Source organism: Saccopteryx bilineata, chromosome 1, assembly GCF_036850765.1.
Source record: "Saccopteryx bilineata isolate mSacBil1 chromosome 1, mSacBil1_pri_phased_curated, whole genome shotgun sequence".
Classification (NCBI taxonomy): domain Eukaryota; kingdom Metazoa; phylum Chordata; class Mammalia; order Chiroptera; family Emballonuridae; genus Saccopteryx; species Saccopteryx bilineata.
In genome coordinates, this window is record NC_089490.1 from 391636377 (window position 1) to 391708465 (window position 72089).

A 72089-nucleotide genomic window follows, 5' to 3' on the forward strand; every position below is an offset into this window, starting at 1 on the left:
TGTGAACTGAGTCTTACGATACATCTCTTACTTGATAAATACAATTGGATTGGGTGAAAGAAATAAGTCAAAGTATCTACTTGGGCCATTTGTCCCAACCCAGATTCCAAATGCACTACTAATCATTTTCAAATTAGCACTTTCACATGAACAATATAATTAAATTTTAGAATATTAAGGTATGGAAAACCATTATTAAGGTTTTAAGGTTAATTTAATTCATATGGATTCAATCTCCTCCTTCCACCCAGACACACAGAAGACACATGGCCCAGGTCAATTGCACTCAGGTGAAGGAGTTTGTTCTCGTGGGCCTCACAGATCGCCAGGACCTGAAGATGCCTCTCTTTGTGCTCTTCTTCTCTGTCTACCTCTTCACAGTTGTAGGCAACCTGGGCTTGATCTTAGTCATCAGAACAGACGCAAAACTCAACACACCAATGTACTTCTTCCTCAGCAACCTGGCTCTTGTCGATTTCTGTTATACCTCAACTGTTACCCCCAAAATGCTTGGAAATTTCTTGTACAAACAAAACGTTATCTCCTTCAATGCCTGTGCTGCTCAGTTAGGCTGTTTCCTGGCCTTCATGACCGCCGAATGCTTGCTTCTGGCTTCCATGGCCTATGACCGGTATGTGGCCATTTGTAACCCTCTGCTCTATATGGTTGTAATGTCCCCAGGCATCTGCATTCTACTTGTGGCTGTCCCCTATAGCTTTAGCTTCCTGCTTGCGCTGTTTCATACCATCCTCACCTTTAACCTCTCCTATTGCCACTCTAACGTCATCAATCACTTCTATTGTGATGACATGCCTCTCCTCAGGCTAACATGCTCAGACACACACACCAAACAGCTATGGATCTTTGCCTGTGCTGGCCTCACGTTCATTCCCTCTGTCCTGATTGTTTTTGTCTCTTACATGTTTATTATTTCTGCCATCCTGAGGATGCACTCAGCTGAAGGAAGACGCAAAGCCTTTTCTACATGTGGATCCCACATGCTGGCCGTCACCATATTCTATGGGACGCTGATCTTTATGTACTTACAGCCAAGTTCTAAACATTCTCTTGACACAGATAAGATGGCCTCTGTCTTCTACACAGTGATTATTCCTATGCTGAACCCCTTGATCTACAGTCTCAGGAACAAGGATGTGAAAGATGCCCTAAAGAAAGTTATCATCGGTAGACCTTCTGAAAATTAAAAGTGATATAAATACACAAAAGTGACCTGCCCTTTATGATTTGTTTTCTTCATTTATTAATAAAATTGAAAGTGTGTCTTGATCTTGAGCTGGTTCCCAGTAAAAATTTGTTCATTGTACAATGAAATCACTCTCTGAATTCTTTGGTAGCAGGTGTGACTTAAACTTATAATTTATGTGTAAAAAGGACCATAAGAATTTACACTGTGTTATTCCTCAAATGAAAGATAATAGCTTTTTAAATTTTCATTATCTCAGTGATTAGTTTCATAGACAAAAGTAAAGGCATTCTACAACCCTGTTTGGCATATAAGATTATTTTAATAATATAATTGTGAGTGTTTTAATCATATATTTCAAATTAAAGGTCAAGAAATCACTTCAACTAGAGTTGTCAACTGGAAGTGATTTCCTTTTCCCAAGGGATATTTTGTAATATCTGCAAATATTATTGATTTTTACCATGACAGGGTGGTGTAAAGGAATAAAATAGTGACCTAGAAGGTAGAGGCTGGGAGTGCTGCTGCATGACTGCATTGCACAGGACAGTCTCCTACACACACAAAAAAAAATTAAAAATTACCCAGCCCCAAATTGTAACACTGCCATGGTTGAGAATGTCTGCCATAAACAAGTTTTTCCTAAATAATTATTAAGTCCATAATGTCATCCCAAAGGGAGAGCTGTAGATGTGTGGTTACTCAAATCAGAGACAATGTTACTTGATCTCCAGCTGCCTTGGCATCATCCCTATGGGGTGTGACTGTAATTCTTCTGATGATCTTACCTGCACCATCCTCTCAAATAAGATCCCTTGGGGTAGAGTCACGGACAAAACCCAGCAGTGTGTTGCTGCTCAAGCACACTGGAGAAGAAATAGGAAAGCCATCTACTCAGGTAGATTCGCAGGCTGTATTTTAACATTGGGATCAAGAGAGGCATTTTTAAAATAAAGTAAAAGAGAATAGATGTTTTAAAATAAAATATTTCAAGGTAGCATTTTCTGAGATTAAGATGAAGAGTGTTCTAGTTTTACTTCTGTATACATGTCTATGATAGTATATAAAATATAGCTCTTATTAATTCATTTGAAAGGGAAATAAGATTTGAGATCTCCAAGATAGAATCTATTGTACCATTTGGATAAATCAGGCATTAAACTGACTAGACTGTAATTTGTGTCAAAATCTTATTATTTTTCGAAAGTTGATAATTTTGTCTATGATGTAAGGTGAATGTGTTGAAATCAAGTCGTCTATACATTTTTTAATACATTGAACATAAGTATAGAACATTAAGTATGATCAAGGGGAATGAATATTATTATATAAATAAATCTTTAATTTTTAGTATCAAACATCAGAAGGGATTATAGATGAAAATATATGAAAAAGTTGTGCCTATTACCTATGAGGTCTACAATATATCCATAAAAGAAATGTGGAAACAGATGGCTGCTAAAAATATGAAATGTTATAAAAATGAATTATGTATAAAATGTTTCTCAAACACAAAGAGGAGAAGTGCTAGGTATCAGAGCATGAGAGTTAGAAATCAAAGAGATCTTTATAGAAGAAGTGGGATTTTGGTAGGCCTTGAAGGATAGTTAAGAGTTTTCTCTTCAAATCTTCATTTTCCATGCACAGCCGATGTGAAAGTAGGGAAGCATGAAAGGATATGTAGTAATTAAAGACCACAAAACAATTGTTCCGATTACATTACTGTGTATAGGTTGAGGCAGAAGAAAAGAGATGAGTGTATAATTTGGATATAAAGTATTTTAGTCCATATTTTATAATTTTTAAAGTATAAAAATATTAGGGTTAAATAGTAAAAGGTCATGTATAATGTGCTTTGAAGTATAATTGCATATATACCCCTCAAGATAAGGTGAGATAACATATCAAAGGGCGTCCAGTTGCCAAACAGTGAAACCTTACCTGGCGATATTTTGGGATTTGGAAGCCAAATCTCCAATCAATAGTTGTTTATTTGGCCTGACCAGGAGGTGGCGCAGTGGATAGAGCATAGGTCTGGGATGCGGAAACCCAGGTTCGAGACCCCAAGGTTGCCAGCTTGAGCGTGGGCTCATCTGGTTTGAGCAAAAGCTCACCAGCTTGGACCCAAGGTCACTGGCTCGAGCAAGGGGATATTCAGTCTGCTGAAGGCCCATGGTCAAGGCACATATGAGAAAGCAATCAATGAACAACTACTAAGGTTTCGCAACGAAAAACTGATGATTGGTGCTTCTTGTCTCTTTCCATTCCTGTCTGTCTGTCCCTATCTATCCTTCTCTCTGACTCTCTCTCTGTCTCTGAAAAAAAAAAGTTGTTTATTTGTTTCAAAGTGGATTATATATATTGTGAGAACACAAATTAGGTTTTAAATCTTTAATATCCTACCCCTTTCATGTATCTAACGGCCATCTGTATGTCTTCTTTGTAAAAATGTCTGGTACTTACATCTTCTGCTTATTTGTTAATCAAATTGTTTTATTTTACTATGGCAAGGTAAGGTGAATTCTTTATATATTTTGGATATCAACCTCTTATGGTGTTTAATGGCTTGCAAATATTCTCTCTAATTCAGGAGGTTGCATTAAAACTTTTTGAGATTACCCGGGCAAGAGTTATAGCATAGAAAAGCCGTTAGTCATTGAAAAGAGAAGAAATATTATTTCTTTTATCAGTGCAATATGCCAAGTCATATTCACTCTGTACAAACCAATTCATTAGTTTCCTCAAAATTGTTTTTTATTTTTTCATATGCAGAAAGAAATATGGCATGCAACATTATAAATTTAGTAACATTATAAATTTAGAGTATTTCTTCTCTGTTACACTGACCTAAACTAAACCTGATACTGGTACTCAGATTCCAATTATGAAAAACAGTAAAGAAATATGTAAAGCATGTGAAGATATTTCATTTAAAACAATACAATGAAAAATAAAATTTAACAGAAGTAATTCAAATCTATATATTTTTAAAGAAATGTCAAAGTGATAGGAATCATGTATATTGATGTATATCTATTAAAAAACAGATAACACATTTATTATAATTAAGCAAGATGTCTTTAAAATTTGCTATTCTATATTGCTTTTGATGCTTTACAAGGAGTTCTGAAATACTATAACAAGAAAAAACTTGGACAATTTTAGACATGCAAGGTCAGCATAAATTGGGTATGTTAAGAAGATAATAGTGGGCGGGCTCCTGCATCAGGGAAACATAGGTTTGAATCCCAGTTCAACAGACTCACTGTCTGAGCTCCCTTCTTAGGCTTCTCCTGTCTGAGACGTGTCCCCCTTACCTGTAAAAGGGGCTAACACATGAAGTAAATAAACACTAGAAAACATGTTACTGTGTCCTTCATAATGTTACACATCTTCAGCATGTGCATTATTCACACAATTAAGAGGATTGTGTAGCAACCGGAAATAGTGCCCAGCTGCGGAAAAAGGGAGAAAACGAGTGTAGAACAGACAAGTATTCTGTCAACACTGTAGCAGTGTAAAGCTTGTAACCTGGGCGCAGCGACAGGCTTGTCAGAGTGATATCACTGCAGAAGATTCATTGTCCTTTTTGTTATTATTGTTAAGAATTTTTTCAATACCAAAATAGTCTTCCAGTGTTGAAATATTACTATTAAATTTTAAGTAATATAATGCACAAGAGCTTTGAAAAGAGCGACACTGTGGACTAAGTCTTACCATACATCCCTTAACTTGATAAATGCAAATGGATTGAGTGAAAGAAATAAGTCTTTCCTCCAAAGTATCTACTTTGGCCATTTGTCCCAACCCAGATTATAAGTGTACTACTAATCACTGTAAATTTAGCACTTTTGTGTCAACAATAAAATTGATTTTCATGATGCTAAGGTATGAAAAATCATTATTAAAGTTTTAAGGTTAATTTAATTCATATGGATTCAATTCTCCTCCCTCCACCCAGACACACTGAAAGCACATGGCCCAGGTCAATTGCACACAAGTGAAGGAGTTTGTTCTCGTGGGCCTCACAGATCGCCAGGACCTGAAGATGCCTCTCTTTGTGCTCTTCTTCTCTGTCTACCTCTTCACAGTTGTAGGCAACCTGGGCTTGATCTTAGTCATCAGAACAGATGCAAAACTCAACACACCAATGTACTTCTTCCTCAGCAACCTGGCTCTTGTCGATTTCTGTTATACCTCAACTGTTACCCCCAAAATGCTTGGAAATTTCTTGTACAAACAAAATGTCATCTCCTTCAATGCCTGTGCTGCTCAGTTAGGCTGTTTCCTGGCCTTCATGACCGCCGAATGCTTGCTTCTGGCTTCCATGGCCTATGACCGGTATGTGGCCATTTGTAACCCTTTGCTCTACATGGTTGTGATGTCCCCAGGCATCTGCATTCTACTTGTGGCTGTCCCCTATACCTATAGCTTCCTAGTTGCGCTGTTTCATACTATCCTCACCTTTAACCTCTCCTATTGCCACTCTAACGTCATCAATCATTTCTATTGTGATGACATGCCTCTCCTCAGGCTAACATGCTCAGACACACACACCAAACAGCTATGGATCTTTGCCTGTGCTGGCATCATGTTCATTTCTTCCCTTCTGGTTGTCTTTGTCTCCTACGTATACATTATTTCTGCCATCCTGAGGATGCGCTCAGCTGACGGAAGACGCAAGGCTTTCTCCACATGTGGCTCCCACATGCTGGCCGTCACCATATTCTATGGGACCCTGATCTTTATGTACTTACAGCCAAGCTCTAACCATTCTCTTGACACAGATAAGATGGCCTCTGTCTTCTACACAGTGATCATTCCTATGCTGAACCCCTTGATCTACAGCCTCAGGAACAAGGAGGTGAAAGATGCCTTAAAGAGAGTTGTCATCAATAGAAACTGGGCTTTTCTGTTCATGAAATTAAGAAAGTGACTTAAGCAAATAAAGAAGAACTTTTATTTATGGCCTAAATTTTTTCCCCTTAAAACACTATCAGAATACCTAGCCTTTTTAAAAAATTTACCAGGCTAACATTGGTTAATTAGACTATATAGGTTTTACATAAATTTTATGATACATGTTTTTGCATTGTGTGCCCACCCTCCAATCAAATCATCTGTGACCATATGTATGACCGACTTTACCCTTGACTGCCACCTCCTTTTCCTGTGTTAACTACCATACTGTGCTCTGTCTATAAAGTTTTGATTTGTTTGTTTTCTTGTTTGCTCATTTATTGCTTTTAGTTTTATATCCCACATATGAATAACATCATGTGATATTTTAAATATTATTTTACTGAAGTTTTTGTGGTGACATTGGTTAATAAAATTATATAGGTTTTAGGTGTACAGTGTTATAATACATCATATTTATATATGTATATCATTATGTTTTAATATATGTATATATACACACACACACACATACATATATTGTATTATATACAATACAGCATGTTGTCTTCAAGTTGTCTCCTTCCATCACCACTTATCCCCCTTTTACTCTCTTTTACCCCCAACCCTCTCTTTTCCTCTGGTAATCCCCATATATTATCTATGTCTATGGGAACTTTTTTGCTTTACCTTTTATACCCAGCCTCCTAAAACTTCTTTCGTTTAACAGCTGTCAGTCTGTTTCCTGTGTCTATGAATATGTTTTTATTTTCCTTGCTTATTTTGTTCATTAGATTTCACATATAAGTGAAATCATATGGAAAATTTGGGTAGTATTGAAATAGATCAACATTAGTATCTTGTATTTCAAGCTTGCCACAAAGATGATCTGCAAAACATGTCAAAGTTTAATAATAAGAATTTTTGGTGTTAACACCCTGGATAATTTTTGGTATTCAGCTGAAAAAGAGCACCGGTAGAATTACTTTGGCATTTAGCATTTTGTAACACTGAATCTGTATTAGTTTAGTTCATCGGATCCACTTAATGCTATTGAAATTCATTGTCTATTCTATATAAACTGTTTTTAAGAAAGTGGACTCTTCATTCACACAATTTTGCTAACAATTTTAGCTTTTCCAAGTAATGGCTGCTCTCAATGGTAAAGTTCTTTACATCTCTGTATTTTGGTTTTCTCATCTGCAAAAGGCAGTAAGTAATACATTCTATTCTCTCGAACTGTGAGATTTAGATAAGATTATAAACGTAAAAAACATTGCACTGTTCCTGGCACATAGTAAGCACTTCATAAATGTTGACAGTTATATTTAATTACTAGCATTGTTATTGTATTAATGATCCTGTTTTTGGTTTCAGGTAATGGTGTAATAGCTTTTTCTTTGTAATTTTAATAAACATTTTAATATTTCACTACCATTTTCATGAACTAATAGTTTTTAAGAAAGAGTAGGGGGATGTGATGGTGATCTGGCTGTGACATCTGTCACCCCATTGATCGCCAGGGTTGATTCGACTGATCTGGCTGCCTAGGCAGGAGTCCCCTTCTTCCCTCGCCACTCCATGTGCATCCCTCCCAAAGCTGTGCGCTTCGTCGAAGAGGATGACCTTCTCCGCTAGAGGAGAGGACCGTTCTTCGGTCAAGGGTATACGAGTAGCTGCGCTCCCCTGCTAGAACCTCCAAACAAGTCTCAAGTTCAAGAAAGAATGGGGCATCACATTGGTGTAATAGCTTTTTAAAAAATAGTTGCTGTTGGGCAGATAAAATATATTATGCTCACTTTGTTAAAGATGGTGCTGCCCACGTGGAAGCCATTGCCCAGGTGATATTAATGAGTGTTGCGGGTGGGCTGTGGGCAGGCAGGATCGTTGTAGCCTGGGGCTTGGTTTTAGGACTAAGCCTTTCCCACCCTTTTTGATGTGGGGTAGTGCAATCCCATCATGTCTCTGATAAGTGACTTTGTATTAGAGACTTCCCTATTTTGTATATTGGATTAAAGTTTTTGATTTCTACACTATAAAATGGGTGCAGAACGAGAACTTGCGCTCTTGGTTCCTGAGATTAGCATTAGAGGAGACAGCACAGAGCAGAGAGCAAAGAAAGGGCACGTGGAGGAGGCCAGGAGAAGCAGCCAAGATGGCGGAGTGTTGAGTGAGAAGCCAGTTTGTGCAGAGTTTGTGCAGGGAGAAGGAAGGAGATGGGGAACAGAGGTGAATAAACCTGGTGAGCTAGAAACCTTTGATTCTAGGAAGCTTGGATAAGTCAGTAGCTTTGTGAGCACTGAATGAGTGGGTTTTGGAGCCCAGTGTGTGTTTTTACTTGCTCAGCAGGTGCAAGCTAGGATTAAAGATGATGGCCCACCAGTTTTTTTTGGCTCTGTTGTTTCTTTACCGACTGTCCAAATCCAATGCGAACCTGCATGGGCCAGGCGGCTGTGTTAGTGGCCCTGGATACTGGCTTTATAGTTGGCAACATGATATGCTTCATTTTAAAATTAACAAAATAAAAATATAAAAGGAGTTATTTATTGAGATCTTTAAAAAATTTAATCATGTTAAATTTCTGTTTGTGCATATTTATGAACATATTTCAAACTGAATTTTGTAGGTTCCTCCATAAGCATGACATTTTCTTTTTTATATAAATTTTTATTGATTTTAATGAGGTGACATCAATAAATCAGGGTACATATGTTCAAAGAAAACATCTCCAGGTTATCTTGTCATTCAATTATGTTGCATATCCATCGCCCAAAGTCAGATTGTCCTCCATCACCTTCTATCTGGTTTTCTTTGTGCCCTTCCCCCTACCCCTACCCCTCTCCCTCCCTCTCCTCCCCCACCAACCACCACACTCTTGTCCATGTCTCTTGGTCTCGTTTTTATGTCCCACCTATGTATGGAATCATGCAGTTCTTAGTTTTATCTGATTTACTTATTTCACTCCGTATAATGTTATCAAGATCCAACCATTTTGTTATAAATTATCCGATGTCATCATTTCTTATGGCTGAGTAGTATTCCATAATGTATATGTGCCAGCATTGTTCACAGTGGCCAAGCATGATATTTTCTTAAAAAAAATAAAAATATTTTTGTTATTTGTAGTAAAGATTTTACTAATAAATTATAAATTTACTTATTTCTAAACTTTTCAAAGTAAAAAAGATCTATTAAATACTTTTCTGTATGTCAGTTGCTGGATGAAGTGCTTTAAATATACTATCTAAATTTTCATATCACCTTTCAAAGGTAGATATTGTATAGAATAAAGAAATACAACACAGTTATGCAATTCATTAACACATGCAGCTAATAACTGAAAAAAATGAGAGTTCAATTATGTCTAATTATAAAGCTTAATTGTTTTAGTGAGTATTTTCTATTTCCCACTGCAGTTATGCAAATTGGGATTTTTTTTTATTCATTATAGAGAGGAGAGGGAGAGACCGAAAGAGAGACAGGAGAGACAGAGAGAGAGAAGTAGGGGAGGAGTTGGAAACATCAACTCCCATTATGTGCCTTGATCAGGCAAGCCCAAGGTTTTGAACTGGCGACTTCAGCATTTCCAGGTCGACACTTTATCCACTGCACCACTACAGGTCAGGCCAATTGGGATTTAAAAAAAAAAAAAAGCTGAATGATGATTCAAAAATTGTCACCCAACCACTAGATTTAAATTAAATTTTTATAAGTTAAATATATAATTAGGAAAACACATGATTATGAGTCTGGCACAAAAAATAGATCCCCCACTTTGTTCAGATACTCAGAAAAAGAAAAAGGAAAAGACACCTTTATTATCTCTTTGCCTATCAGTGATGTTAATTTCAAATGTTTCTGAGAATCTCCTATCTCCTTTCAGAACCAGATTCTTAGCTGTTCCCATAGAGCCTCACCATATTTCACTCTGGCATTGTGATGTCAGCTGGTCCTATTTACTATTACATAACTGCTTTGGTTTAGAACCTAAAGAGAGGATCTTGACAACTCTGGGGCATAATTTTCTCATATAAATTGAGACTGTTAGAGAAATTATCTGGAATGAGCCTCAACCTGTGTGATTTCTTATATAACAAAATGCTTAACACCCTGTTTAATTTAATTACTTATAGGCCAAATTAAGTACCAAGAACGTCTGAGGAAAAGAAGAGATCTATAAATAAATAATCCCTAGTGGTTCTTCATAGACTGCACTCTAATTTACCTGATGAGGACAAAATATGTAAAAAAAAAATACAGGCTCCTCTGGACTAATACACATATAAAAACTATGATTGAGAGACTATGAGGGAGTGTTGGTCAAAAGAGTTTGTAAATATGATATATATGATTGCTCGCTTATAGTTTGCATTGGGTGTGGGGGACAGGCTGTAAGCAGGCAAGGTCATTATAGCCTAAGGCTTAGTTTTAAGATTAAGCTTTTCCCCACACCCTTGACTATTGCATGATGTGGGCTGGAGCACTCTCATGAGGGATCTATTATGCCTCAGATAAGTGACTTTGTATCAGAGACTTCCTTGTTTGTATATTGGATTAAAGGTTTTGATTTCTACACTATAAAAAGAGAGCAGAGAAAGGCCACATGGAGGAGAGGAGAAGCAACCAAGATGGCAGAGTGCTGAAGGAGAAGCCAGTTTGTGCAGAGTTTGTGCAGAGAGAAGGAGATGGGGAACAGAGGTGAATAAGGTTGGTGAGGTAAAAACTTTTGATTCTAGGAAACTCGGATAAGTCAGTGGCTTTGGGAGCCCTAAATAGAAAAGGAAGTGTTTTCCCACTGTGTGTATTTCTTGCCCGCTGGGTGCAAGCTAGGATTAAAGCTAATGGCCCACCAGTTATTGGCTCCGTTGTTTCATTGCCATCTGTTCGAATCAAACCTGAACCTGCACAGGTCAGGTGGCTGTGACGTAGCCTGTGGAAGAATTCGATACAGATTGGTATGGAGCCACCACCACTTTTGAGTAGTGGAGTTGAGGACTGGCTGCTGTTATGGTTCCCTATGGCTGTCCTTTGGGGGGCCGTAGGCTGGCTGACTTTTACAGCCATGCATGAGGAAACCGAGAGCTCTGTGGAAGAGGCTGCCCAGGACCTGCAAACTGAAGAGTGGAAGGAACTGGAGCAAATGTGGGAGAAAGAGATGCCAACCCTGGAGCTGGAGCAAGCACCAGAGGAGGCCGACCAGGTTTGCAAGATTCACCAGGAAATGGAGCAGCCGCTGGAGAAGGAATCACAGGTTCGTGAATTGGAGATTGCCCTGGACGTTGTGGAGAGCCAGCAGCGGCAGGAGGCTGGGGCTGAGGCTGGGGTTGCAAGGCTCATGGAGCAGAAGGTGGTGGCAGCCCAGGGCTCAAGCCTGGCAGTGGGAGCTGGTGTTTTCAGTTCCTCTTTGGAGGATGAGGAGAATCGGGCTGGAGTTGTGATCCGCAGCCTCCAGAAGATGAGAGCCCAGAAGCAAGGAGTTCTTACTACGCCCCTGGTAGGTCTGTGATTTTTGGGACATAGGGGTGAATGCCATCATGCTCTCCAGAGCAGAGATGGAAATGCTGACCGCCATTGCCACGTGCTACTCTTTGGGACAATGTAAGACCTGCCAGGCTGGCAGGGATGAGGGGGGTGGCTGAGGCCCCATGTGCGTGGACTGATTCCTGGACTAAAACCGGAGTGGGCACTGGCTCCTTTGTTGAATGGACTTACGCATTTTGGACAATGTGAAATAACCTGATGGGGGTAGGGGGTGGCTTTGCTGGAAGCACTCCCCTGCCCCAGGAAGCTTTTCCCGTGGCTAGAAAGAAGTCCGAGGACATTCTGTGCTTTTGGAAAAGTTCTCAGAGACTGGTGAAGTGTATCTTTGTAATTGTTGAAATTGTATGATTTGTCATGTTGTTGTAATTTGTGTAATGTGCCTAATTTCCCTGTGCAGGAATACCTGTGCTTTAGATTGTGAAGTGAGCTAAAGGGGTGGAATGTTGGTCAAATAAGTTTGTAAATATGATATTTTTGTTTGCTTGCTTATAGTTTGCATTGGGTGTGGGGGACAGACTGTAAGCAGGCAAAGTCATTATAGCCTAAGGCTTAGTTTTAAGACTAAGCTTTTCCCCACACCCTTAGCTGTTGCATGATGTGGGGTGGTGCAGTCTCATGAGGAATCCCATCATGCCTCAGATAAGTGACTTTGTATCAGAGACATCCTTGTTTGTATATTGGATTAAAGGTTTTGATTTCTATACTATAAAGTAGGGCAGACCGGGAGCTTGCTCTCTCTCGGTTCCTGCTATCACCATTGCAGGGACCTCCTTGATCCTTTTCCCTTCAAAAGCAGAAAACCTGCTTTTCCCTTGTCTTCTCTTGTGGCTTACCTGTCTTGGTGAGACACCAATAAACAGAATGGCCCACCATCCTCTGACTCTGCCATTTCTTTACTGTCTGCCCGAATCCAATGGGAACTTGCATGTGAATGGCCACGATGGTGGCTCCTGGCCTTACAGAGGTGAATAAGGCTGGTGAGCTAGAAACTTTTTTTTTTTTTTTTTTTTTTTTTTTTTTTTTTTTTTAGAAACTTTTGATTCTAGGAAACTTGGATAAGTCAGTGGCTTTGGGAGCTCTGAATGGAAAGGGAAGTGTTTTCCCACTGTGTGTATTTCTTGCCCGCCAGGTGCAAGCTAGGATTAAAGCTTATAGCCCACCAGTTCTTGGCTCTGTTGTTTCATTACTGTCTGTCCGAATCAAACCTGAACCTGCACAGGCCAGGTGGCTGTAATGGTGGCCACAGTTACTGACTTTATAGGGAGTTATAAGTAAGCATATAAAAATGTATAAATGAAACTTATTAAAACACTTACATTCTAGTTGTATTTTTTAAATCTTGTGCTTTTAAAACAATTTATTTTTTCCAATTAAATAAAAGCATATTTTCAGGATATTTTAATTTTATGCATTTTCAAATTATCTTTTTTCTAAGGTAAAATGGGTTAAATACCACTTTATTTTCCTACTTTGTAAATCTTGATCTTCACATATTATGCTTGATGTATGTGACTTATTTGTTAGTATTGATAACAGGGTTAAGTGAGTTAATAAATGCTAAACACGTACAATTAGTATTAATATACAGGAATAATTGTTTGGATTTTTATTCAAAACAGACCACACATTATTGTAGTTACAACAAAATAAGCCTTTTATTTACAGAAAAATGTCTTCAAGATGATCGATGTCGCTGACAATCATGATAATTGAGCTGATATTTACTAACTTCATATTAGATGCCATTGATTGTGCCTTGGTCCTTACAGTTAGGTTTAAGTTCAAGACCTTTTTAAATCCAGAGCCCCTTTATAACTCCCCTCACCCAACTTCCCACTAGGGCTCAAAACAGAACATTCTCTTGTAGTTAATTAGCTTGACATTTTCTCTCTTAATACCTTCCTGGCCTTTACTTTGAAATGTAAGGGCAAGTTAACCTTTGCAGGAATGTCAGGGAAAGCTTACATTGTGGAAGAACCCGACCATTAGAGGAGTTTAAGTCACAATGGGCGCCAGGACCTGACTGTTCCTGGGAGATTCCTGACCTTGGCTGTCTTCAACATTTACCAAGGACACCAGGTAAGATCACGCTGCTGGGGCCTGTGCTACATCAGAAGAACCTGCGTTTCTGCAGCTGAATCCCCTTCCTCCTGCTCATCGTCAAGTCAGTGACCAAGGCCACAAACCCCGATATGCTAACCTGAGTATGTCCACGTGTGCCGAAACCCATGCCAGGAAATGCCTGCGGCAGCCCCTCTATCTGACGCTCTCTCCCACAGCTTGGGGCTGACACCCTTGGCTGGTCTCAGCCTCTCGGCACCCAGGTGCTTTTAAAACAAGTTTTACTTTGGAACACACTAACCTCGTGGTTTTGGTTCAGCCTGTGGTTTCTGTCTTCCACTGACATATATTTCTACCTGAATGTCTGTCTATACACTGGTTTGTGAGGTGAGCATTTTCCTTGTTTAATAAGTAAGTGGAGCTTTAAACACCACAAAACTAGGACGAACAAACTTCTAGGCTTGTTTAATTTTCTTAAGTAAGACTACTTGCATAAGTGACTGGCGGATAATAGAAACCTAACCAGGTTGGTCCTTACTAAAAAACTAATGAGCTTTTGAGTGCTTAATGAATTAATCTTTAATTACATATAACACATTATATAACAAGCATTTACTTAACATTTATTATCATAAGATGTCTTTTCTAAATGTTATGTAACTATTCACTTGTTTAATCTTCAATAGAAGCCAATGCTCTGGGTCCTATTATTTTCTAAAATTGTGAAGAGAGTCACAGAGTTCAGACTCATTGTCCAAGGTTGCACAGCTAATAAAGGAAGGAGATGGAATTCAAACTCAGGCAGTCTTGTTTCCAGAATCCCGAGTTCTAACAAAAACACGCCGCTGCCTTTGCTTGAGGTACACATGTGTGTGTGCCATGTGTTTGTGTTCAAGCATAAGTTCACTGGTCTCTCAAGGCTGAATGGGGCTCTGCTTCGTACTGACTTTCCAAGATTGGCCCACGGCCTTGTAGAAAATGTCAAAGTCTGTTGAAGTCACAGTCACATTTACAGCTGATGGGGTACAGTTGATATTACATGAAATATCCACAAAAGAAAGCTTAATTTATTTCTCTTTTTGTATTTAATAATGTACTTATTATTTTTATTTTTTAAATTTTAATATCTTCAAGGCTTCACAACCTTTATCCAAGGCTTTAATGGAGGCATCTTTCACCTCTTTATTCCTTAGGCTATAGATGAGAGGATTCAACATAGGGATCACCACTGTGTAAAATACAGATGCCATTTTGTCCGTGTCCAGGGAGTGGTTTGATTTGGGCTGCAGGTACATAAAAATCAAGGTGCCATAGAAAATAGTAACAGCCATCATGTGGGAGCCACAGGTAGAAATGGCCTTGTGCTGCCCCTGCGTAGAGCGGATCCTTAGGATGGCGGTGATGATAAAGAGGTAGGAGGTGAGGACAATGGAAGAGGAACAGATCATATCAAAGCCAGCAAAGGCAAAGATCAAAATCTCCTTCATGCGTGTGTCCGAGCAGGACAGAGCCAAGAGGGGAATGTCATCACAGTAGAAATGGTTAATGACATTGGGGCCACAGTAAGTGAGCCGGAATGTGAGGATGGTATGGAACAGAGCAACCAGAAAGCTATATACGTATGGAACTGCCACCAGTTGAACACAGACTCTTTTGGACATCACGGTTGAATAATGCAGGGGACTGCAGATGGCTACGTAGCGATCATAGGCCATTGAAGCTAAAAGAAAACACTCGGTGATCATGAAGGTGAGAAAGCAACCCAGCTGTACCGCACAAGCATGGAAAGGAATGGTGTTATTTTTCACAACAAAATTCACCATCATCTTCGGCGTGACAGTAGAGGAGTAACAAAAGTCAACAAAGGCCAGGTGGCTGAGGAAATAATACATAGGTGTGTGGAGTCGAGCATCAATTCTGATTAAGGTTATCAGTCCAAGGTTACCCAGCACTGTGACCAGATAGATGACTAAAAACACCACAAAGCACAGGACCTGAAGCTCTGGACGATCTGTAATTCCCTTGAGAATAAATTCAGTAACATAAGAGGTATTAACTTCAGCCATGTACTCTGGCAGGTTTTGTTGCAAGTTGAAGAATAAAAATGACACGTTTCATGACCTCTGCCAGGGTTGGGGAAAGGTAATCGTTGATGTCCTCTCAGCCGGAATCATGTCATCTTGTGGGCACCTTAGCTTAGGTATACCTTAGCTCTCTAATGACATGCAATTCTTGCTCCAAGGAGAGCAGTTTTTTACTCTCAAAGTGATCTTCTTAACAGTTATTTTGCTTTGTAATTTTAGAAAGTAAGGGAGAATGTTGGTTAAAAGTTAAATATAACCAGAAAAAATAATTTTGAGGCAACTAATACTAATATTTCAGTGTTTTTGTTGCCATTGTATTTTATGCATATATAATTACAACAGCACAAAAAATGTGGAAAGCGATATTGTCTCCTTGTATATCAATTCCGTGCATGTTCCCACAGCTTTAAAATATATCAAAATAATCTGCTACGATTTACTCATTTTCCTATTCCCCATTTCCACTTACATAGATTAAGTACATTATGCTCTAAAAGCTACAACAATTAATCAGAAATATGTGAAAAAATACAATTTTATTTGCACAAGAATTAAAGAGATTTATGATTTTTTTCAATACAAAATCCACCACCTTTTGAAATTGGTTGTCCAGTGAGTTGATCAAGCAGTTTATCAGATTGCTAATTATTCTGGATTAGATGTAGATAAACACCTTTCCCCATAAATATGCGTCATCTATTTCAAGGCTCACAATATCCAAACTCCAGTAGGTTTCACTTTTTAGTAAGATATCCTAAGGAAATACCCAGTTGTGAGCAAAACTTTATGGAAACATAAGTATGTAGTGAAGTTCTTGATGAGTGCTTCAAAGTTATTGTAATTATTTGTATTTCTGCCAGCCCTGAAAAAAGAGGATTGGTCTCATTAAATCCATTTGAATTTTATTTTGGCTCCTGGCTTTATTTTCCACTAAGTGGAACCACAAAGTATTGCTAAACGAGGGGGCTTGAGAGATTATCATGTCTAACTCCTTCACATATCAAATTTTATTTTATTACTATTATTATATCTGTTGCAATTGAATGCAAGTATTATTCAATCATAGAGAAGAAAATATTCACTGGGAAACTCCCTCTCTCTTATTCTCTGCCCTATTAATTAGGCTGTTTCCTGATGTACTCACAATCTAGTGGTTCTCAGGGCCCTCCTTGTGCTCTATTAGGGTCTACGTGGCTTTTCCAAGCCATGCCTACTTCATTGTAGTGTTGTTCCAAGCTTGGTTTTTTCACCAGAGCCTACTGATCAGCCTTCAGAGGCACCAGTGTATTGCGGACATGGGGACATGGACTTCTTCTGCCGCCAGATGTTTCCTCTGTCTATCCCAAAACAAATACAAATGACATGGCATGATATGATAAAAAGGCCATGAAGAGCTCATTTGAACCTGATTGTCTTAAAGCCCTGTTTGAGGCCAAACATTTTTTTTTCTGAAAAGCAATACCAGAGAAAGGAAGTATCAAAAGATTTATATTTTACTTCAAGACTTAAACATTACAGTGAGTATCCATTCTGTAAAAGAAAAAAAATTATTTTATGCTTCATGTTTCCAAAACACTGTTTCTGATGCTTAAGTTTTGAACCATCACACACACACACACACACACACACACACACACACATACACACACACACACGTCTCCTTTTCTCCATCAACCTTTCCCCAAATGGTTTTACTGGCCATTTAGTGGCCATTAATGTTCTTTGTCTCAATCAGTTTATTTCAAGAGGCATTGAAAAGTAGTATTGTCATTTTTCTGATGTAGGACCAACTCATTTTCTTTGAGTGAAATAAAGAAAACTCAAAGGTAGAGCCATTCTTGGTGACCTACTCTCATAAGAAAATTGTAGACAGAAAATTTTACCTGCTCTCATATTTCTCCTTCATCAACATGCAGTAATAGCTCTCTTTTGTGAGTGCCACTGAAGAAGAAAGGGTAATTCTAGATTCTCTGATTAACTCAATATGACGTCATCTGAAGTGTATGTGTGTGTGTTATATATATAGAGAGAGATAACTAGAAATTGATGAAGTAGTATTATAAGCATAAATAGGAAATCTTTATAAAGTACTCAAAAGCAGAGATTATGAAAGTAAAAACTGCAATTACGATGTTAGAGGTATTATCTCTAAAAGCAGCATGATTCCATGTAATTCCACAGCTCACCAAGGAGACAGGTTTTAATGGGAAGCTTGGTTAGGGTAGAGGGTTGGCAATTTACTCAGTATACAAACTCTGCATACAGATTTTATGTGACTCACCTTCTTATCCATGATCCTGGCTCCCTGTGAGCTCCTTCTATAATTGTGGGGGGGATTTATTACTACCTGGCTTCCTTTGGGTCTAAATTTGAACCTCTGGGGATATCTCAAAGCTGTATTATTTATCTTTTCTATTTTTCTCAAAGTATGATGAGCCAGACAATTATATTGGAGATTAAGAAAGGACAACTTTTAATTATATGTTTTTTCTGAAGGAACCATATTTCAAAATTACCAATCAGAATATTTCCATGAATGCAAAGACAGGCTATATAACTGAAAACAATATAAAAATGCCACAAGTCTTGGTTCACTTAAATAAGTACTCAAGTTTTGTGAAAGGATAATATTAGCACTCAAATCCTGAGTAACTTATTTATGATATCTTGGGCAATAGCCACACTCTTTTTGAGCCTCAATCTCCTCAACTATAAAATCAAGTAAAAAATGATGCATCTTCTGTGCTTTTGCGAATATTGAATGAATTAATTTACATGAAGGAGTCTGTGAACTGTATGGTAGGTAGGAAGTATGCAAAAGATATTTGCTTAAAAATGTAAGATGAATCAGAAATATAAATAAAACCAAGGTACTCCAAAAACATACCTGAAAAGCAGACCTGTTTCTACCATAGTTTCAGACTCTACCTTGGTGAATGTATACAAATACACAACTGTGTTTTCATTAATGGTAAAATCCAGTTTCTCATTAAATTTCAAACTAGAAAACCATTTTAAAATCAAATAGATGTCGTATGTGCTAGATATATGTGTGTTAAGCAAAATTCATAGCAGTAGCCAAAATTCATTAAAAGGTTATTCACTGCTTCTTATTTTTCACAATCTATTGCTCTATCCAAGTCAGCTTTTCCCTCTATCACTGAAGCCAGGTTCTTTATATAATAGCTCGTCTGATTATTATGCCGTTGATACATACAATGAACATTATAATTTTTTAGATTTCCTCTGAAATTTTAAAATGCACATTGTCTCATTTCTTATCATTTTTGATACCACACATTCCTTTTTTAATGGAATTAATTGGGGTGACATTGCTTAATAAAGTTACATAGGATTCAGGTGCTTCATCTGTAACGCATCACACACACACTGCTCTGCGTGTTCACCCCCCAGGCCGAGTCTCCTTCCATCATCATTTCTCCTCACTTTACCTTTGTCTACCTCCCCCACCCTTTTTCCTTCCCATAGTCCCTACACGGTTGTCTGTGTCTCTGAGCATTGTGTTTATGATGGTAAGAATATTGAACATGAGACTTGCTTCCTAGCAAATTTTTAAGTACACAACAAAGTGTTATTAATTAAAGACAACATGTCTAGCAGATCTCTGGAACACATTCATCTTGTATAACTGACCCTTTTCATCCACTGAACAACTTCCACTTTCCTCTACCAGTTCCTGGCAACCACCATTTTATTCTGTGTCTATGAGTTTGACAATCTTAGATACTTCATATAAATGGGATAGTACAGTATTTATCCTGCTGTGACTGCTAATTTTACTTAGCATGATGTCCTCCAGGTTTATGCATGTTGTCACATGTGGCATAATTTTCTTCTTTTTTTTTAAGCCAAGTGATATTCTGTTGTAGGTATATACCACATTTTCTTTATCTATCACCTATGGATGGACATTTAAGTAACTTCCATATGATGGCTACTATGAATAATAATGCAGTGAACATGGGAGTGCAGATATGCCTTCTAGACCCAGATTTCAATTCTTTTGCATGTATAATCAAAAGTGTGAATAGTGGAAAGATGAATGACATGGTAGCTCTATTTTAGTATTTTGAGGAACCTCCATAATGTTTGCCAGAGTGGCTGTGCCAATTTTTAGCCCCACCAAACTATACAAGGATTTTAATTTCTCAACATCTTCACCATCACTTAGAAATTTTTTTTTATAATAGTCATACTAACTGCTGAGAGGTGATATATCATTGTGGTTTTGATTTGCCTTTTACCATGATTAGTGTTGTTGACCACATTTTTATATACCTGTTGGTCATTTCTAGTCTTTTTTGGGGAAATGTCTATTTAAGTCCTTAACTGGATTACATGGCTTCTTTTGCTGCTGAGTTACAGGAGTCCCTTATATATTTTGGACATTAAGCATTCATTAGATATATATTTAAAAAATATATTCTTCCATTCTTATGCTACCTTTCACTCTGTTGATTATTTCTTTTACAAGCAGGAGCTTATGGGTGTAATTGTAGTTCCATGTATCTAATTTTGCTTTTGTTCCTTGTGCTTTTGGTGTCATTTCCAAGAAATCGCTGCCAAGCCCAAAGCCATGACTTTCCTCTGTATTTTTTCGAGGAGTTTCACAGTCTAGGTCTTACGTTTAAGTCTTTAATTCACTTTGAATTGATTTCTGTGTGTGGTGTTGGACAAGAATACAATTTTATTCTTTTACATGTGGATATCCAGTTTCCCCACACCATTTGTTAAAGAGACTATCCCTTCCTCATTGTTCATTTAGATACCCTTATCTAAGGTCAATTGACTGTATGTTTGTGGGCTGATTTCTGGGTACTCTCTTGTCTTTTATTGATACATATGTTTATTTTTATGCCAATACAATACTGTTTTATTTACTAAAGGTTTGTAATATATTTTAAAAATTAAAAATATTGATTTTTTTTTTTTACTTTTTGAATCTTCTTTCTCAAGATTTATTTAGCCATTCTGAGTCTTTTATGGTTCCACATGAATTTTAGGATTGTAAAAATTGGGGTGTTGGTAGAATCACATTTTTTTGTTCTTCTCCTACCATACCGACTTCACTTTTTGCCTCTACTTTTATGCTGTTATTTCTTCTAGTTCCTCCTCTCTTTAAAATCCTTTTTATGCATATAATGTCAATTATCAATAATTCCCAATTTATTTTTTTATCTTAGATACCTTTTCACTTTAGTTTTCTATACAGATGTCTAGAATTGAGTTTAAGTTGGATGTCTTAAAGCACCTCAAGTTCTAAATGCCAAAGACCAGTTCTCAAATCTGATTTTCATTCTCTGTCCTTTATCATGGTGAATAGTACTACAATTCTTCCTACTATGCAGGTAAAATAATAATATTCATCCTTGAACTTTTGATATACCTTTTCAAATTTTATATATATATTACCTTTTAGATATTGTCATTTTTCCTGTTGTTGTTTTTTCCATCTCTACTGCTTCCCTCTAATGTCAATATAATTTTTTATATTGAAACACGCTGCTCACAAAAATTAGGGGATATTCCAAAATAAATATGAAGCGATAAAAAAAGAAGCATTTGATTTTTTTTATTAAACAAGAATATCAGAAAAGCAAATGACAAGTCAAAGTTTTCAATTATGCAAATGAGATGCAAAACCAACTTTTATTTCATTGGGGAAAATACACTATAAAAAAGGCTGAAAATACTGGAGTGTCTGTCTGTTCCCTGATTCCCTCATTTTTGTGAGCAGTCACAAAACACACAGAAATGATACACATCATTTCTTATATTGAAATATAGATATGTAATACATATATATTACATATAAAGTCGCTTTGAATCTCAATTCTAGCTAACACATTTATCAGGTGTGACTGGAGGCAAAGTGTTTAAATTCTCTGAGCTTCTATTCTGTATAAGGCAAGAACATTTTTTCCTACACCACAATGTTTTGTAAGGAATAATGATATGTATATAAACCTTTTTAGTTCCCTGCCGGGCACATAGTAATCACCTAATAAAATTTAGTCACTATAATTATCAATGTCTTCATTATCATTCTTCTCAGAATTTTTAGAATATCATCAATTTGCTGTTTGTAAACTGATTTAATACTCAGTATATATTTGCTCCATAAAATTGCCCGGAGCTATAAGTAGTATCTTTATTTTTTTAATTGAGGATCAGAGTTTATGACTTTTCAAGAAGACATAATAGATGGTAGAAGAGCCAGAGGACAAACTTAGACCTGGTTTCAAATTGTCTTCTCTTCCCATCTCCCAAAGGATTGTGCTTCAAGGTAGAGGATAGAGCCATCCTTGAGGAATCAGATAATTATCTCAATATACTCCGATTAAACTGCGTATTCATTAATCTTAAGTTAAAACTTTATGTTTGTTAAGATTGCTTTCAGTTAATATGTCCCCATGAAAATACTGAGAATTGTCATTTTAATAAGGCCCTTTGCAACTGATTAGAAAGTCAACTCACTTTTAGCAATTACAGTAGGGAATTTTATTTGCAATCAAGAGTTTTGTAATAAGACCCAAAGAGACAATTTCATCATCAACACTTAGGCTAACTCTGACTTCAGTTTCTCTTTACTTAATGAACAGCACTTTACTTAATTAAAATCAACAGAAGAAGAATGGCAGCTACTGCAAATGACATTTTTAAAAATTTTCCCAGATACTCTGAACTTTTTCAGCCTGACCAGAAATGGAAACACTGACTTAATTGCTTTCATATTATATAGTATGCACATGCAGTAGGCACTTGGATACTTGTAAATTCTGTGATATGACGCTGTGTATAAACCAATATCAAATAATTTGGGAATACAATCACTGATTAAACCTTTTTCAAACACAGTGTCAAACTACTACTTTTTTCACAATTAGGATCTTAATTTTACAATTAAGACTAAAAACCTTAATGGTTTTTTACATATACTATGACCCAAAGGTCTTACCAGAATGTTAATGCTTTTTAGGATATCTAAGGATAAATGGATGTTTAATTCTTCCCTGAATAAAAATACCCAGAAGAGTCAGCTAGGTAAAGTCCTGCTCAAGTGTAAATAGAATGAAAATATCAAATGGTAGGTATATATCCGAGCAATAAAAGATGCATTTGCCATGTGGGCAGAGTTTGTATGGATGTGATGGTTTGTTTGTGATTTGCAATAATTAGGCCAAGTATTGGTTTCTGCAAACCTTTAGAATACAGATTATGAACAGAACTATGATAAAATACTTATGACCATGACTTGATCATTTTCCAGAAATAAGATCGGACACAAATCTCATTACAACACAACATTATAGTAAAAGACAACAAATTAGGTTACTCCATGAAAAACAAATAAAATAAACTCGCCTGAAAGAGTAAATCATATTTGCACTTTAAAGTATCAAGAAAATAATTGCATATATATGTGTTTAAATAAAAACTAAGACTACAAATGCAGGAATATACAGAGGATTATTAATGCATAGTCATAAGAATAAAGTACCAAAAGTTAAGTTTAAAAAAACATATAATTTGGGTCAAAAATTCAAAATAAAAGAAATAAGAACTAAATAGAAGTTTCTTTTTAGTCATTCTTATCTGTGGTTCCTGACACAAACTGGGAACTCAATAATTCATTGTGGACTTATCAATTGTGAGATAAAAGAATCTCACAGAAAGTTTTTGGCAGTTTGATTCTCAAAAGTGCCAAGTTCAATATTTTAATATGATTTTCTTTTATATATATTTATTTAATCCTTAGTAAAATATAACTTTTAAATTTTATTTTGTGTAAAAATTATATGTGTGTATACATACAAATTATATGCATATATTATGTGCATGTCTACATACATAAATTTATGTATATATTTCACTTACTAATAATTAAATAATCTAGATCTTATACACGTTCACTCCTTTAACCTTCAAAGCAGCACCTGAGGCAGTTACTATGACTATTTTTGTTTTAAAGATGATAGAAACACCTTGATCAGATGGCTCAGTTTCTTAGAGTATCTTCCCAATATGCCAAGGTTGCAGGTTTGAACCCCAGTCAAGGTGCATACAAGAATCAACCAATTAATGCATAAATAAGTGTTTCTCTCTCTTTCTCTCAAATCAATAAATAAAATTTATTTTTAAAAAAAGATGATGGAAACAAGACTTGGAATGTTATGTGACCAAGTACTGTAATGGTGCATAATGGTACAGCCAGAATTTAGACCCAGATAATCTAGCTCCTGTGTTCTCACACTTCACTTCTGTGAAGTGTCCAAGGATGAAGGAGTAAGATATCCCCCCCCAAAAAAAAGTATTCCAAATAGAGGGAACAAATACAAATACTTAAGGCTGGCTTACCCTGAAGTTCTTGAAGTCAGTGTGGATAGACGGATGCAAATAAGGATATAGGGATTAAGATCACTGAGTCCAAGAGCTTCCAATGGTCAAATTAGTCTGGATCTTGTGGGCTCTAGAAAGAATTTTGGATTTTACTCTGCGTGAAATGTGCAACCATTACAAGATTCTCTGCCAGGGAGTGAGATAATGTAATTTACTGTTTAATTTACTGACTAAAAGAATTACTGTGCTTTAAAAATAAACTGGAGCCTGACCAGGCAGTGACACAGTGGATAGAGTATTGACCTGGAACGCAGAGGACCCAGGTTCAAAACCCTGAGGTCGCCGATTGAACGCGGGCTCATCCAGCTTGAGCACAGAGGCGCTGGCTTGAAGCCCAAGGTCGCTGGCTTGAACCGAAGGTCTCTGGATTAAACAAGGAGTCACTCGCTCTGCTGTAGTCCCCCAGTCAAGGCACATATGAGAAAGCAATCAATAAACAACTAAGATGCCGCAACGAAGAATTGGTACTTCTCCAACTCTTCTTCCTGTCTGTCTGTCCCTATCTGTCCCTCTTTCTGTTTCTCTCTCTGTCTCTGTCACACAGACACACACACACACACACACACAAAATCAACTGGAAAGGGCAAAGATGGATATAAAGAATTAACTAGAAAGGATGGTGAAAATGAGAAAATTAATGATAAAATCTGAATCCTTTTGACTCATATAGGGAAAAGAAGGGACATGTGTAAACAAATGACAATATATTAGAAGTGGTTTTGATATTTAAATTGTTTGCCATTTGTTTTTGTTTTTCTCTGTTTTGATTATGCAAATTGTATTGGACATACATCTGCAAGGACTAGTGGTTTTATGGTGAGATCATTCCAGTTGAAATAGGAACAAATTTTACCATTGTGTTTAACTGGAATGTTCTAATCTCAGTTGCACCCTTGAGGATCAGGGGCCCTAGGACAGTCATATAAGGGAAACATTAGGGGTTAACTCTTTAGGGCAGTGGTTTTCAACCTTTTTCATCTCATGGCACACATAAACTAATTACTAAAATTATGTGACACACCAAAAATATATGTTTTGCCAATCTAACAAAAAAAGTATAATTTTGATTCATTCATACAGAGCGGCTATTGTGTTGGCCAGTGTAATTTTTTTTCTTTGACAATCTAAAGGAAAAGAGTACCTTGACTAAATAGTCAGGTATTGAATGCTTTAAAAATTCTTGTGGCTCGCTGCTCTAGGGAACAGTGTCCACAATATGAAGGTCTGTATCACACATTTACATCCCCTCACTCTCCCAGAGTCATTGGAAAGAAACCCCGGTGGAAACACTCAGGGGAAGATTTCTCTCACAATTAGGTAGGTTACCAAGTACAGTTGGTCATTTCCACAGCCTTTCTGCCTCAAGTCATTTATAGTTTTCTCCACTAAAAAGAAATTAGATGACCCTGTCTTTCTCTGCTCTAAGTAAGCAAAGCTGCAGTCTATATGCAAGGATGAAACAACCTTAACTCTCCCAAAATATTTCCCTCAATGGCTTCCTGAGACATAAGGTTATTCTTTTAGAAGTAAAAAGATTTTTTATCTTGAGAAACTAATTCCTATGGAAGAACAGCATTTGTGTGTGTGAGAGTTGCCTTCCAGGGGTAAATTTTGATAGTTTTAACCAACATGTATCAAAGAGATATTCATAGATAAAAATAATATACAAAAATAGAAGCTGATCTTTTTAAAATTTGAAATGATGAAGGTATATAGGATTTAATTTTTCCTTTTATTATATGCAGAAGGAAGGAAAATTATCCCAGTTACAAGAAAAATAATTCAATACTGAAACTTCACTAATTGTTTATGAAACATCTCAAGTGATGTTTATCATGAAAGACTGAAGGTAGGACCAGAATCAATATATTTCTATGTCTGGAAGTGAAAAATGGTGGCAAGATCAATACTGGCTCCTTTCTTCTTCTATTCTTTACCAAGAATAGTGAACTGTAGTACTAATAGCTGTGTTAAGGTACCAGTTCAGGAACACAAGTTAGTTCAATGATTTAGTCCAAACACCTCTCTCACAAGGGCTTTACCTCTACTAAGGAGAAAGGAAATGAATAAAAGAAAAAATTGTTTTTATGTCAAATTTTATGGGTATGTATATATGTGTGTTTTTGCACATACACATATATATATACATATATATGTAACTATACAAACACATACATACGTATGTGTATATGTATAAGTATATATATTTGTTTTGTTTTTGGAGAACATACTAGGTATAAATTATACTATTAAACTGAGTCAATAGAGGAAAAAATTATTTTTCTGACGACTTTCACCAAACTGTTAAGAAAAAGTTTCCCTTTGGAAAATATGTTTGGGAAGGCTAGGGTACCATTATTTTTATTTTAGACTTTTTATTTATTCAAATTTGATATGCTGAGAATTTCCTGTCTTTTACTTTGATCCGAAACTAAAGTTAGCTTTCTCTTCCACAAAGGTAGAAAGAGGCTTATAATTTCCAATAACCACACTATGCAGGTTGTTATAATCATAGACTCATTACATGCAGAGAAATAAAGATGCATTAATTCTGCTGTGGAGGTGGAGATGGGAGGGCACCAAGGGCAAAGGATCTAAGGGGACTACATGAATATGGTGACAATTGGAGAAAGACATGGCTTTGAATTTCCTGTGAATATAGAATCCAAATAGGAGAAGTGACTTTTATTTTATTTTTTAATTTATTGATTTTAATTTATTGTGTTTACATAGATTTTAGTGTCACCCCAAATGCATCCCCCCCAACTCCCATATTCCCCTCAGAGAAGTAACTTTTAGCAACCTGAGGAAAACAGCCCACTATCTAGCTTGTCTCATTTTCTTTTTTCTTCCTCCTATAGTTGTGCAGGTTGCTGACTGACTGACAATTTGGGCACCTAAGCATGGACCAAGAGCCAAAACTAATATATTCACAGTTGTGGACACAAAGGTCATTATTTTAACAATGGTAACTTTCCAAACATGATAGGACTGGAGCATTACTTCTGAAAATTATACTTTCTCTCATCAAAGAGGAATTTAAAAGCAGGAATTTTTGCTGTCTCACTGAAAATTTAACAGAGATTATAGAAGACATTTTTAATTATTAAATGGTGGAAATAATTAAACTAGAACACTTTAACATAGAGAACTGCATTTTAAAATATATATATTTTAATTTTTAGAAAGAAGTATTTGAAAATGAATTTGTTATACACATATTCAAAATTTGCCTGACCCACAAGTAGAAACATTTAATGTCCTCCTTTTTTTCCACTTTGAATATCCTGCTTAACTTTTTATTTAGAATAATGTGTAACTGTTAAATTAGAGAACATATCTATTCAAAGGGGTAAAATAATAGTACATAAACATTTTGCTCTACCAAGAAAAAATAAGAGAGCAGAAAAAAAATTAAATTATTTTCTCCTTGTTCAATATAAGTTAAAATGACCTACATCTAAAGTAGTAAGCATATTTACAAACATATAAAGATTTTGTTTGTTTTTTAATCTTACTATATCACCTTCAATTGATCTATATTTTATTGACTCTCAATTTTTGGCCTCATGAAGTTATATAAAGGGAGAGATGATAATATAAAATTTAAAATGGGATATATTTGTTCTGATATTCTTCTTCAAAGCACAATAATTTTTGAAGCTAAAACAAGAGTCACAATAATTTGTTTCTGACTCTTTTTTTGTTTTGTCATCAGTTTCAGTTGAGACACAAGAATAAATGGCTGAAAGAAACAGCCCCAGGGTAACTGAATTCATTCTTTTGGGTTTTTCAGTTCATAGGGAGCTTGAACTCATTCTGTTTCTGCTCATTTTAGTGGTATATACTCTAGCTTTGGTAGGAAAATGATTTCATTAATCTGACTGGATGTTCAACTTCACACGCCCATGTACTTTTTCCTCAGTAATCTGGCCTTTGTTGACCTTTGTTACTCCTCTTCAATAGCCCGTAAGTTCCTGGAGACCCTCCTGACCCAGCACAGGTCTATATCTTTCTATGTTTGTGCAACACAACTGGGCTTTTTCCTGAACTTCTTGATCTCAGAGATGTTCCTTCTTGCAGTAATGGATTATGACCGCTATGTGGCCATCTGTAGTCCTTTTCTCTACAGGGTGATCATGTCCCAAAAGGTGTGTATGCACCTGATAGTGGGTTCCTACTTATATAGCTTTTCTGTTGCTTTGCTCCACACAGCTGTTACTTTCCAATTGATCTATTATGGTCCCAATATTATCAATCACTTCTACTGTGATGATGGCCCTTGCCTTCAGACACCAGCCTCAAAGAGGTCTTGATTTTCATCTTTGCTGGATTCAACCTAATCAGCTCTTTGACCACTGTCCTTATTACTTACTTATATATTGTGGCTGCCAATCTACAGAATCCAATCTACAGAAGGGAGGTGCAAAGCATTTTCAACTGTGCCTCACATCTGACTGCAGTGACTATATTCTATGGAACTCTGATCTTCATGTATCTGTCGCCTAAATCAAACCATTCCTTTGACACAGACAAATGGCCTCTATGTCTTATATAATAGTCATTCCTATGCTGAACCCCATGATCTACAGCTTGAAGAACCAAGAGGTAAAAAATACCTGAGAAAAGCCATTGAAAAATGTTATGGCCTGCCTCTAACAAACTCAGGACAACAACTGACTTGGAATGAGGCCACACGCTGAGATGTTGTTTTTATAATCCTTTGATGGAATTAACTCATTTTTATCATTCTTCAAATTAGTAACATTATTGTGTACATGAGTTCTAATTTTTATGTAGTCTATAAGATGAAATATTTTAAAAAGTAGAATTTATATTTTTAACAAATTGTTACTTTTAGGTATGTGACTTCAATGGCTTGACCTTGAGAACTCCTATTCAGCTAGTAATAAGATTTAGCTGTTCCTTTTAAGTGTGTTTCTGTTTTGTATACTGTTGGAGGACAGAAAAGGGGACAAGGAAGGTGATGAAGTAAGTTTCTTGTCCTTCCTCATATCATTTCATTCAATAGCTTGTTTTTCAACTGCTCTCTGTCTGTTAGCCATCATTGCTTACTCTGCCTCTTAACCACTGCTGGATTCAATACTGATCACTCCCTGAAATCATGCCATTATCATGGATTCTAAATAAATCAATCTACTGAATTATAAGACTGTGCTACTATGACCTATGTACTGTAGTAGGAGTTAGAATGAATCTAGCAACTCAAGAAATACATTTTGTTAATTGACAATGAAGTACGAAGAACAAGCAATGAACAAAGTGAACAATGAATAAAATGAAGTTTATTATAAAAGACACAAAATGAGCCATGCCAATGGTATGGTCCTGAACCAATTCCCCTTTTTATTCTGTCATCCTGCTTTAATCTCACTGAGGGCTCAAGTTTCAAACCCAGGTATGACCAATAATCAAAGTCTTTCTGCATTAAAACTATGGCTTCTCAGTAAAATAGGAAGTTAGTTCTTGGAATCTCATGGTCTTAGGTTCAAACCTAAGTTTTAACATTTCTAGCTCATTGACATTGGGTAATATCTCTGACTTCTATCAAACAGTCCCCTCAAAATCAACTCTTAGTAGTGGGAAAGATGAAAAGTTGTTTTAACATTATTGAATTCTGGATAAGTGGTACTTATAAAGCTTAAGAACTCAAAGCTGGTTCTGTCCTAGAGTTAAAGTTCATGAGACAATGTGGGAAGCACCCTGGGTACCCAAGTTTCCTCCAATCCTGTTTGATTATTATGTTACTAAAATTAACCAATGCTGTAACAACAAAGTCTTTACAATAGACATATTCGATTTTTGTCTCACTAGAACCACTTAATAATCTTAAACACTGTAGAAATTATTGAATAGAAAAAATTAAAGTGATGAAAGTATATATTTAACCCCCTGAGTAGTGTCTGATATGCAGTTACTGTATTTATGCAATACTATGTAATACAGATATAATAACTATATAAACTATTTAAACATATATGTGATAGGTAGCTGTGTGTGTGATTGTGGTGACTTGTCATAAAGTTATGTTGTTTTCTCTCTCTTGGTTATTATGATTTTTCCTACATTGAAATATTACTTTTGCCCTGGCTGGTTGGCTCAGTGGTGGAGCGTTGGCCTGGCACGTAGGAGTCCTGAGTTTGATTCCCAGCCAAGGCACACAGGAGAAGCGCCCATCTGCTTCTCCACCCCTCCCCCTCTCCTTCCTCTCTGTCTCTCTCTTCCCCTCCTGCAGCCAAGGCTCCATTGGAGCAAAGTTGGCCCAGGCGCTGAGGATGGCTCCATGGCCTCTGCCTCAGGTGCTAGAATGGCCCTGGTTGCAACAGAGCGACACCCCAGATGGGCAGAGCATCGCCCCCTGGTGGGCATGCCAAGTGGATCCCAGTCAGGCGCATGTGGGAGTCTGTCTGACTGCCTCCCCATTTCCAACTTCAGAAAAATACCAAAAAAAAGAAAGAAATATTACATTTATTTTTTACTTAATATGTTTTTTACATTAATTCACACTTCATTTAAATCAATCTGAAAACTAAGTTTATATAATCACTTCAAATAAGTAAGATATGTGCCAATTATCATAAATAATAAGTAACAAATATTATAAATACTCAAACATTTAAAATAACCAAATGTTTGTACAATACATAAAATTACCTCATTTATCGTATTTTGGAAAATATTGGTAATAGAAATTACAGTATATAAATTAATCAAAAGTTTTTAATAACCAGTTTAAATCATTCTATGTTGTCTTAATATAGGTTTAATGGTTAAGTTTAGTTGTTAAATTTATGTAAAGATATAAATACTGCTATGTTAAACTATGTATTTTAAAAATTATTTTTACATCTGCCTTACTGAACCCCAACATCATTATTACAGCAGCAGTAGGGTATTCTAAGTGGTATAAATTTTGGAGACAAAACACTAAACTATAATTATGACTTTTAAGCACTTAAAGTGATTTTCTTTGATGGGGACAGCACCACAGAGAAATTAATCTTGAAAGTCATGATTATAAATTATCAAGGGTAAGTACTCAAAAAAGAAGAATATCTTTGCTATTATTTTGGTTTTGCTTGTTTTGTAATTCCAAAGAATAACGTTAAAAAGCTAAGAGAATAGTGCAACGTATATAGAGAATAGTGGAGAGTGGGAAAGAACTCATAATAAGAAGAGTAAAAAATCTGACTATAAGCAGGGAGGGCTCAACCTGAGATTGGCAATGTGAGTAGGATTTAGAGATGAGTCTGTGCCTTTCCACCCGGTAGCATACTGGATGCAGATGAGGTTGCCACAGTCAAAAAGCTACTAAAAGTACATGCACTTGCTACACTGACACACTCAACACCTGTTACAACCCAGGGGCCAGGGGCCAGGGTGTCTCAGTTACACCAAGTCCTGGTATTCCAAAGCCTTGTCTCACAGGTGTTTCATCTGCACTTGTAAGTACCCCTTAATCTAGTAACTATGGGAAGTGTGCATTACCCCTCTTTGAGAAAAATAATTAGGTCAGAAATTGAAAATCCCTTAACACAGAACTCATTTTTAAGAGTTACTATGAAGCATTTGGCTTTAAATGTAGTTTTTTTAGGTAATGTGTTACAAATCCTTTTCCTGTTGATAATGAGCTGAAGGTTACACAGGAACAGCTAGGTCTCAGGGAGCTACAAAATGATTAGCTTTCTAACTCATCAGACTAATTGTGGGATGGAAATCAACACTTGTTCTCTATCATGGTACAATTTTCTCATTTTATTTCCTTTCTCATTTTATTTCCTTTCTGTGTAATGGAAACAAACAGATTTATTTTTCACCAACTTGTTTTTAATACCCATGGATATTTGCACATCTTTGGGTCTATGAGGCAACAGGGAATGTGGGATGCTTTTTTTTTTTTACAGAGACAGAGAGAGAGTCAGAGAGAGGGATAGATAGGGACAGACAGACAGGAACGAAGAGAGATGAGAAGCATCAATCATCAGTTTTTTGTTGCAACACTTTAGTTGTTCATTGACTGCCCTCTCATATGTGCCCTGACTGCCAGCCTTCAGCAAACCAAGTAACCCCTTGCTCGAGCCAGTGACCTTGGGTCCAAGCTGGTGAGCTTTTTGCTCAAGCCAGATGAGCCCGCGCTCAAGGTAGTGACCTCGGGGTCTCGAACCTGGGTCCTCTGCATCCCAGTCCGAAGCTCTATCCACTGTGCCACCACTTGGTCAGGCAGATTGTGGAACATTTTTGATGATGAGATGAACCAACAGCTTTCAGAAGCATGAATCTCTGTAGAGCTTTGATGACCAATCTGTTGTCTGTACCCTTTGTGGTATGTTTATAAGCTTAGACATGGCTAAAAGTGCTTCTCGAATTTTCCAATTAAAATATTTCTAATAATTCTTAATCCTACACTGCATGCTTTTTTTTACACTTCAAAACTATTACTACTACCTAACTTAACAGATCAGAACCTAGAGGTTAGAGAAATATGGAGGTTTGGACAAAGAAGACAGATACTAGGCAGTGGTAGGCTTGAAGGCAAGATCACCTTCCCACTTATTCCATTCGTCACATTATGAGGACCAGTGATAGATAAGTAGAACCAGGGCAGGTCTGGTCCATTCTACTACAATAAGACCTCATCTTAACTAATTACATCTACAATGACTTAACTAATTACATCTACAATGTTATTCTGAGGTGATTGGGCTTACGACTTCAGCCTATTTTTTTTTTTTTTTTGTATTTTTCTGAAGCTGGAAATGGGGAGAGACAGTCAGACAGACTCCCGCATGTGCCCGACCGGGATCCACCCGGCACGCCCACCAGGGGCGATGCTCTGCCCACCAGGGGGCGATGCTCTGCCTCTCCAGGGCGTCGCTCTGCCGCAACCAGAGCCACTCTAGCGCCTGGGGCAGAGGCCAAGGAGCCATCCCCAGCGCCGGGGCCATCTTTGCTCCAATGGAGCCTTGGCTGCAGGAGGGGAAGAGAGAGACAGAGAGGAAGGAGGGGGGGTGGAGAAGCAAATGGGCGCTTCTCCTATGTGCCCTGGCTGGGAATCGAGCCCGGGTCCCCCGCACGCCAGGCCGACGCTCTACCGCTGAGCCAACGGGCCAGGGCTTCAGCCTATTTTTTAAGAGGACATAATTCAACCTATAAATAACAAGAGCTAAAGATGTTGGCTAACATGTCTGATGGAAGCTTACTAAGTCCATACCTACAAGCAATACAGAAAAAATGGCTGAGAATTCCTGGGGTGAAGAAAGAAGCCCGTACGTATCTGAAAATGCTAGTGGAGAGAAATGCCTAGAAGTTGGGACACTGGGGACAGTGACAAGTCTAATGACACATCATGTAGAAAAACAAAAGGATTCTATACCTAAATCTAAAACCAGTGGGTTGGGTTTTTACCTCCTTTTGGTTATGACAGAGGGCTAGATTTACTTTACTCAATACCAGGAGAATAGGCAAAGATCCGAGGAGATTTACTCATTCTCAAAGCAAAACTTAAGAACACGTGAAGGGAAGATTAGGATACTGGCTAAGTGTTATAACGAGTTAACCCCTAAAATACAGCGAGTCACACAATATGATAGGATTTTATTTCTTTCTCAAGCAACAGTGTGAGTTTAACCTTAGGGTAAGGTTATTAGACCTGCAATGTTTGGATCTAGGGAAGCCATTTCAATGGCAACATTTTTGAGTGGGCAGGGGAGGGAAAATTTCAGGTCTAGTGATGTTGACCTTGAAGTGATAATGCTTAGATTTTATTTATAATATTCTACTCACAGCTCATTGTCAACTCTTATAGACCTGGCTAATAAAGGAAGATGAGAACTGTAGTCAATAGCAGGATGGCCAGGATTTTTTGAAATAGTAAGAATCTGCTGCCATGAGAATCACAGAAAGCATGGTCTTTAGAATATCAAGCTATGTCAGCCTCCGTAAAAAACAGTTGTTGCTTCAACAGCCCTACTTTTTGCACTTACACTAACTCTCTAGAGGCAAATATGAGAGGTTTAAAAACATTTTTAAAAAACATTTTAAAAAAATTGTTAATACCAACCAGTGGTATACTCTTTCCCCCTATTCAGACTTGAAAGTTATGAATAAGAACTCCCCCCACACACACCATTAGCCTTTTCTCAGCTCTGTTCTAAGGAAAAGGGACTCGTGGTTAATTAGTATATTAGTCTGAGTAGCAGTACTGTCTCTGAATTAGTCCACCTAACTAGTCATATTACTGAAACTATATGCTGTTTCTCAGAGTCCTCTTATACATACTCAATTGTGCACCCCTTTAATTAAATCAGCAATTATACAATAATAAACTCACTCATCAGATATCACTTCTACTTTCCATTTGGTTCTGCACTAAGTTAGCAGGAGTCATCAAAGGTAGACAAATTTTATTCTGCTTGTTGCAAGGATGGAATGTAGACAATGTGGGCTGTAGATGCACCAATCTAGATAAATTGAACAATGAGCACTTTTTGATTTTTAATTGAATTTATTGAGGTGACATTGGTTAATAAAATTACATAGGTTTCAGATGTACCATTCCCTAATCCATCATCTGTACACCACACCATGTGTTCACCTCCTGAACAATGAGCTTTTGAAGATTTATAACCAAGCCCAGTGGGATACCATTTTGGCCTACATTGCTTACATTTGAATATATGTGCAGTGCAACAGCATTTAGTTGGCCACTGCTTCTTAGCCAATTGATTCACTCTAGGCACTAAAAGCTTGATTTAAGCTGCAGGGTACAGAACAAAAACATTTAATACTAGTAGAAAGAATTGGAATCAAGCAATAGTTTCAAATCATATCAACCAAAGGTTTAATAGGATAAAGATCAGATTTTTTTAAATATCAGGAATTTTTATATATCAGAAAATTCATACTGTTTATTTTTTTATAACAATGAGGGCACAAAAATCTTTAGTCATAAACATTTAATCCTTTTAACATCAGAAAAGTTATACTATAATCCAAAGCAAGATGTAATTATGGGTAAAAAGATTATTGAAACACAAACATTTTTAACTATAAAACAATACATACTTAGGACAAATCTTATGATTGCATTATACTAGTTAAAAAGTCGCAATACAATTTCAATTTTAAAGATCTATGTGTACATAAACACTATAGAACACTTTCTTGGTAAATCAGAGTCCATTCTACATCCTGTAGTCAAAGAAAAAAGAATTCTTAAATATTCCATTTGAAAGTTAGGTGGAGAAGCATGTGCATATAAAATAAATCCTAAGAAATCATGTTTGATTTCAACAAGGGTATCTCTAAATTACCATTTATCTTTCTAATCTTATTTATGAGTTCTTCCAATGACTACACTTAACACAAATTTATATACACTGTGAATGACACTAATATTTCAGATTCAATAATATGGTTGCATATATAGGATAAAAGCAAGCTTAGTCACTAGAGTCCATACATGGGGTAAAGCATCACTGTATTAGTTTGGACCTTTTATTGTATGTAAGAGTTGTCTTTAGAAGATCTTTTTTAAGTTAGGACTTTTATACCTGGACATTTCTCATCCATAGCAACACACCACAAGCCTATTTATTGTACTTTCACTGCCCCAAGTTTGTCTTGGTGATTGCTTTGTTGACTGCCTCTTTCACATCCTTGTTTCTCAAACTGTAGATCATGGGGTTCAGCATGGGGATCACTGTGGTATAAAACACAGCCACCATTTTCCCCTGCTCCACAGACTCCTCAGTGGGCCGCCTGAGATACATGAATATGAGAGTCCCGTAAAACATGGTGACAGCTGTCAAGTGGGACCCGCATGTGGAGAATGCCTTCTTCCTCCCGTCAGCAGAACGCATGTGTAGCACAGCTACTACAATGAGGGTATAGGAGATGAGGACCACTGAGAGGGAATATGTGAAGTTAATTCCAGCTATCACGATCATTGTGTATTCTTTGATGTGGACCCCTCCACAGGCAATCTTGATGAGGGGAGGGTCTGCACAATAGAAGTGGTTGATTTCAAAGTTGCCACAGAAGTACAAGCCATATGTCCATAGTGTGCATATTAGACTAACAGAGAAGCCATAGACATAAGGTACAGAAATGAGCCGAACACAGACAGTCCTGGACATTTTACTGCCATAAAGCAATGGATTGCAGATGGCCATGTAGCGATCAAAGGCCATCACTGCCAAGATGTAAACCTCTACGTGGACAAGGGCAATGAAAAAGTAGCACTGCACCAAACACCCCACATAAGAAATGGTTTTTGTCTCTGATAGTAAGTTTTCCAGCATTTTGGGGGTGACATTGGAAGAGAACCACACATCCACAAAAGACAAATGACTCAAGAAAAAGTACATAGGACTCTGAAGCGGGGGACTGATGTTGATCAAAATGATCATACCGATGTTCCCTAACAAAGTGATTATGTAAACTATTAAGAACACCGCAAAAAAGAGAACTTGAAACTCCTGGCGACTGGTCAAACCCAGAAGAATAAATTCTGTCACATCTGTGAAATTTGGCATTGTCTCTACATAGACACAGTCTGTATGGCCTAAAGGAAAATAAAAATAAAAAGAATGAATGAATTTGTTTTCTTCTTGAAATTTTGAGTCATATTGATTCTTATTTGAATTCAAATAATTTAAAAATCAATGCAAATTTAATACAATGTCCAATATAAGAACATATAGGCATAATTGTTTCCTTTAATAGGTCTTATGATTAATTACCCTCAATATTTATCAATTTCTTATCTGTAAAAGAAGAAATTATATTCATTGCTTATATATTACTGTAGTTAGACATTTTCATTTTGCTAGATTATGACACTAATGTTAAAATCATAGGAAACAATTAAGACTAAAATTATACTGAGAGTTGTCAAAGAATGGTTAAATCCAATTTCACATGGACTGATTGGCCAAAAAAGTGTTCTATATTATTATTTACAAGGATTTTTTGATAATGAAATTTAAAATCAAGAATCTTTAACTAATGTCTCAATACATTGGTTTTACAATATAGTTACTGACATATTTATCCTACATTATGCCAGCAAATAATAGCATATGCTTTCAACATATGGAATTCCTAGTTATATTTTATTTTGTTTAGCTAATATTATGCTTGTTTGGTTGCCACTACTTGAGGGAGAAAGGTAGTAGGGACTTACCAGTATAGATGCTATCAATTGCAGTTTTCTCAGGAGAGTACACTACACATAGTTTAATCACCGAGCACCCACTATGAAAATTATTTCAATAGATGAATATCATGAGGTAAAGTTTACATAACATGTTTAATAAGTAGTATGCAGCATTTCAGATTCTACTGGTTTTCAGAATGAATCAATTCTACGCCTTATTATTCATATTCAACTTTGGCATCACTACAAGGAAAAGATTCCTAAACAATATTTTCTTGTTTTACTACTTTACCAGTTTACTTCTTCCAAGACCTAAAACTTTGCCATGAGTTCTCAACAATCTAAAGGTAGGATTAGCATAATTTTGGGAATTTAAGCCCTCCATAACAATAGTATTTAAAAGGTTTATTACTGAACTATATATTAATGGGCCTTTGTTTATAGTTGTTTTATTCTTGTTGAAAAAAAATAAGTAATAAATATACAAATAAGACTATTTAAGGACTGGAATTCCTGTGACAAAAATACAGCATGCTAGTAAGATAAGAAATAAAGAGTGGCAGTGTGCAGACAGTGATGAAAATAACATATTTTCATCAGAAGTCATCAGAGGTGGTGACTTCTGAGTCAGTGAGAAGTAGTCAGCTGTGTAAAAATGTAAAGAAAGAAGTATATACAAATTCAAAAGCTCAGAGAGGGAAATAATAGCTTGGCATTCTTTTTTTTTTTCAGAGACAAAGAGAGAGTCAGAGAGGGGGATAGATAGGTACAGACAGATGAACAGAGAGAGATGAGAAGCATCAATCATCAGTTTTTCGTTGCGACCCTTTGTTCATTGATTGCTTTCTCATAATGTGCCTTGACCACGGGCCTTCAGCAGACCGAGTAAACCCTTGCTCGAGCCAACGACCTTGGGTCCAAGCTGGTGAGCTTTGCTCAAACCAGATGAGCCTGCACTCAAACTGGTGACCTTGAGGTCTCGAACTTGGGTCTTCCATATCCCAGTCCAACACTCTATCCACTGCACTACCGCCTGGTCAGGCTAGCTTGGCATTCTTGAAAAAGAAGTGGCCCTCCATTTCGTAGCAAGGTACATTTGAGAAGCTAATTAATCTCAAATTAATCTCTATGAACTATTTTTTTACCCCTAAAATGCTTAATACATAAATTAAATATATATAATATATAAAATGAATTGGGCACATAACATAATAGGCACTTCAGTTTTTGTTCTGACACAAGTTTCTCCTTACTATAGAGCTCCATGGTTGTAGCTCATCATTTTAGTGTGAGAATACTGAGCCAGAGGAGAGCTGCAGATTGTGTTCAAACAATAGAGTTAAGATCAGGAATTTTGCTGTGTAAACACTCCTGATCCCACTTGATGAACCCATAATTCTCTAATGAAAAAGAGTTGCACTTGGGTGAATGATACTACTGTATTGTTTTAAATATAAAATGTATAAAAAGCATCAACATATCTAAAAACATAAACTAATATTACTTCTCTAATTTTATTTCAGTCCCTGTGAGATATGTGTACTTCTCTTCCTCTACACATAATCACTAGCTCTCTGTTGGTAGAGTTTGTCTCATTCAGCTTGGAAATCTTTAAAATGCTTATATAGAACAGATATTAAAAAATATTCATATATTTGATTTCTTTTAAAAAAGTGTTTCAATATCTAGGTCAACATCATATAACATATCATAATATTCCAATATTTTTAAAGCTCTTGAAGAAAGATTGTTCTAGTGACAAGCCTATCAAATTAATAGTATTAGTAAAAATAGCTAACTTCTTTTGAATGCTTATAAAAATGCTTTTACATGCAAACGTTATGAAACAGGTTCTATTAGCATTGTCACTCTATAGATGAAAAAAAATAGTGCACTGAAAGGCTAGGAAAGTCTCCATAGGACAGACATTTACTAACTGACCAGATTGGGGTACAGACCATTTAATTTAACTCTAGTGTGATGCCCTTAATAACCTTATATTGCTACCTCTTTGATAACCTATTATTCTATTTCTACACATCTAAAATTTAGTTTGATTATCCTCCAAGACTGAATAAACTTATCTTTTTAATACTTTGTCTCTGATGGACAGAGCTTTGTGTAGCCCTAGAGTAGGCTGAACTACATAAATAGTAGATCGCTGTTTCTCCCCACTTTTTCATAGTTAGGTGACCCCATTGGTCCAGGATCAGATGAGCAAGTCACTTCTGAGATAGAGCCAATTTATTACTCAAGTATGCACCATCTATAAAAAACATTTGAGATTATAGAATGTGCTGTTTACAAATAGAAACCGAAATTCACTTTTATTAACCTTCAGAAATTTTCCATGGGAATAAAATTTACTGGTCTAATCATCATCACTGACACAATACTCACCAACATATATTTTAAAACAAGAATGTGCAAATCAATTAAATTTGTAGAGAAAAATAAATGAGTAAAAAAATAAAAAATTAAACATTTTATAAATTCCCATTATACCAAGATTATTCTTATGAAGTTTTGAATAAACTTTAAACAGAAATAAAAATATTTGCCAGTAATATATCATAATTTCACAAAATTAACCACTAATATCAAATAAGTCTACAAATAAGGTCTCAGTCTTCTCTTCAAAATTGGAATAAAAAATAAAATAGTTGACTGCATTCATCTGGACTGTATAGAATACAATTTGCAGACCTACCTTCAGCAGAGGACAACAACAGGTGGTAAAGTCTTACTATTTATAATAAAATCTGGAACACTAAGAGTATCTCTCCAAGGAACTATTCAGTTAATTATACAAGAAATAATGATTACAATTCTAGAAACATCTCAGGGGTAGGAGACGTCAAAAGATGTTCATTAGATGGATAATTATTTTAATCAGATTAAGAAATCAAAACTCTTGATGTCATGGTAGAATCTCATTTTCACATTGCTCTTTCTTCTTTCATTCACACTTGACAATCTTGCCAATCAGAAAAAATATACTTGCTTTGTATCATGTACAATTTTCTCAGTCACTTTCTCTTTTGTTATGTTATAGTTCTAATAAACACTGTGTGTCACGATACATGATCACAGCAATTTATACCTATGTAGCTCATGTAGTAAGTACTAAAGTAACTCTCTAAAGCAGTCAGTTGAGAAAGCATTTCACCTTTAAAAAAAAAGGTAACAAAGGTCATCTAATTCTTCCTGCTAACAGATTACAAAATATTAAATGTTTTTAAATCAGATTATGAAATAGATCATAATATGGAATATCAAGAGTTCTCCCATAAATGATTTTAATATTAAAAGAAATTAGTTTTAATTCACCCCAAAGTAACATTAAGTAAGTTAGATCTTAAATTCTTTAGGGAGTTTAAGTTTTGTAAGTAGAAACATGGTAATATTAAAGTTTAATCTAAAATAATTTGTTTATATGTGAATGGTTTTCAAGTGTTGCCCATGATATATATGTGTGTATGTGTGTGGAAATGAGTTCATATGCATTTTTTGTTTTTCTTAGAGAAAATAAAAATTCAAAAATAGATGAGGAAGAACATTTGTTCTCATATAGTATCAATTTTATTTTATATTTAAATCTTTCCAGGTAAATCTGTGATTACTTAAATGTATAATTTAAATCTGTGAATTATATTTCTTTTTTAATTTTTATTTATGGATTTTAGAGAGAGAAAAAGAAAGAAACATCTATTTGTTGTTCCACTTATTTATGCATTCATTAGTTGCTTCTTGTATGTGCTCTGACCCGGGATCAAACCCACAATCTTGTTGTATCAAGATGACACTAACCAACCAAGCTACTGGGCCAGGGCTGTAAATTACATTAATCTAGTTATGCATTGTCCACATCAAAATATCAGGTTATATTTATTTTTATTTGTTTATTTATTTATTTATGTGAGAACACAGAGCCTTTAAGGAAGTCCAAGTTGTAGAGTTGTTCTTGCCTCATGCTTGCACTTCATGAAATGAGGTACAAGAGAGATACCACATTGTGTTAATATTTCATGGCAGAACATGTTATCATTAACAAGAAATAGCCTGCCTTAAATATTTTATTTCTTTCAAGTACAAACACTATATTAAAATATTGAAGTACTATTTTATCACAGATGTGCAAACTATTCCACATGAATGCCATTTTAATTTATGAAGTGGCATCTAGAGTGCAGTGCTTTCAAAATGGCACCAGCCATCCATTAATTCTACCCTCTCTTCATTCCAACTGAAAATTCTTGGCAGGTGCACAGAAGAACTGCAGTCTGGTCTCTGGCAACGTTCAGGCTGAGTTATAGTAATTATTGGAATCCATAAAAGAGAGAAACCATATTGTGTTCCTTAAAAACCCCAAAATTAAAAGGAATTAAATATAATATGATTGCTATTTTCAAAGTAGTTGTTGCCGAACAGACCTGCCCTTTTTTATTGAAAAAAGCATTAAACATCACACAATCTCACAACTTTTGGTGAGATAATTTTATGTCTTCATTCTAGAAAATTAAATAAAGTATGTTATTGTTTTCTGTCCCAATTTACTCTCTAAGTAAGCAAATTAAAATTTCCCAAGTTCACCTGACCAGGCAGTGGTGCAGTGGATAGAGCATTGGACTGGGATGCGGAGGACCCAGATTTGAGACCCCGAGGACGCCAACTTGGGCGCGGACCCATCTGGTTTGAGCAGAGCTTACCAGCTAGGACCCAAGGTCACTGGCCCGAGAAAGGGGTCACTCGGTCTGCTGTAGACCCCACCCCCCATTAAGGCACATATGAGAAAGCCATCAATGAACAACTAAGGAACCGCAACAAAAAACTGATGATCGATGCTTCTCATCTCTCTCCATTCCTGTCTGTTTGTCCTTATCTATCCCTCTCTCTGACTCTCTGTCTCTGTAAATAAATAAATAAATAAAATTTCCCAAGTTTATTTACTGCATTTTTGAATTAAAGAAAATCCATTCATTTAAGCTAAGTAGTTGAACATTTACAACTAGTGTGCTTGTAAACTTTGACTCAACCTTTTGAGTTGTTAATTTATAAATTTTTAGCTATTCTCATTACTTATATCAACAGGAATGCATTGATCTCCTTTTTTTTTCGTAGAATTTAAGCCTCTCTCTTTTTTTTCTTTTTAATGCACAGTGTTTAGCTTTTGTAGAAGGTCCTTAGCTATGTGCTGAGCCATAACCTGCTGGCAAACAAACACTTAAGAGACATAAAATAGATGATTAACTCAACTTTATTTTATTTTATTACACATATTCTGCTCATCCCTTTGTTCATGGCTTCTTTAAGATCCTTGTTCCTCAGACTGTAAGTCACAGGATTCAGCATGGGGATCACCATGGTATAAAACACAGCCACCATTTCCCCCTGCTCCCCAGACTCCTCGGTGGGATGTCTGACATACATGAAAATAAGAGTTCCATAAAATATAGCGACAGCTGGCAAGCAGGACCCACAGATGGAAGATGTCTTCCTTCTCCCCTCTGCTGAGTACATCCGTAGAATGGCAATGAGAATGAACAGATAAGAAATGAAAACTACAGTTAGAGAGTATGTGAAGTTAATGCTTGCAAGTATAATCATGGTATATTCTTTGACAGAAGTCCCAGCACAGGCCATTTTGATGAGAGGTGGGTCTGCACGGTAGAAGTGGTTGATCTCAGCTTTTCCACAGAAGTACAAGCCGTAAGTCCACATGTGGCTGCCAGACTAGTCAGAAAACCATACATGTAAGGGAAAGAAATCAGTCAAGTAAAGACAACTCTTGACATTCTACTGCCATAGAGCAGAGGTTTTCCAATTGTCATGTGTCTATCAAAGGCCATCACAGCAAGGATAACAATGTCTACATGGACAAGGGCAATGAATAAGGAACACTGTACCAAACAACCACTGTAATAATTTTGTTTCTGGTAACAGATTTTCTAACATTTTAGGGGTGGCATTGGAAGAAAACCAGACGTTGACAAATGACAAATGACTGAGAAAAAAGTACATGGGGGTGTTGAGCTGTGGACTGATCTTAATTAGCCATGATCATGCCAATATTGCCCATTATGGTGATAATACAGACACAAGAAAAATTACGAAGAGAACTTGCCATTCCCGATGACTGGTTAGTTCCAAAAGAATAAACTCTGTAACAGCAGTGAAATTGAGCATTTTCTCAGTTGCAGGTCAATGCTAGTTACAAATCTCTGTGATATCAAGAAGGAAATAAATTTAAAAATCAGGTGTTATTTATTAATTTATACTTTTATCCATGCCCACTCTCATAGTTTTTTTGTGTGTGACACATCTATGACTGCCTTTGCCATTGTTTTCAGCAAATCATTTCTGAGCACTTCCCATGCAGTAAGCTCTCTGAAGGTTACTGAGATGAATAATGCATAGGCCTTATTACAGAACAGTTATATACATTATTGTGATTGAAACATGTTAGTACTAAATATTATGAATAGCTAAACGTCCAAGCCTACCTTTTAGGCATTCCTCATTTCACATTTTTAATATTACTTATAGAGAAATTACACTTCTCTTTTGACCCTATTAGTCAAAAATGAATTTTTATACCATCTCTTTTTTATTAGTAGTATACTAATAAAAACATAAAAGCCACTTAATCAAATAATTCATCAGCTTTAAATGTCTGATAAAAAATATTTTTAATTTGGCCCTGGCAGGTTGGCTCAGCGGTGGAGCGTCGGCCTGGCGTGTGGGGGACTCGGGTTCGATTCCTGGCCAGGGCGCATAGGAGAAGCACCCATTTGCTTCTCCACCCCCACCCCCTCCTTCCTCTCTGTCTCTCTCTTCCCCTCCCGCAGCCAAGGCTCCATTGGAGCAAAGATGGCCCCGGCGCTGGGGATGGCTCCTTGGCCTCTGCCCCAGGCGCTAGAGTGGCTCTGGTCGCAGCGGAGTGACGCCCCAGAGAGGCAGAGCGTCCCCTGGTGGGCATGCCGGGTGGATCCCGGTCGGGCGCATGCGGGAGTCTGTCTGACTGTCTCTCCCCGTTTCCAGCTTCAGAAAAAAATAAAATAAAAAAAATAAAATAAAAATATTTTTAATTTAACCACATACTTATACTCAAATTGAAGTGAAACAAACTAATCACAGTCATCATCAAAGCCAAGTAAAATGGATGAATTACTTATACATATTCAGGCATATTCATACATTATACATATTCCTTGCATATAGACTTTTTTACATATCTAACATATAATTATAATCTACTAGGTATCATCCACTGTAATGTTCTGGAAACTCAAAAATAAGAAAGGCAATGAGATTAATGTCACTATTTATAGTAGTGTTAATGTAAGTAAACATTTTAAAACCATGATATGGTCTTACAGAGTTACAATGGTAGCAGAAAGTAAGAAATGCTTGAATCTTCTTTTGAGATCCAGTGGAGTTATAAGAAAGCTTCTTAGATATTTTGAAAATTTATTTTCAAATATAAGTTGTATCTAAAAATGAGACTAAGAGACATGGACAAGAGTGTGGTGGTTACCAAGGGTGGGGGGGGAGGGAGGATATGGGAGGGAGGGAGGGAGAGAGTTAGGGGGAGGTGGAGGGGCACAGAGAACTAGATGGAGGGTGACGGAGGACAATCTGACTTTGGGCGAGGGGTTTACAACATAATTTGATGACAAAATAACCTAGACATGTTTTCTTTGAATATATGTACCCTGATTTATTAATGTCATCCCATTACCATTAATAAAAATTTATTAAAAAAAAAAAGAAATCGCAAATATAAGTTGTATCATATGAGCTTTTCTCCAGAACAACATTTTGCAAATTATTTTCCTAGGAAAACATTTGTGTCTTCCATGATTATGACATTCCTTCCATAAGGGATTATGAAGAAAAATCCGCAAGCGTTCATTCATCAAATAACAATGAGAAAGCTTTATATCCTATACAATCCTTTGGAAACACACAATCTACTTAGTAAAGTTACATTGTGACAAGTTCTGTGGGAAAATACTCAATTATACTTAGTCTAGCCAGCTAGCATTGACTTAGCTTGAAAACAAAAGAAAGGGGAGAGAAAGAGAAAGAAAGTGAGATTCCATCAGCATCAGTTAACAGAACACAGAGTGTAATTCTATCCAATAAGAATCTTGAGATAGCTTTTCCATTGCCCACTGAATTTGTTAGAGATGATATTTTGTCTTGTTCTTCTAAGGTTAAATGTTATTTCTAGGGCAAATTTTCATCCTGAAGATGCTTGTTTTAACCTCCAGAATTACACTTTGTTCAATTACAATTTGTTGGAACCTATCCTTAATTATCACCAGATGGTGGCCAGGTTACAAAATAAGAGCCGGGAATAAGATTAACTTCACAGCCATAGTAAAAATAGATAGACTCTTGTCAACAAAGTTAATCCACTACCTTCCATTCGGCCCATTTGCACATTTTCTGTGCAAATCTCCTCTGAAATACCTACTTCAAAACATAAAGATCTAAAAAGCATGTAATTTAATGAAGCAAATACATAAATTGCTAGATATTGAAAACTAATATTCAAACACATTTCCTCTCTTACCTGTAAAAATATGAGTGTCTTCTTAGTGACCCCAAAGGTCAAAAAAAAATTCTTGCCAGTGTTATAGGATTTATACCCAACTTCCTGACATCAGCATTCATCTCAGGAGAAGCCTCAACTGCTTCAAGAAGCAATTAAAGATGAAATTCCATTCTCATGAGGAAAAATATGAATTGGTAGTACAATAGTTTCTCAATTCGAGACTTATTTTAATTCCATATTTTATATTTCATTGATATTTAAGTCAATGTCTGCTATGAGTAGTTGGGCAATACTTTAGAAATTAATGAAAGCTAAATTTATAGTACTATGGGGACACAGCTTCTCATGAAACTGAATTCAGGTCATTCTCTACGTCATTTCAAGTTCTCTGACTTATTTCCTATATTGTTTGGCCCTTAACTAATAAATATAATATATACATAGTGCAAAGTTCAGTGCTGTTTATACTCTTCAGAATATAAATATAAAAAATTTATTCTTTTCCTAAAGGCATTTGCACATTGATTAGATACTTAAATAAATAATATTAGGAATACATGATTAGTTTCCAGGAAAAAAAAATACATGGAATGTGAAAGACTGATAACTACCAATAACAACAATGCCTGACATAGACAGTAATCAACAGTATATGTTAAATATACGAAGGACTATATTTAATTTATTCTTTTTGTCATGCCTCCCATGTTTGAAAAAGTTTCCTAAAAGTGAGTCCAAGATTGAATTCAAAGCATAGTTGCCTCAAAATGTAATTAAGCAGAAGATAGCTTATAAGTACTATTTGATATTCATAATAATTCTATGAGATGGGTGTCACTAATGGTTTTGAGTTGAATAAAGTGATTCTATGGTGTGGCTATTCTAAGCTTTTCCAACTAAGAAATAAATAATGAAACAGATTAAGACTTAGGTCAGAATAAATCCAAAACCAATCCTTTTCCCACCACACCATTTTTTTTTATTTTACTAGGGTGACATCAATAAATCAGGGTACATATGTTCAAAGAAAACATGTCCAGGTTATCTTGTCAATCAATTATGTTGCATACCCATCACCCAAAGTCAGATTGTCCTCCATCACCTTCTATCTAATTTTTTGTGCCCCTCCCCTTCTCCCTTTCCCTTTCCCTCCCTCCCCCCGCGTAACCACCACACTCTTGTCAACATCCACCACACCATTTTGTGAAGAGATTTTTTTTTGTTAATAACTAGAAGTTGAAATGAATATTATAACAAGTGGCATGAATATTGAAATGAATGAAAATAAAGTATCACACAAAGTTGTTATTCACCGTATCTAAAGGAATTTATAAACTTTACAGTTCTGTGAAATTTGGGGGTAAAGTAGATACAAAAAGAAAAGCAAAAGAAAATAGAATTAATTCCATGAAAATCAAATAACTGCAAAAATATTGCATTCATAGTATTACTAATAGTGTTAGTAATTAGTATTAGTAGTGCTCATAGTGTATCTCGTTGTATTATTCAAGTATTACTAATAACATATTCATAGTAATTTCAAAAATAAATATTAATTTTAGAAAATATTTTAATGTGATTGTAATTTGAAGATGAAGAGAAAGAAGGAATGGTTCTAGGAGAGGTATGCAGCAAGAATTGGTAGAAAAAATTTAATACCTTCTTTTTAATTAAAAGATGCCAATCAATCATATTTATTATAAAAAAAACAAGAACTACATATATATTTATATGACTTAAAATCAGTTAATTACTAAAAAAATTATAGGAAGGTAATATCTATGGGATACAAGGGTGGGGAGAAGTGAGATAAAGGTTTATATAAACCTTGTAGTATTATTTGATTTTTAAAACAATATACATATCTTACATTAGTAACTTATAAAAAATATTATAAGTAATTTAAATTAAACCCATGCACATATGTAAAAACATTGAAAAAAGACTGAAAAAACATAAAATCTCAAATGTGAGTTTTTGGAGAGTTGTGGTGTTAAACTTCTATGCTATATGCATCCACCTGTTTAAATTTTGTATGATTCATATTGGTCAGTAGAAGAAGCTATTGCCTACCACAACATAAGCAATTCAACATTTGTAACAGCTTATAAAACAAAGAACATTTCTCATCCATTCTACATTTCTGTTGTGAGTGATAGTTGGGGTCTATTCCATGTCTTCTCACTCAAGAAGCCATACATAAATGTCAAATTTTAAATCTTGCTGGTCACCATAACAGAAAAAAAACCCACTGCAGTGTTTTCTCACCAACTATTATATGCTCAACTGAGAAGTGACATCTATGAATTCTAATCTAACTCATTGTCCAGAAATAGACACACTTCCACCTAAATGCAAAAGCGGGGAAGCATAATGCTATCATGTACACAAAAGGCAAATAGATTAAAATAACTAATGAACAAAATGAATGACAAGTACAGACATGTAAACTTTTGTAATAAAAATTTTACTCTGTGTTTGAATTTTTAAAAGAAATCATGAAAGCATTTTTAAAAATGTAGTGTCTTTTATGGTGTACCACATTTCTCATTTCACCATAAATCCTGTCCTGTAACTTGGGAAAAATATCTAGAAAATGTTTTGGAACCAAAAAAAATAGTGATAACTTTTAAGAAAATAGTTTTTTCCTTAACAGTTCTCTGGTTAATGCTTCTTTTACATCTTTATTTCTGAGGCTATAAATCATGGGGTTCAACATGGGAATTACCGTGGTATAAAATACAGCCACCATTTTCCCCTGTTCCACAGATTCCTGTGAGGGGGGTCTCAGATACATGAAGAAGAGAGTTACATAGAATATGGTGACAGCTGTCAGATGGGAGCCACAGGTAGAGAAAGCCTTGCGCCTACCTTCTGTGGAACGAATCCTCAAGATAGCAGGAAAAATATAAAGATAGGAAATCAGGATAATAAGGAGAGAAAAGGAGAGATTACATCCAGCCACAACAAACATGGACAACTCTTTGTTGGTGGTGTCAGAACAAGCCAGCTTAATCAGTGGCGGGTCAGCGCAATAGAAGTGATTAATTTCATTGGGGCCACAGAAGACTAGGTGGTAGGTCCACATGGTCTCCATCAGCCCCGTGAGTGCTCCGTACACATAAGGCACCATGATAAGGGATATGCACACACTCTTGGACATTTTGATGCCATAAAGCAGAGGGTTACAGATGGCCATGTATCGATCAAAGGCCATCACAGCCAGGATATAGATCTCCACATGGACTAAAGCAATAAAAAGGTAACACTGCACCAGACAAGCAGGATAGGAAATGGTTTTCTTCTCTGACAAGAAAATCTCCAACATCTTTGGGGTCACACTGGAAGAGAAGCACAGGTCCACAAAGGATAAGTGGCTCAGGAAAAAGTACATGGGCGTGTGCAGCCGGGCATTGCCCTGGATGAGTACGATCATGCCCACATTCCCTGCCACTGTGGCCAAGTAAATGGCCAGAAACAGCAGGAACAGCAGAATCTGCAGTTCCAGGCGATTGGTCAGTCCAAGGAGAATGAACTCTGTCACGCAGGTGAAGTTTCTTCTCATTGTCTCCTTCAGTGAGAAAAGGGAACTGGACATTTATATTGGATTACAGCAAAAGAAAAAAAAAATTACTATCACAGTAATCGTCTTTGTTTTCCTTCTTTTCAGAATTTTTTTCTGACTACCTTTCTATTGATCTTCATTCTTGGTAAACAATCTCAGTCAGACATTGGAAACTAGGGGCTTTCTTGACTTTCATGATATAACCTCCTTGTTTGTTTGCTTATTTTATTTCCTTCTCTTTCTTTCCACTTTCTTCTAATTATGCCTCTCTCTCTTTTTTCTTTCTCCACTTTCTCCTTCTCTTCCTGTGCCCTTGCCTTTTAATTGACAAGATTACTTTACGGCCATACCCATCCCAAATATAATCTTCAGGACTGACAAATTCCTTTATCCCTGATTATCACAAGAGCAGAGGATGAGTTTAGAAAGAGAAAATAACCTGCCATCAAAGAACATTATTTTTTCAAATAATATTTTTTTAAAATAAATTTCACCTAACAAATCCCTTCTGGAGAATCTTTAGAGATTAAGTTGGGCTATTTGGATGCTTTCTCCCCTTTCAGACTCCACAGGAATGGGTCTTTTAGGTGGGTATAGGATTTTTTTTAAATACATACATAATTGAATTTGACAGTTTCTCAGCCTTTAAATTCTCATTTGAATTACTCATTTGGAAAGAGCTGCCTGGAGTTGAGAGCGATGGAGAAATTCTCTCCTCTTAGTCTCCCACATCTGATCACTGTGAGATCTGAGGGAAGAGATCACTGGTTCAGAAAGGAGTAATCAGGGATCAGATGCCTGTCCCTTGTGGCCTGATGGAAGTTAGTAATTCAAGGTGGACAAGATACTTTTGCATCAAATTGATGGCAGTGGATCATAAAGACCATGTTGGTCCTTCAAAGGAGCGCTGATCCTATGAAGTTTGAGCTGCCCAGCCTCCAGCCCATCTGGGTGGCTCTCTCTTCTCTCAGCCTGGTATTCTGGCTGCATCTTGGCTTAGAAAAACTATGTATCCTTTTAGAACATCTTAGTCTGTTGGTTTTGTTTCAGGTAGAGTTAATTTGTGTTGCTTGCAAGAAAAGAAAAAAACTCATACTACTACTATTAACGAAAACATGTTTGTATTTCTGTATGGAGGTCATGTATATTCATTAATGGATCTCCTATTCAAAGCTATTTTTTGAATGTAAATGCCTGTAGCAAAGTTTAATTTGTGATTTATATAGCCCAACTTTACCTCTGCTTAATTATAGTAGTTATATAGTCTTCTTATATGTCAACTTCTTTTACTTTTCACTTTTGTTTCTTGGTCTATTTATTGTTCTTTTTAGATAAAATTTACATAAGAATTAAATTCACATTCTGTAAATGCATAATTGTGTGGTTTGGTAAATTCACATATCCGTGTAACCTGCAGTCAGATATTCTTAGGTCTAGGTTAGGATTAGATTATACAAACAGATTAATGTCTCAATCAACTCCATAACCTTAGCACAAAATCGGTTCATGAATTCTCTCGTTAGTCATTTATGGGATGCTGCCTTACTTCTTGAGACAAGCTTCTTATTCTGAATTTCAGTTTTATTATCTATTTATTGATTTAACAAACCCTTACATGGTATCTTATATTCTAAGCTTTCATCTAAGTGCTTTATAAATATTAAGTTATTTAACTCTTGAACCAACTCTATTGCATTCTGTCCTTCATAAATACAAATAATAACATATTCCTCAAGTTGAGTACAAAGGAAATCATGTTGTAGAGAGTGGTGTGCGCTGGTAAAAACATAGGGTATACAGTCAGCTTCATACTCTGGCTTCAGCACTTCTGATCCGAGTAAACTGGAATATGTCTTAATAGTTCTAGACTTGATTTCCTTCTACTGCAAAACGGCTTTCATAAATGGAAGGGCTATTTTGAAGATTACATAAAATAAAATATGAGTAGCCCTACACCTAATACATGGTAAGATCTCAATAAATGTTAGCTATCAGTCCTATTAAGAGAAGGGTCTTAGAAAATACCATTGAATGTATTTCCATCCCCTTATCATCTATGCTCATTACTCGATTGCTTTTATAAGTACCCCTACATAGCAAATGTGTGCACTTCTCTGGTCATTTGCATTCTCCTTTCTATCTAGTCACTTAAAAATCATAAGTCTAATTCTGATAATGCATATGATTTCATAAATAAATAAAGATTCATGGTTATCAATATATGTAGAATAAAGACATCTACTTACTTGTGGGGAAAGAGCCATCTTTACAAAGTATATCAATGGCTCTTCTGATAAATAATGCAGGCAGAATTTATATTACTTGTACATCAATTCCATTTCCCTAAGAGATTGCACAAACAGGTGAAGATGAAGCAATTATTTTGTTAGATCCCTGGTTTCGTTGAATGAGTTCTCTGGAGAAATAACCACTGGCACAATGCAGGTTTAGGAGCCAACCACTGTGTAGTGTTTCCTCCCCTGGGTTCAATCTCAGTGTTTTTCTTCATATGTTGGGAAGTCCATGCAGTAACATTGATGGCCACCATGGATTGTATTCTGTTTACCATGTTAATTTCAGTTTAACCCAATTTCCTAATCCAATTTCTTCACATCATTGTCACAACTTTATGTAACAATTTTATTACCATCTCACTTTTGTGTTCTAGATTGAGTAGTGTCCCTCCAAAATTCATGTGGAAGCTCTGACTCTGAGTACTTCAGAGTATGACTGGATTTGGAAGGAAGATCTTTAAAAAAGGAAATTAAAGTGAAATGAGGTTATGTGAGTGGGTTCTAATTCAAGATGATTGGCATCCTTATAAGAAGAGGAGTAAGGACACAAACCCATACAGAAGGAAGACCCTATAAAGACACAGGGAGAAGATGGGCATCTACAAGTCTAAGAGAGGCTTCAGAATGAAACCGACTCCACTGACACCTTGGTTTTGAACTTTTAGCCGCCAGAAATGTAAGGAAAGAAATTTCTGTTTAATCCATCCAGTTTGTGGTACTTTGTTATGGCTGCCTGATGAACTAATATATTCTCTGTATTACAGATAAACAGAATGATTTGACATTGGATTGAAATGTTGCTTGTTTGAGTACTAGTATTATTTTTTACCAATTTTAAGTAAACGTTATGTAAAGTCTAATATATACATAGAAAATGTGCCCAACTTAATGGATTTTTTAAAGTGAACATACTTATATTAACTACATGTAAAAACGTCTTAGTCAAAAATTAGAATATGAACAGTACCCTGGGTAGCCTTCCATGCCTTATCTTAATCACAATCCCTATTCTCTCTTTTAACATTTTAAATTGTCTTTTTCTGAGGTCGCCGGTTCGAAACCCTGGGCTTGCCTGGTCAAGGCACATATGGGAGTTGATGCTTCCAGCTCCTCCCCCCCCTTCTCTCTCTCTGTCTCTCCTCTCTCTCTCTCTCTCTCTCCCTCTCCTCCCTAAAAAAATGAATAAATTGTCTTTTTAATTTGTATATAATTGCAACCACACAGCACATATTTTTATGTCCACTATTTGATGTATACTATGCTGATGTCAAAATATCATATCGGTGATTTTTTGCATTTGATTGGGCTGCTATAACAAAAATACCATAGACAGGGTGGTTTATAAACAACAGAAATTTTTTTCTCATGGATATAAAAGTTGGAAGTTCAAGATGAGATTGCCAACACAGTTGGAAGTCCTCTTCCTGGCTCATAGATGACTGTCCCTTCACTGTGTCCTCACATAGAGGAAGGGGCAAGAGAGTCCCCAGAGTCTCTTATATAAGGGCACTAATTCTCATGACCTAATTACTTCCCAAAGGCACCACATTTAAATACCATCACATTGGGAACTGAGTTTCAATATACAAATTTTAGAGGGACATAAACATTCAGCCTATAACACTGATTTTCATTAGCATTATTGAATGTAATGAGTATAGAAATTGTTCTTTTATTTCCATTACTGTGTATTATCTGTTGTATGGCTATATAAAAATTTATATATTCTTCTTATTTTTGAGATATACTTAAGGAGCTTTTAGATGTGGCTATTACAAAGATATTCTTGTACATATCTTTCCATGAACACATTCATGCAGTTCTGCCTGTTAGAATTCTGAGTAGAATTGATGATTTGCAGGATATGTGTATGATAAGATTTATTTATTATTTTATGCTGCCATTATTATTAAACTTTTATTTGATGCTAAGCTAGGCTGTAAGGATAAAGACATGAATCCTGAAATAAGAAAAATATGAAATAATGAAGGGGCTGGTTTTACATAAATGATTATGTGTACTCTTAAATAGTAATAGGTCTAGGTATGTGTTGATGTAGAATCTAACAATCTATCAACTGAATGTTAAAAGTTACAAAAATAATTACTTGTTCATATGTGTGTTTTAACATATTTGTAGGCAATCTAACTTTCAGTTCAAGTTATTTAAATATATTATATTAATATCTAGCCATAGGAAAGCCTAAAATAATTATAAGGTATAATATGCAATTAGTGATTATTAAAATATTATCCTGCAGGAAATATTTAGCAAAAATAGGCTATAAGATAGAAAGAAAACTTTGAAATACAAATAAGAAAAATGTCTTAATTGGAGGGGTGACTAATTGCAGTTTTCTGGGGCTTTTCCTTTCACTGAAAGTAACATTCACATGTGTATTCACAAAACCATTCTAACACTTATTTTGCTAAGACCCACCTGATCTGACATAACATTGAACTAAGAACTATGGGTGTGTTGGAACAGGAGCTCAAAGAACAAACTAATTCTCATCTGATACACAAGACTAATTTCAATTTACTCAGATTATATTGTTGCTTTTCTCTAGTGCATCAGCCTTTCCATTTTCTCATATTATCACACCTAATAAATTATATTGATTCTTCTCTTTACAGTTTCATGAACTCAACAAAACTATGCAATCCTAGAAATCCATGAAAGTTTTCTGGCACTCAGAGCAGTACTTGACTTATTGTAGATACCCAGGAAAATTCATTGACTTTATTTGTGCTATGTACTTGAAAAGTCAACTGAAATATTAGCGTCTCAAAAAGTTAAATTATCATTTGAACCCTTTAGCATTAAAATATTTATAAACAATTCAACATTTTATTCTAAAATTATACATTATATAATATCATATATGTATGTGTGTGTGTGTATATAATTGTTACAAAGGACAATTGTGGGTAAAATTCGAACTATAATACAAATGGCAAATATCTTTCTCATCCTGAAAAATAAATTAATAGACTGAGATAAGGGAAGGCATAAAATCTCAGACCCCAGGAAGTTAAAATGACACTAATAAACTCTATAGAAATCACAATTCCTTCTGACACAGGCATGTATCTTTTTAAGAGCTATTCTTTACCTGCTTCAGGAGTTATGTCCAGAACAAATGATTGTCTGGAGGTTCTTGTTTTTGTATGACAAAAGGAGGAAGGTGTCTTAATGAAAGTAACTCTCATAAGTGGAAAGAAAGAAATAGATGTCAGACATGGACATAGGTATGTTATCCTAAGTTCTTTTTCCTAAAGGTGAGAACAAGTCTCATCAACTGTTATAGTCACATTTCTCTAGACCATGGGATTGAAACCCCTACCTCATAAATGCTACAGAATTATAATTTACTAAAAATTAGCTCATTATAGTCAACATGTATATTCACAATTTTGTGATTTTGTATATGTGTGCATGTATATAACCATACACTACATTGCTTTGTAGATATATAGAAATTTTCTGGACACATAGGAAACTGTTAATAGTGGTAATTTTGAGAAATGAGAATAAAAATTCAAGATAGAGGGAGAAAGGATATATTTTACTCTCTTTATACTCTTCCAGAGATCAAATATTTTACTCTAAGAATGTGTAATTTTTATGATCAAAAGTGATATATAAAGTTACAAATGTAAAATGTATATAAAAGAAAGAGAAACTGTGACCCATACCTACAGATATAACTCCTACCCCTTTACATATCCAATGTGCTCACCTGTCTTGTATAAAACTACAAATCTTGTATACCTATGTCTTTTATATTTTATCCTTATTTTAGAGTTTTTTTAATCACCAATTTAAAATTGGTTTACTGCAAATCAAGTCAGAGTCATATCCAGTTGTTATAAATATATCTTTAATTTATAAAGAAAGGTACACACTGTGATTTTATTTCAAAAGTACATTTCTGTTGATCAATTTCCGCAAAGCTTGTTTCACGTCCTTGTTCCTCAGACTATAAATGATGGGGTTCAGCATAGGGCTTACAAAAGTGTAGAAAACAGCAATGATCTTGGACTCTTCCACTGACTTGTCCGTGGGAGGTCTAACGTACATGCAGAACAAGGTCCCATAAAACACAGTCACAGCCACCAGATGAGACCCACAGGTAGAAAAAGCTTTCTGCCTGCCTTCAGCGGAATGCATCCTCAGAATAGTAATGAGAATGAAGATGTAGGAGATGAGGATTATGAGGAGAGAGTTGGAGAGGTTAAATCCTGCTACCACAAACATGGATGTCTTCTTAATGAAAGTATCAGAGCAAGAGAGTCTGATTAGCGGTGGGTCAGCACAATAGAAGTGATTAATGATATTGGAGCCGCAGAAAGACAAGCGGTATGTCCACATGGTTTCCATCAGGCCACTAAGGAACCCATAGGCATATGGACCAGCAATCAGGCGAATACAGACGCTTTTGGACATCTTGCTGCTATAAAGCAAAGGGCTACAGATGGCCATGTACCTATCATAAGCCATTACAGCTAGCATATAATACTCAGTAATCACCATGGCAATGAAAAAATAACACTGGACTAAACAAGCAGCATAGGAAATGGTTTTCTTTTCTGATAAGAAATTCACCAACATCTTAGGAGTCACGTTAGTGGAATAGCACAAATCCAAGCAGGACAAACTTGCAAGAAAGAAGTACATGGGGGTGTGGAGGCGTGAATCTATCCTGATCAATATCAACATGCCAACGTTCCCTCCAATAGTGATCAGGTAGATCATCAGGAACAGTGCGAAGAGGATAAGCTGAAGCTCTGGATGATCTGTTAATCCTAAGAGAATGAATTCAGTCACCAAGGTGGCATTTTCTCTGACCATTTTCTTTGGTGCCAGTGTTGCTCACTTTAGATGAATTAAAATAAATTAAGAAGTGAATGAGAAGTCCATCATACGTTCCTTTTCTCTCTTTCTCCTTCTCTCTTCTTCCACTCTCATTCACCCTCCCACATAACTATTATTAGAGTCTGAGGCTGTAGGAGCTAGGACTTTTAAGAAGTTCATGGCCCCTATTATCTAGGAGTATAATATTCAGATGATTCCCTAAGAAAATGGCTCTTGTAACATGAAGTTTTTCTGAAATGCAGGAATTATGACCCAAAATTTGTGTAAAAATGAACTGAACCTCCAAATGCCACCTGCTATTGACCATAAATTCATGGACTTTATCATTGAACCCAGCAATGGTTACAGACAAAAAGGCTCTATGCTTGAAAATGTTTCACAATCATTAACAGTATGTGCATATTTAGAAATTAAACATCTAAGAACTGCATTTCCTGCTGTATTAGAGAACCCCAAATTATAGAAATTTGAAATAAATTATCTGGGACCTGTTTTACTGCATTATCTATGAAATACAGGAGATTATAGTATCCCTATATGAGTTGATCCAAGATAAAAAAAAAAACAAATTTGGAAATAAAACCCTATATAAATTACTGATGAAAATATTTTCATTCAGAAGAGTTTATATGAATAAAAGCAAAAGACATAGATGGGTAAAAGAAAAATAACTAAAATTTAGATCATAGTTTTGTTTGCTTATCTATTCTTTTTTTCATTCAACAAAGAAAACAATTAAGGGGCTTATAGCCAACAACAAAATTTGGCATATTTGTGCTACTGGTAGAACACAAATGGGACTCTAAGCTTTCTTGCGACACATGTAAATAGTTCAGACTTATTTCTTACAGAATTGTAATGTCCAAAATATGTAAAACAGAAGTTAACTAATAAAGAATTAGTCTTAGCAAAGAGTTCAGATGGTGCTAATTACAACAAAAGGATTATACATTCAGGTAATATCAGTTCAGATAATGTTGATTATAATTAAGGGAAAATATTAGAAATTATTGTGCCAGGAGTCTAGGGAATATATTTTCATTATGGATTCTTAACGTTGTCATGTGTTATTTCATAAGTGATACACTAAATAAGATAATGAATCAAAACCCAAATGCCTCTGGGAGCCATTCAGATCATAAGAATAAGTGGGGTGGTTTGGGTAAGAATAAACTGAAGGGAACTGGAGAATGGTGCCCAGACTATGGTCAGGAGCCACTCAGGCCAGCAGCCACTTAAGCCAGCTGAATTTTTACTATATGATAACGTGGCTCACATCCCAAGATCTCAAGACCTTTCAATTTTCAAGAATTATCAGAATTAATTTTTTATATAAAACCTAATCAAATACTGTATTTCTAGTATCTCGGCTGCTCCTAAAGATTGAACCAAGTACCCTCAAAAAGTTAGCTGCTTTGACTCTGTGATGCTTCCAAGATGTTAATTAATCATTGTAATGATTATAATTTAATCATTGTAATGAGATCACTTCTGTACACAAATAGCATTGAACTCTATGTGTGTGCAAGTCATTTTGCCAGAGAAATGACAATAACCAGGAACAGAGCTCATCTTGAGAGAGCTGGTTGGTGACTTTGTGGTAAAGAAGACATATGAAGAGAAAATTAAGGTTAAAAGTGATTAGTTCAGCCTGACCAGGCAGTGGCACAGTGAGTGGATAGAGCACGGACTGGGATGTGGAGGACCCAGGTTCAAGGCTCCGAGGTCACCAGCTTGATTGAGCATGGGCTCATCTGGTTTGAGCAAAGCTCACCAGCTTGGACCCAAGGTCACTGGCTCGAGCAAGGGGTCACTCGGTCTGCTGTAGCCCCATGGTCAAGGCACATATGAGAAAGCAATCAATGAACAACTAAGGTATCGCAACAAAAAACTAATGATTGATGCTTCTCATCTCTCTCCATTCCTGTCTGTCTGTCCCTATCTATCCCTCTCTCTGACTCTCGCTCTGTCTGGGTAAAAATAAATAAATAAATAAATATAATAATAATATTAAAGTGATTAGTTCAATAATAAAGATTTGAATAAAGGTACTAATTGCATTCAAGAATCAGGATAAGCATCAAAGAGCAACAACCTGTAACAGGAGCTTAAAGTTTAACTAAAGAATTTTCTAGGAGAACAAGTATAGGGAGAACTTTCAGTTAGTGAGAATGGTTTATGCAGAGACAGGAGGTTTTCAAGGCAAATCAAAGATATTCCAAGCAGGAATGAATTTTCTATTGTGTCAAATAAAATATTTAAATAGTGGCAAGCATGCAAACAAACTGAAAAGCCCCATCACAGGCCCAGAGATATGAACAGTCCTGAAAGCTACAAGACAGCAGATCTTTAGTTCTGTCTTTGATGGGTTTTGTTTTGCAATGTGTGTGTATATATGCGGGTTATGCCCAAGTTACTGTGATAAATTAGAACCAATGTTCCTAGGAATTTGAAATAGAATTTGCAGGGCTTAAACATACAGCTTTGTCCTTTGGAAGGATAATACAATAATTAGACAATCAAGGTTTATATAAATAGCTAAAAATGTTTTTTCCTCACTCACTGGAAGGACGAATCCATTTGGAAAATGTTGACCTTAGCAATGTAAATCTCCTATTTTGGGGGCATCAAGATACTCATCTAATCTTTAAATCTGTATAGCTATGCCCAAAATATACTGCTCACAAAAATTAGGGGATCAGGGACCGTGCAGATACTCCAGTACTTTCATCTTTTTGTATAGTGCATTTTCACCAATGAAATAAAAGTTGGTTTTGTATCTCATTTGCATAATTGAACAACTTTTTTTGACATGTCCTTTGCTTTTCTTGATGTTCTTATTTAATTTTTAAAAATCATATGCTTGGCCTGACCTGTGGTGGCGCAGTGGGATAAGGCGTCGACCTGGAACACTGAGGTTGCCGGTTCGAAACCCTGGGCTTGCCTGGTCAAGGCACATATGGGAGTTGATGCTTCCTGCTCCTGCCCTTTCTCTCTCTTTCTCTCTCCTCTCTCTCTAAAAATCAATAAATAAAATATTTAAAAAAATAAAAAATAAAAAAAAAATAAAAATCAAATGCTTTTCTTATCACTTCATATTCATTTTGAAATATCCCCTAATTTTTGTGAGCAGTATAGTAGCACCTGTTGGGTCATCATATTACATTAAACAACTAATAAAGACGAAAATAAAAACAATAAAATATTTTTATTATAGATAATATTTTTAAAATAGATTGGAATATAATCTGCCTTTGTCTTACCCTCTTCTGTAAATAGGTTCAGCAACCATACTCTACAGTTTATGAAGAAAAAGCAATATTTTGATGATAGTATTCACTCCCATGCATACAGCCACTTCAGTTTTACAAAGCAATTATGTCATTCTATTTTAGTTTACCTTTATAGCATCCTGAAACTGATAGAACAAGTATAATTAGAAATGGAGAAAATGGGGCACAAATGAACATTAAACTTGCTATTGCCTGAGTGTCTAGATTACTATTTCCAAAACTGCGTTCAGAGAAACAAATAAATATCAGGCAACAAAACAGGTCTATGATGAAAATAAGTTTGAAAATTCTGAATTGGGAGGGGGAAGAATAGGTGGGTTACTCTGTTGCCGGAAGTCATAGAACTTTTTATATGTTCACGTGCATTTGAACCTAGAGAATGGGGGCAAGAATATGCAGCTTTTCCTAAACTTAATTGTTCCAAGAGCCTGGAGCATCTCAAAATGTTCTCTGTGGGCTAAGAAAATAAATCTCATTCCACAACAAGCATCAGAGATTGTTGCACCTCAAAAGCTAAGCAGTATGCAAGGAAGACATGTTCTGTGCTACTTAAAAATCACCTTCATTGAGTAATTTCACTGGTAGGGTACTAAAGCACTTTGGAATTTGTCATCAATTCATGTTTTCAGAAACCAGTTTCTCAGAGGAAATACTAAGCATGGAAAAGGAGCTCTGTAAATGTAGAGGAAACGCTGATCTAAGTAATAAATTCTGAGTAATTATGCTAACGCTCAAGGCTGCTTTTGTTGTCACCTGCCTCTGACTTGTGAGGATTCAAAACTGAAACAAGAAGAGAAAATGCAAGTAGGGAACTCAGAATTTTCATACCTACCTGACCCAAGAAAAATTTTCTCAGAGACACAGATGGTCCAAGGAATGAGTTACTGAAGATGCTTTATAACTAATTTGCAACTGGGAACTTTTATCCCCAAAGTATATCTCAACACACCCTGAAAAAATAATTACCAGGGAAAACTCCAGGGAAATAGCGATTTATGTTAACTCATGCTCATTAGAGTCTTGAGATAGGTTCAATGTGATCGCATCAGTTTGCAATCATTTTGAGCAGATTCCTTTGTGTGGTCAGTTTATTCTCATGAAATTTTTGCATTGTGGATCAACATTTATTCTCATCATATCAGTAAAAAAAATGAATAAAGATATAAAATAATGTCATAGTTCATGCAATTTGATATTTCTGTGATGTTTTCCCAGATGAACTATAAGGTAGTTCTTCAACAAAAGAACTAAATTGCAAATGTGTAACAATGATAGATCTTTTAAAGTCTCAAATATTTGGTCATTAATGACTCTCTGCTTAAGTAACTTGTAAATTAAAGAAAAAGTCACCAGGAAAATAAAAAAATATTGCAAACTGAACTATAAAGAATTAGTAGTTTTCAGCTAAAACAGTGTTTAGGTGAAATATATAAGCACTTATATGACAAAAAAAAAGTAAAACTGAAATCAATAATCCAAACATTTATTTTTTAAAAAACTAGAAAAGAGCCTTGGCTGGATGCTCAGTTGGTTATAACATCATCCTGAAGCACAGAGGTTGATGGTTCGATCCCCAGTCAGGGTACATACTGGAACAGATCTATATTACGGTCTCTCTGTCTCTCCTTCCCTCTTTATCTAAACTAAAAAATAAAATAAAATAACCAGAAAAGAAAACTACAGTAAGCATTAAATTTTTCAAATCCCAGTGATACAAAGAACTTTCATTCTTTTCCTAGACCATAGTTTATGAATCCAGGGTTGCAGGTCAGAGAAAGGAAGTAGGACCCTAAAACTCAGAGGTCACAAACTCACATCTGGAAAAGAATGCTCTTTCTCATCCTCTCTTTACCTAGGCACAAACCAACCATACATAAGCATAGAAACAGGAAACCATTATTATGACTCATAGTTTATGGTTTGACTTAGTCAGCTGGAGTAAAAAGTGTGTTTCTTAAAGATAGATGATAATATAATAATAGCAAAATAAATTTAAGGAACTGGGCTGAAAGCATGTTTATCCTACCTACCATTATAAACAATCACAGCACACCATGTTCCAAGGTACTCTGAGAGAGATTTCCACCTAGATGACTGCTCCTCAAATTTAATGTGTTTACAAATCACCTGGGAGTTGATTAAAACACTGATTTCAATATGGTAGATTTGAGGTACAGAATATGATACCATATTTCTAAAAATCTCTTCGGTAACACTATTGTGTTGGTCCGAAGACCACACCTTGAAGGCAAGAGCCTACACTAACAAATGTCACTCATTTTTTTTCCAAGAACTGAGCTTTTTAGATGAGCTATTTGAAACATATCCATAAAGAATACCAAAACTCATCATCAATATGGAAAGACATTTGAACCAAAGGTTTAGAGTTATGGTTTATTGGAGAGTAGAGGCATGGCCATCTTAGTGACCATATCTCATCTGAGAACATTCTTCAATGCCCGCTTTACATCTTTGTTTCTCAGGCTGTAGATTAAGGGATTAAGCACTGGGTTTACAAAGGTGTAGAAGACAGAGATTATTTTGGATTCTTTGACAGTCTTATCTGTTGGTGGTCTTACATACATACAGAAGAGTGTCCCATAAAATAGGGTAACAACCATCATGTGAGAACCACAGGTGGAGAATGCTTTGCGCCTCCCCTCTGCTGATTTGATCTGGAAGATGGCAGCAATAATGAAGGCATAGGACACCAGGATGATGGTGAGGGAGCTGGAGAGATTGAAGCCAGCTGATATGAGCATGGCATGCTCTTTGATGTAAGTGTCAGAGCAGGAAAGTTTAATGAGTGGAGGGTCGGCACAGTAGAAGTGGTTGATGACATTGGATCTACAGAAGGTCAAGCGGAAGGTCAGGATGGCCTGAAAGAGGCCATCTGAAAAGCCGTAAACATAAGGAAATGTGGCCAAGCAAATGCAGATCTGCCTGGACATTTTCACGCTGTAGCGCAGAGGGTTGCATATGGCCACGTAGCGGTCGTAGGCCATAGCCGCCAGCATGTAAAGCTCAGTGAGCAGGAGCGCGATAAAAAGGTAACACTGGGTAAAGCAGCCAGCAAAGCTGATGGTCTTCTTCTCCGACAGGAAATTAGTCAACATCAGCGGAGTGGCATTGGAGGTATAGCACAAGTCGACAAATGCTAAATTTGTGAGGAAGAAGTACATGGGCGTGTGAAGGCGTGAGTCCAGTCTGATCAACAATATCATGCCCAGGTTGCTGAAGAGAGTGACAAGGTACACAACCAGAAACAGCACAAAGAGGAGGGGCTGGAGTTCGGGTTGATCTGTGAGCCCCAGGAGAATGAATTCTGTTACTGCGCTCTTGTTTGCCATGGGCATCTTCTGAGACTCTATGCCTTCACTTGAAACAAATGGAAATAGGTCAGACATGCAGATACAAATCATGTTACTGATTATAGAAATGATTTTTCTCTAAGCCCCATGTCATTCAAAATGAATAGTACCATAAACCAGCTTTGTATTTTTGTGAAGCCATTATTAAATTTGCCTTTACATAAATTACTGTTATATAATATATATCAGACTCTTATCTACACCTAAACATATAGCTAGACCTATAAATTACCATACTTACACTCATCCTCTGTCTCCCAGTTATTTTTTGCCTCTCAAACTCTTACTCATCCTGTAAAACACAGTGTAAAGGTTTATCCTTCATGAAGAATACCTCCACGCCTATCAGACATGAGGTTGAATTCCTCCCTTTCTGCTTTGTGTTTCCAGTCACTGTATGTACCTCTAACTTATTTTTTTATTAATTTTAACGGGGTGGCATTAATCAATCAGAGTACATAGGTTCAGAGAAAACATCTCCAGGTTATTTTGACATTTGATTATGTTGCATACCCATCACCCAAAATCATACCCCTAACTTATTTTTTAACACATCATATCACCATAACATATCTTCTTTAACTAATATATTAGTTCTCCAGGGGCAAGAACAATGTCTAGCCCGTTTTTGTACTGAGATTTCTAAGCACATATTCACATACTGGATTTTAAAAAAAAAAGAAGAAAAAGCCCTGGCCAGTTGGCTCAGTGGTAGAGCGTCGGCCTGGTGTGCAGAAGTCCCGGGTTCAATTCCCGGCCAGGGCACACAGGAGAAGCGCCCATCTGCTTCTCCACCCCTCCCCCTCTCCTTCCTCTCTGTCTCTCTCTTCCCCTCCCGCAGCTGAGGCTCCATTGGAGCAAAGATGACCCGGGCGCTGGGGATGGCTCCTTGGCCTCTGCCCCAGGTGCTAGAGTGGCTCTGGTCGCGGCAGAGCGACGCCCCGGAGGGGCAGAGCATCGCCCCCTGGTGGGCAGAGCATTGCCCCCCGGTGGGCGTGCCGGGTGGATCCCAGTTGGGCGCATGTGGGAGTCTGTCTGACTGTCTCTCCCCATTTCTAGCTTCAGAAAAATACAAAAAAAAAAAAGAAGAAGAAGAAGAAAAAAATTGTGTAAGAATGCAAGTATGAGTTGCATGCAATGGTTTACTTGTCTCTGTATTTCCATGGAGTTTTCATATTCCCAGGAGAATGAAGTGCTCCTTGAACTTCAGTGCACAACACAAGTCTTCGAGAAGCTTGTCCATCACGCAAGTTCACAGAAAGGCTTTTTGGTAAGTCTGATGTGAGATACTGATATCTTTGTGTTTAAGTTATTCAAAAGATTCTAATGTAGACAGTGCCGCAATCACAATTTTAAAAAGGCACCAGCAGTTGCAAACATAAACCTATGCCAAATGAATAAACAAAGATTCATCAAATCAAGTGAATTGTCATGCAATATTTTAAATATAATCTGTATTGATGACAAAATGTGTTGCTAAAGAAGAAATAAGTTTTGTATAGTTAGTACCTAAGTCATTTGATCACAACTTGTATTTATGTAAAACCATTAACCATCCCTATGGGTTTTTGATTAAATTAATTGGGGTGACATTGGTTAATACAATTATATAAGTTTCAACTGTATAATTCTCTGATACCTCATCTGTATATTGCATTGTGTCCCCATCACCCAAAGTCAGATCTCCTTTTGTCACCGTCTGTTTGACACCCTTTCCCCTTTATTTCCCCAACCCCCTTGACTCTGGTAACCTTTACATCTCAAGTTTGCTTTCCTTTACATCGAAAATAGTGCCGAATCTCTTTTCTCTATCTTTTAAGATGCTTTTTTGGGTCTTTTCTCTCACACTTCATATTTTTAAAATCTGCCTCATTTTGGTGACATCAAAGTGAATCACTAAAACATATTTTAGTGTAGTTTTTAGACAGTGACAAATTCCTCTTACAACTCTATCTTCCTTACCAAAAATAGTAAATACTGATGAAAGTTTCTTGTATACACTAATAGTTATTGCTAACACAATAATCTTTATCCATGAGTAACTTTATTCCCCCATTTGTAGATGGGAATAATAATATCTATCCTGCTTCTCTCTCCAGTCATTGGGGAAATCAAGGAGATACTCATGGAACAAATATTTATGAAAACTCACATAGCATGTGATTAAGCACTGTAGATGCAAAATGAGCAAAGCCATCAGAACCCCCTGTCCTTCTGGCATCACATTCTAGTGGGCAGAGATGGATGGTGCTACAAGTGAGTACATGGTATTTCAAATGGCACTTACAGAGAAAAAATTTAAAAATGGAGTTTTGGGGAAAGACAGGGAGCTCAAAATTTTAAAAGTAATATCAACAAAGAATTTGTGAAAAAGTGACTTTTTAAGCCAAAAACTGAAGGACAAAGAGACTAGCAATATGGCTTTTTAAAGAAGGGTAGTAGGAAAAAAATAAGGGTAGTAGGGTGTAGTAAAGGGTAAAATCAAATATATGGTGACAGAAAAAGATTTGACTTTGGGTGGTGAGCACACAATGCAATATACAGATGAGGTATCAGAGAATTGTATACTTGGAACATATATAATCTTATTAACCAATGTCACCCCAATAACTTTAATTATAAAATGAAGGGTGTTGTAGGAAGGATAAAGAACAGATGTTAAGACACCATACCTGGTCTTTTTTTGGAACTGCTAGTGATGTGTCTGTGTGTCTTGTGTGTGCAGAGTTCTGCAGAGGAGAGCAGAAAACTCTAGCTTAGTTACCTCCTAAAGCACAAATGTTTCACTTCACAGAAGTCTGGTTTACTTCTACCTATGACTTTCCTACCTGACTATAAGGTACCCTCATTGGAGAACAGGAGCCACCAGGTAGGCACAGCTTCTCTTCCAGAAGCGTCTAGCAGGAAATACTCGGAAAACAGCATATTAATTTGTTGACAGTAGCAGGGTGGCTTAGGAGATATTTTCATATTCTCTTGAAACCAGAAAATCTCAAAGAGAGAATAAGTAGTGTTTACATGAACAGAGAAAGCTGGAAGGAAAAAGATAAGGATGTGGGAACTTCGGACTTATAAAGACACAAGTAGAAACTGGAATTGAGGGTTCATTTGCAGAAGGGTTATTTGTTGCATGTCACCTGCTCACTGTCTGTATGATCTGAAATGCCTTTGACTTCCAAGTTCAGTGACCCATAAGGGATCCAGAAATACCCAATTGAAGTAAAGCAGAAGGACTGATAAGTGGAGAGAAGCAAAAGAGACTATGAATAGTGTGTGTTTACAGACACCGAAAATCACGGCTGCTCTGACCCTTGTCTTAGGCCAGAGGGAAAGGTGACCATCATGTGAACAAAGTACTTGTGGGTTTCCTAGTTCACAACCACTGGAGCCTCCATCTGATAGGGGAACACTAGCAAAGGAGTAGCTCAAGAACAGGAGAAAGCTAGGAATTGTAAAACCTGGACTAAGCACTAATTACCCATTATACAGGGTTGAGTAAAAAGTAAAATTCAAGAGATCCATATTCAACAAGTATTAAAAATTTCAATATGGTAACAGCAGAATGTAAAACCTAGCTTATATAAGTCATATCCCCAAGGAGCCAGCCATTCCAGGATCACAGAGGCTAACAGAGCTGACAATGAGGATATGCAAAAAGAAGAAGAGCACTCCAACTCTTAAAAAAAGAAAAAGAAAAAGAAAAAACTTTAAAGAAAGAATGTAGATAGAAGGAGAAGAAAGTAATCCCAAAACATGAATTAGCCCTGATAAGAATGCTCTCTAGGGTAACCCAACTGATGATCTAGCTGTCAATACAAATTTTGGAAGCCAATCAATTACAGATTAATAAGAAAAAATTTTATTTTGTTTCATTTTTCAGAATGAAAGGAAGTAGAGTTAAGAAAAAATTTAGCAAAAATTTATTGTAAGAATGGTCCTTAGGCTCCTTTTTTTTTAAAAAAATAAGAGTCTTGTGAATAATCTACTGAAGCTACGGATCCTCGACCAGATAAATGCACACATTAAAAATCTACCAAAAAACACAGTATATATGGGGCTTATAGGTCACTTAGCTTTAACTGTAAAAACTTTAGTATTAGAGTAAGCTCCACCCACACCGGGAAATGTCCTTGTGTTTGTGTGTGGGGAGGAGAATGTTGTCCTTTCTTGCTTCAGTTGCACCAATGACAGGTCTGTAAGCTATTGTCTAAGAAAACCAACCAAAATTTCAGTATACCTGTTGTCAGGGAAATGAGTTAAGGTCCAGATGCTGTTACTGGAAACAGAAAAATTGAGGACATTGGGTACAAATTTGTAAGACTCAGTTTGAGATTTTAATACAATTTTTTCTTGACTGAAAGAGAATAAAAACACCAAAACTTACTTCTGGCTCTGATAAGCACTATTTCTTCCAACCTCTTATTAAGGATGTTTCTCGATGCCTCTCTGAGCTGTAAAAGGTGGCCATATTTATACCAGGATGTGGGAGGGAGGGACTTGTTCTTGAAGCAAATCTCAGAAGCTATAAGAGTTACTTTGAGAATCATCCCTCTTGGGTTTAATTAAAACATTTAATTATATGCCTCAGTCATAGTTTCCATTATTTATTTATTTACCTGTTCTTCTATTACAGTTTATATTCAATATTTTTCTGTATTAGTTTCAGATTACAGTAAGGTGATTAGAATATCATGTATTTTAGAGAGTGGTACCTGTTGCTTCAACTACCCACCTGGCCCCATATTTATTTATCTCAATATTATTGACTACATTCCTTATGCTGCAATCTACATCGCTGTGGGTCTTCTGCATCTACCAATTTGTTCTGTTCAGTTCCTTCATCTTATTCACTCAGCCCCTTCTCTTTTGACAGCTGTCAGTCTGTTCTCTGTATCTATGAGTCTGTTTTTATTTTGTTTGTTTATTTTGTTCTTTAGATTCCACAAAGAAGTGAAATCATATGGTATTTGTCTTTCTCTGACTGGCTTATTTCACTTAGCATAATACCCTCTAAGTCCATCCATGCTGTCACAAAAGGTAAGATTTCCATGGCACCCATAATTTCAAATTTACTATTCCCCCTAAGAGCTTTGTAGAAGGCACACAAAAATAAGTATCTTCTTGAAATTTTATGATAATTTGACTTTTATGTTTTTTATTTCATTTATCCTAAGTGTCTAACCTCCTAAAATCCATATCTCTTAGCAATATCCTCTCTGCTGAACAGCAGGTTTAGGGAAAGGTCTACTGTGAGCAGGATTGTGCAACACAAGTTCATTGGCAAACATCTTAGTGAACATTTCACATGTGTGTACAAGTTTTATATAGTAATTTGATTGATTTCTTAATATAACCCTAAGAAGCAAGGACTTCGTCCTTAACTTTAACTAAAGAAATAGAGGCAAAAAAGAATGGTGATGAATTAATTCACTCGGTGTCTCCTAAGTGGTAAGTGTTAGGTAGGATTTAATTCGTATCTTCACATACCAAGATGACTACATTTTCAATTGTAGGTAGTTGCCATTCCTCAACTTGGAGTCACAGTTTGCTCCTCCCTTTCTCACCATTATGTACATATTCCCTTAGTTTCTCTACAATCAGTGCTTTCTATATTCCCATCAGATTCCTGTTACTTTCCTGATAATAAGAAAGGATCATATTGAAGGGAAAATTTGTTTAGACAAGACATTCAAAGTACAACCATAAAGAGAAGATTAACAAATTTAAATTATGTTAAAATGAAAAATTATGTACACCAAAAATCTCATGGACAAAAATAAAATTTAAACCATGATCAAGTTAAAGATATTTGCATTGTATATATATAAATATTATTAAAAGATTAGTACCTAGTAAAGAATACATGAAGAACTATTATAAATGTAAGAAATAAAGATGCTATAACCCAAATGAAATGTAAAGAATATGGATATACAACTGAAAAAAAGAGACATTTTCAATTACCTTTAAAGCACTTTAAAATATTTAATTACAGTTGTAATGACACTTCAAAAATTTATACAAGAAATGAGAATCCATTTTGAACCATAAGATTCAAAGACATTTTTAAATAATACAATAATTAATAAACAATAATATAAAAATAAACTCGGTGTTTTATGTACTCACAACTGTAAACCTATTTTCTCCCTACCCTATATTATGTTGAAAAGAATGTGAAGTAAAGGACACTTTCATATATCATAGACTGACTGTAGATTGGTAAAGCAATTTGGCTATATCTAGTAAGTTTAATTTTGCTTATATCTTATGATCCAGAAATCACCATCTTAGGTACACACGAGAGGAACTCTTAAACAGGTACACATTCAGAATTCCACAAGAAAAGTTATTGCTAGACTTACATAAAATAAGACACTGAAAATATATAATTGTCCATCAATAGTAGAATAGATAAATATATTGTGACATATTTGTATATTGACATAAATATAATCAGTGAAAAGTAGTGCTGCATGATTTATATCACTTGTGTTAATTTTTAAATCTAGAAAAATATTTGGAAAATATTATCATATAATTCTGTGGATACATAAACATCTAGGAAATGTTAAATCTCTATGTAGAAAAAATAAACATTAAATTTTATTAGAGTTTAATACAAAAAATGGGAAGAAGAACTGCATCAGGTGGGGAGGACTCAATTTTAGAATATCCAAATATCTGAATTATCACAAACAAGTGGCATGGTGTGAAGACAATAATGATTACTTATATTTACACATCTTCTACTATTTTCTATTTTTGACTGTATGTTGAAAATAGTACATATAAAAATTATGTTGAAGATTCATATTGGTTTTAAAAAAACCTAAAATAATTTTGACATTTCATGAAACCTTATAAATGAGGTTTTCACTGGACCAATATTATCATTCTAAATATATTTCTTAGAGTATTAACCTGAGATAACCATAAAACTTCATTGGCATATGATTTGCATAAAGGCAAAAAGAAAAAAATTACCTGCTGTAGTTGAGAAGATTAGGAATATAGTTTGGAAATTATTAAGCGGTATAAAAATCTAACTAATGGTCTTCTGTAACATCAGTTGGTAATTCTGTCTTTTATAATTTTTTACCCATAAGAGTATTATAGATGGGAATGTTCATTTTTTATTGACCTTAAAGAGCAGTAACAATGTCTGCTGGTAATATCTTTGAATTTCTATGTACATTTTTAAATTTACTGATATGGTAACATTCTTATAAATTTAATATATGAATTTTTAAAAAAAGATATACTTAAGGACAGAAAGTGATTATTTAATTGAAAGTGCTCATCAACTGGTCAAATAATAAGGACATATTGCGTACCTATGACCAAAATGTCAAACTTTATTTAGCAAACAATTTCTTTTGGATAACTTTTTTTATTGCTTCCTTAACATCTTTATTCCTCAGACTATAAATCAAAGGATTTAACATAGGGCTCACAAAGATATAAAACACAGCTACAATTTTCCCCTGTTCTACGGATGTCTCTGAAGGGGGCCTCAGATGCATGCAGAACAGTGTCCCATAGAAGATAGTGACAGCTGTCAGATGGGACCCACAGGTGGAGAAGGCCTTGTGCCTCCCCTCAGTGGACTGAATACACAAAATGGCTGTGAAAATGAAAATATAGGAAATGAGAATCATGGCAAGAGAGCAGGTGAGGTTAAAACCAGCCACCACAAACATGGCAGTCTCTTTGACATAAGTATCTGAGCAGGCAAGGACTAACAGAGGTGGGTCTGCACAGTAAAAGTGGTTGATCTCATTGGGTCCACAGAAGGAGAGACAAACCATCAGGATGGTCTGGACCAGACCATTTGCAAAGCCATATGCATAAGGAATCACAACAAGAATGATGCAGACATTTCTGGACATTTTGCTACCATATAACAAAGGTTTGCAAATGGCCATGTAGCGGTCAAAAGCCATCGCCGTGAGCAAATAATATTCTGTGATCACCAAGCCAATAAAAAAGTGGAATTGTATGAAGCAACCAGTGACAGAAATGGTTTTTCTCTTGGATAAAAAATTAACCAACATCTGAGGAGTAATATTAGTGGCATAAGAGAGATCTACGAAGGAGAGGTGGCTGAGGAGGAAGTACATTGGAGTGTGAAGTCTTGAGTCACTCCAGATTAACAAAATCATGCTCATATTGCCAACGGCTGTGACCAGGTAGATGACCAGGAACACCACAAAAAGGACAGGCTGCAGCTCTGCTCTATCTGTCAGACCCAGGAGGATAAACTCAGTCACCACTGTGGAGTTCTTCTTTGACATTGTGTTCACTTGGCTTCAAATGAAGTCTAAATAGAAGAAATAGAGATTTATGTCTTTTGTCATTCATCCATTACCTCATCATGTCTTCTGATACTTCTCCTCTCAAACTTATACTTACATGTGGCAAAATAAAGTAGCCTAGTAAACATGCAATTGATGTTTTAAATATCTAGATTAATAAAGAGATGATTCTGATAAAGGCAGTTATATCTTTAAAAGGTTTTCTGAATGTCCTTGCATAGTTGAAAAACTCTTTATCATTTCTGTAAGCCTTGATCACATTTGTTCACTTAAATTTCCTTAAACAATATTTTTAAGCATTGTTTTTTTTTATATTATATCTAAGGCATCACAATGGAAACTCATCTGTTTTTCACAGCTAAATGGACTTAGGGAAATGGAACTGCTGTGTGGAACCCATTTTTATAAAATTAGAAC

At 36.0% G+C, this 72089-nt stretch overlaps 8 protein-coding genes and 1 pseudogene across 8 annotated transcripts; 2 read left to right on the forward strand and 7 right to left on the reverse strand.

Moving 5' to 3' along the window:
- The first annotated feature begins 266 nt into the window (after window positions 1–266).
- Window positions 267–1205, forward strand: LOC136319695 (olfactory receptor 8U9-like). The gene has a single exon (XM_066252828.1). The coding sequence runs from the start codon at window positions 267–269 to the stop codon at window positions 1203–1205; it is 939 nt and encodes a 312-aa protein (XP_066108925.1).
- Window positions 1206–5180: 3975 nt separating this feature from the next.
- On the forward strand, window positions 5181–6140 carry LOC136320799 (olfactory receptor 8U9). The gene has a single exon (XM_066253950.1). The coding sequence runs from the start codon at window positions 5181–5183 to the stop codon at window positions 6138–6140; it is 960 nt and encodes a 319-aa protein (XP_066110047.1).
- Window positions 6141–14811: 8671 nt separating this feature from the next.
- On the reverse strand, window positions 14812–15771 carry OR8U3 (olfactory receptor family 8 subfamily U member 3). Its single transcript, XM_066253952.1, has one exon. It carries the CDS (start codon window positions 15769–15771, stop codon window positions 14812–14814), a length of 960 nt encoding a protein of 319 aa, XP_066110049.1.
- Window positions 15772–35557: 19786 nt separating this feature from the next.
- Window positions 35558–36767, reverse strand: OR5M9 (olfactory receptor family 5 subfamily M member 9). The gene has a single exon (XM_066253953.1). The coding sequence runs from the start codon at window positions 36765–36767 to the stop codon at window positions 35835–35837; it is 933 nt and encodes a 310-aa protein (XP_066110050.1). The 3' UTR covers window positions 35558–35834.
- Window positions 36768–42652: 5885 nt separating this feature from the next.
- LOC136320804 (olfactory receptor 5M3-like) lies at window positions 42653–43576 on the reverse strand (annotated as a pseudogene).
- Window positions 43577–48582: 5006 nt separating this feature from the next.
- On the reverse strand, window positions 48583–49518 carry LOC136320805 (olfactory receptor 5M8). The gene has a single exon (XM_066253954.1). It carries the CDS (start codon window positions 49516–49518, stop codon window positions 48583–48585), a length of 936 nt encoding a protein of 311 aa, XP_066110051.1.
- Window positions 49519–55727: 6209 nt separating this feature from the next.
- Window positions 55728–56675, reverse strand: LOC136320806 (olfactory receptor 5M5). The gene has a single exon (XM_066253955.1). It carries the CDS (start codon window positions 56664–56666, stop codon window positions 55728–55730), a length of 939 nt encoding a protein of 312 aa, XP_066110052.1. The 5' UTR covers window positions 56667–56675.
- Window positions 56676–62418: 5743 nt separating this feature from the next.
- Window positions 62419–63339, reverse strand: LOC136320808 (olfactory receptor 5M11). Its single transcript, XM_066253957.1, has one exon. The coding sequence runs from the start codon at window positions 63337–63339 to the stop codon at window positions 62419–62421; it is 921 nt and encodes a 306-aa protein (XP_066110054.1).
- A 7373-nt stretch (window positions 63340–70712) lies between these two features.
- Window positions 70713–71651, reverse strand: LOC136320807 (olfactory receptor 5M5-like). Its single transcript, XM_066253956.1, has one exon. The coding sequence runs from the start codon at window positions 71649–71651 to the stop codon at window positions 70713–70715; it is 939 nt and encodes a 312-aa protein (XP_066110053.1).
- Between the last annotated feature and the right edge of the window lie 438 nt (window positions 71652–72089).

What these genes read in the sequence shown, in the direction of transcription:
- LOC136320805 (XM_066253954.1), bottom strand. Translation starts at nt 49,518, where the DNA reads ATGAGAAGAAACTTCACCTGCGTGACAGAGTTCATTCTCCTTGGACTG.
- LOC136319695 (XM_066252828.1), top strand. Translation starts at nt 267, where the DNA reads ATGGCCCAGGTCAATTGCACTCAGGTGAAGGAGTTTGTTCTCGTGGGC.
- LOC136320807 (XM_066253956.1), bottom strand. Translation starts at nt 71,651, where the DNA reads ATGTCAAAGAAGAACTCCACAGTGGTGACTGAGTTTATCCTCCTGGGT.
- OR8U3 (XM_066253952.1), bottom strand. Translation starts at nt 15,771, where the DNA reads ATGGCTGAAGTTAATACCTCTTATGTTACTGAATTTATTCTCAAGGGA.
- LOC136320806 (XM_066253955.1), bottom strand. Translation starts at nt 56,666, where the DNA reads ATGGTCAGAGAAAATGCCACCTTGGTGACTGAATTCATTCTCTTAGGA.
- OR5M9 (XM_066253953.1), bottom strand. Translation starts at nt 36,767, where the DNA reads ATGCCAAATTTCACAGATGTGACAGAATTTATTCTTCTGGGTTTGACC.
- LOC136320808 (XM_066253957.1), bottom strand. Translation starts at nt 63,339, where the DNA reads ATGCCCATGGCAAACAAGAGCGCAGTAACAGAATTCATTCTCCTGGGG.
- LOC136320799 (XM_066253950.1), top strand. Translation starts at nt 5,181, where the DNA reads ATGGCCCAGGTCAATTGCACACAAGTGAAGGAGTTTGTTCTCGTGGGC.